The sequence below is a fragment of the Schistocerca gregaria genome, chromosome 9, assembly GCF_023897955.1.
Source record: "Schistocerca gregaria isolate iqSchGreg1 chromosome 9, iqSchGreg1.2, whole genome shotgun sequence".
NCBI lineage: Eukaryota > Metazoa > Arthropoda > Insecta > Orthoptera > Acrididae > Schistocerca > Schistocerca gregaria.
Window position 1 is genome coordinate 49,802,072 of NC_064928.1, and position 72,089 is coordinate 49,874,160.

Sequence of the window (72,089 nt, forward strand, 5' to 3'; positions counted from 1 at the left end):
ACCAACATTCATTATTACAATAATAATAATAATTTATTTATTTTTAGCACTACTAGCAGTTGTTAAAATCACTAATATTAATCAGGGACCTATTCGTAAAATAAGATAATTACTAATGAATAAACCCTTACGATTAAGACATCCTTTAATTAAAATTATTAATAACTCTTTAATTGACTTACCTGCCCCAACAAATATTTCATTTTGATGAAATTTTGGATCCCTATTAGGGTTAAGTTTGGTAATTCAAATCGTAACTGGACTATTTTTAGCTATACATTATACATCAAATATTGAAATAGCATTCAGTAGTGTAGTACACATCTGCCGAGACGTAAATAATGGTTGAATTATCCGAACCTTACATGCAAATGGATCATCTATATTTTTTATTTGTATTTACTTACATGTAGGACGGGGAATTTACTACGGATCTTATATATATATACATACCTGAATAATTGGTACAGTGATTTTATTTTTAGTTATAGCTACTGCATTTATAGGATATGTCTCACCCTGAGGCCAAATATCTTTTTGAGGTGCAACAGTAATTACTAATTTATTATCAGCAATCCCATACTTAGGAACAGATTTACTCCAATGAGTATGAGGAGGATTCGCTGTTGATAATGCAACATTAAATCGATTCTTCACATTCCATTTTGTATTACCATTTATTATTGCTGCTATAGCAGCAATTCATTTATTTTTTCTTCACCAAACAGGATCTAATAATCCTCTTGGACTAAATGGAGATATTGAAAAAATTCCATTCCATCCATACTTTACCTTTATGGATTCTATTACATTTGTAATAATAACATCATTATTAATTATACTATGTTTAATCAATCCTTACCTATTAGGAGATCCAGATAACTTTGTACCTGCCAACCCATTAGTAACACCAGTTCTCATTCAAACAGAGTGATATTTCCTATTTGCATATGCAATTCTACGATCTACTATCCCTAATAAATTAGGAGGTGTTATTGCATTATTTTTATCAATTAGAATCTTAATAATTTTACCATTTTATAATAAAACACCATTCCGAGGCATTCAATTTTACCCTCTTAATCAAATTTTATTCTGAATTATAGTAGTTGTTGTATGCTTACTAACGTGAATTGGTAAACGACCTGTTGAAGAACCTTATATTATAACAGGTCAAATCTTAACAATTATCTACTTTACATATTTCTTAATTAATGTCCATGTCGCAAACGCATGAGATAAATTAATTAAGGAATAAAGTTAATTAGCTTAGGAAAAGCATATGTTTTGAAAACATAAAATTAGAAGTTTAACTCTTCTATTAACTTTTCTCAAAAAATTTCACTAAACAAATGAGATAAATAAAATCTTTAAACCAACAAAGAAAATAAAAAAATTCAAAGATAAAGGTAAAAAACTTTTTCAAGCTAAGTACATTAATTTATCATAACGAAACTGTGGTAATGTTCCACGAACCCAAATAAAACCAAAAGATATAATAGCAAGCTTAATAAAAAATATAAAAGAATAAAAATCACCACCTAAAAAAATTAAAGCCAATAATATTCTTATGAAGACAATTCTAGTATATTCAGCTAAAAAAATTAAAGTAAAACCACCCGCACCATACTCAATATTAAATCCTGAAACTAACTCAGATTCCCCTTCAGCAAAATCAAAAGGAGTACGATTAGTTTCAGCTAAACAAGAAGCAAAACAAGCTAAAGCTAAAGGAAAAGAAATAATAATAAATCAACAATAAAGCTGATAGTTTATAAAATCAAACATATTAAAACTACCAATTAAAATAATTAAAGACAATAACATTAAAGCTAAACTAACTTCATAAGAAATTGTTTGAGCAACAGAACGAAGAGAACCTAATAATGAATAATTTGAATTAGAAGATCAACCAGCAATTATAACAGTATAAACACCTAACCTAGTACAAGAAAAAAAATAAAAATCCATAAGAAAAAGAACACATATAAGTTAAATAAGGAAAAATTACTCAAACGGCTAAAGAAATCATTAAATTAAAAACAGGGGAAAAATAATAAAGTAGGTAAATAGATATAATAGGAATTGGCTGCTCCTTACAAATTAACTTAATAGCATCTCTAAATGGCTGAGGAATTCCAACAAAACCTACCTTATTTGGACCCTTTCGAATCTGAATATAACCTAAAACCTTACGCTCTAATAAAGTTAAAAAGGCAACACTAATTTAAACACAAATAACCAATAAAAGAAAATTCAAAATAAATATAATTAAATCATAAAGTATCAATACTATTTGTAGAAAAAATCTACATAAATGAATTCTAAATTCAACATATTAATCTGTCAAAATAGTAAATAAATTAATATTAATCAATATAACAAAAAATATTTTAACCATATGGTCCTTTCGTACTAATATGGATTAATAATCTTAGGATAGAAACCGACCTGGCTTACGCCGGTCTGAACTCAGATCAAGTAAGAATTTAAAGGTCGAACAGACCTAATCATTAGGCTCCTGCACCCAAAATTTTTCTTAATCCAACATCGAGGTCGCAGTCTGCTTTGTCGATATGAGCTCTCAAAAACAATTACGCTGTTATCCCTAAGGTAACTTAATCTTATGATCATAAATTATGGATCAAAATAACAAACATAAATAAATGATATAATAATGAAGAGTTTATCTATTCTTCATGTCACCCCAACAAAACATCATCATTAAATATAGAAAGACAAACAAAAAACTATATAAAAGTAAAATGTCAAGCTCTATAGGGTCGTCTCGTCCTAAAGAAGAATTTAAGCCTTTTGACTCAAAAGTTAAATTCAAAAATTTATTAAGAGACAGTTGATTTCTCGTCAAGCCATTCATTCCAGCCACTAATTAAGAGACTAATGATTATGCTACCTTTGCACGGTCAATATACCGGGGCTTTTTAAAAATACGCTCAGTGAGCAGGCCAGACCTCAAAGTATAAACAAGAGGACATGTTTTTGATAAACAGGCGGAAATCAATTTTGCCTAGTTCCTTATAATAAGTTCACAAGGTAAAAATTTCATACACATAAATATACAAATTCTATCATTATTACAAGAATTTTAAAATTAAATTAATAATCTTAATAAAAAACCTAAAATATTTATAAAATCAAAATAAAAAATAATGAACTAAAACGTAATCTTAAAGATAGCTGGTTTAAAGCTTACTATTATATTTCTATAAAATAAATTATAGGTTATTAACTTCAAAGCTTATCCCTTAAAGAATAAATAAGTTAATATTTTTACTTAAAAAATTAAATAAAAACAAATAACTTTAAAAAATTAAATTTTTTCTTAAGAAACTAGATATCTTGGGAAACGATTAACATCTCATTTCTATAAATAATTTAATAATAATTATGATACATTAACTATAAATTATTTATAAATCAACCCAAATCGAGACAAGTAAAATAAATACTTAAAAAAATTTAAAATAATATTTCATAAAACACTTACATTACCAATACACTCAAATTTAAAAAATCAATTCTATAAAATATACTAAGACAAAAATACAATAAAATTATTTATATTAAATAATTAAAGAAACAAAAAATAAAAATAATAAAATAAATAATCAAGATATCCTGATTTGCACAGAAAAATTTTCAGTGTAAATGAAACACTTTACTAATAAGTTATATCTCGAAACTCTTCCTAGATACACTTTCCAGTCAATCTACTATGTTACGACTTATCTCATCTAAATTGAAGCTACTGTAAAATAGAATAGAATAATCAATAATGAGAGCGACAGGCGATGTGTACACATCTCAGAGCCAATATCAGTTAAATTAAATAAATTAATTTACTATCAAATCCACCTTCATTAACAGTATTTCACTATCAAATTCGTTATAAACAAAAATCTATTGTAACCCACCTCCTCTTAACTATAAGCTGCACCTTGACCTGAAATATTTTATAATTATAAATCTTGAGAATTATAACTCTAAAAAGATTCTCTGATAACGGAGATATATAAACAAATAAATTAAGTAGAGTAAATCGTGTATTATCAATCATGGGGTAGGTTCCTCTGAATGGAATGAGATACCGCCAAATTCTTTGGGTTTAAAGACCTTAACTAATAGTACCCTGGTAAATATGATTAACATTTAAAATAATAGGGTATCTAATCCTAGTTTATTATTTAAATTTCACAAATTCATAAAAAGGGCCACAAATAAATTTTAACATTTCACCTTACAAATTTATATTTCAACGCTAATAGTATAAACAACTGTTTTAACCAATAATATTCACTTGTATCAATCGTATAACTGCGGCTGCTGGCACGAATTATGCCGATACTAAATCAATTGCTAAATCCAAAATCACTTGATAATTAAATCAAATTACTGCAAAAAGAACATTTAGTCTAACAAAACTTACATATAATACAAAGAAAAAGTGAATAAACAAGCAAGAATAAAACTTTTAAAAATAAAAAATAAGAAATTTTTAAATTTATTAAATCAGGAAAAAATAAAAGATTCAAATATTTAAAGAAAAAAAAAGAAAAAACCACAAACATTAACAAAAAAAAGAAACGCTCCCCTGTATGACCACAACAACTTCTCTATTATATATAATTAAAGATTAATATGGAACATGTATAGCAATAAATGTATTATATTCTTTCTTATTTAATCTTTCTTTTCACTAATAAATAAAGAAAGATTAATTATTATAATAAATATATTTTATACAATTATGTAATTTAATATACTATGTTATTAATATGAATTCTTTCTTTTATATTAAGTTAACTTATATATATATATTAGTTAAATAATCTAATTATAGATAATTTATGTTAATTATATTATTATAATTAATATAATTATTTATATTATTATAATATTTTATATTTAAGATTAATAATTTTATTTATTATATCCAATTATAATAATATTAAATATTAAATTTCATATTATTATATATATTATATTATAATAACCTATTTTAAGCTAAAAACATAAGTAGCTATAATCCTAGGTAAATGAATGTATTATAATAATCAATTAATAATAATAAGATGAACTTATAATCTTTTAATTTTAATTAAATGTAATATATTAATATAAATTATTTATTATATATATATATATAAAAAAGGAGCAGGATAAATTAATTCTAATTAAAAAAATAATACATAAAAGAATTTCAAAAAAAAACTTTCGATTTATATATTAAATAAATGAAGTGCCTGATTATAGGGTTACCTTGATAGGATAAATAAAGTAAATAAAATTACCTACATTAAAATTACATAAGATAGAATTAAACTACCTCCTTTAGTATCAAAAACTAACGTGCATCATACACCTTAATGTAAAAAGGTAAGCTAAACAAGCTAATGGGTTCATACCCCATTTATAGAGGTGTCAATCCTCTCCTTTTTAATGACCAACAACTCTACAAAACTTCTCTTCCTATCAACATTAATGATAGGAACGATGCTGTCCATTTCATCAAATTCCTGATTTGGGGTTTGAATAGGACTTGAGATCAACTTACTTTCATTTATTCCGCTCCTAACAAGAAATAAAAATATAATAATAAACGAATCATCAATTAAATATTTTATTGTCCAAGCAATAGCATCGACAATATTATTATTTTCAATTTTGCTGATTCAAATAAAATATCCCATGGGATGGGAAACAGAATTTATCCCATCAATAATAATTAGATCTAGACTATTATTAAAGATTGGAGCTGCACCTTTCCATTTCTGATTTCCAGAAGTTATAGGAGCATCAAGATGATATAATTGTTTAACATTAATAACATGACAAAAAAATCGCCCCAATAATGGTCTTATCCTATTGTATTCAATTAAGAACTTTTATTTGAACAATTATTTTCTTAAGAATTATTATTGGGGCAATAGGAGGTTTAAATCAAACATCCTTACGACAACTTTTAGCATATTCATCAGTCAGACATCTAGGTTGAATAATTAGATCATTAACAGTCAGAGAAAACATCTGAGAACTATACTTCATTATTTACTCACTATTAAGATTAATTATAGTTTTATTATTTAAGCAAATAAATTTATTTTTCATAAATCAAATTTATTCAGCCAGAAATATAAAAACCGAAATTAAATTCATAATATTCTTATCTTTATTATCTTTAGGTGGACTACCACCATTCCTTGGATTCTTACCAAAATGAATTGTAATACAATTGTTAATAGAAAACAATATAACAACTATTATAACTATTATAGTTGTATTAACTACAATTACACTCTACTACTATATACGTATTAGATTCTCAGCTCTAATTATATCATACACAGAAAATTCGTGATCTATAAAGATAAAGTCCCAAAAATCAAGAATCATTCTTCCTATAACAGTAATAATTTCAACAATAGGATTGATTTCAACATCAACCTTAATTTCATTATACTAAGGACTTAAGTTAATCAAACTAATAACCTTCAAAGTTATAATTAAAGGAATAATCTTTTAGGCCTTAGTAAAATTTTACAACTCTACAATTGCAGTCTAGAATCATAATTGAATATAAGACCTAAATATGATAAGAGAGAAAACATCTCATAAGTAGATTTACAGTCTACCACCTAAAATTCAGCCATCTTACCGCAAAAATGATTATTCTCAACAAACCATAAGGACATTGGTACTTTATATTTTCTATTTGGAGCATGAGCAGGAATAGTAGGAACATCAATAAGAATACTTATTCGTGCTGAACTTGGTCAACCCGGATCTCTAATTGGGGATGACCAGATTTATAATGTTATTATTACAGCTCACGCATTCGTAATAATTTTCTTTATAGTAATACCTATTATAATTGGTGGATTTGGTAATTGACTTGTTCCACTAATAATTGGTGCACCAGATATAGCATTTCCACGAATAAATAATATAAGTTTTTGATTACTACCACCTTCACTAACCCTTCTTCTTACATCTTCTATAGTAGATAATGGTGCTGGTACAGGATGAACAGTTTACCCTCCTCTAGCAGGAGCTATTGCACACGGGGGTGCATCTGTAGATCTAGCTATTTTTTCACTACACTTAGCAGGTGTATCATCTATTCTTGGTGCAGTAAATTTCATTACAACAGCAATTAATATACGATCAGAAAGTATAACTTTAGATCAAACACCTTTATTTGTATGATCAGTAGCTATTACAGCATTACTTCTCCTTCTTTCACTTCCAGTTTTAGCAGGAGCTATTACTATATTATTAACAGATCGAAATTTAAATACATCATTCTTTGACCCTGCAGGAGGGGGTGACCCAATTCTATATCAACATCTATTTTGATTCTTTGGACACCCAGAAGTTTATATTTTAATTCTACCGGGGTTCGGAATTATTTCACATATTGTATGTCAAGAAAGAGGAAAAATTGAATCATTTGGAACATTAGGTATAATTTATGCTATACTATCAATTGGACTAATAGGATTTATTGTATGAGCACATCATATATTTACAGTAGTAATGGATGTTGACACATGAGCATATTTTACATCAGCAACAATAATTATTGCTGTACCTACAGGAATTAAGGTATTTAGATGATTAGCTACATTATATGGAACTAAATTCAAGTTCAATCCACCATTATTATGAGCTCTAGGATTTATTTTCCTATTTACAATTGGTGGCTTAACAGGATTAGTATTAGCAAATTCATCACTTGATATTGTATTACATGATACATATTATGTAGTAGCCCACTTTCATTATGTATTATCTATAGGAGCAGTATTTGCAATTATAGGAGGTGTCATTCAATGATATCCACTATTTACAGGATTAACTATAAATAATACATGATTAAAAATCCAATTTACAATTATATTCATTGGAGTAAACTTAACATACTTTCCTCAACACTTCCTACGATTAGCAGGAATACCTCGACGATACTCAGACTACCCAGACGCATATACATCATGAAACGTAGTATCAAGAATTGGGTCTACAATTTCTATTGTAGGAATCATTATATTCATTGTAATTATATGAGAAAGAATGGTTACAAACCGAGCAATTATATTTAGAGCTAACATAAGAAGATCAACAGAATGACTACAAAATAACCCTCCTACAGAACATAGTTACTCAGAATTACCATTAATCTCTAGATTCTAATATGGCAGATTAGTGCAGTAGATTTAAGCTCTACAAATAAAGGTTTGACCTTTTATTAGAAAATATTTATTAATGGCAACATGATCAAATTTATCTCTTCAAGATGGAGCTTCACCATTAATGGAACAATTATCATTCTTTCATGATCATACTATGGTCGTATTATTATTAATTACAGTAATTGTAGGTTATGCCTTAAGTTATATATTATTTATTGCCTATACTAACCGTAATATACTTCATGGACATTTAATTGAAACAATCTGAACAGCTTTACCAGCAATTACATTAATTTTTATTGCCCTTCCATCATTACGACTATTATATTTACTTGATGATTCAGTAGATGCAATAATCACAATTAAAACCATTGGACGACAATGATATTGAAGATATGAATATTCAGACTTCATAGACGTAGAATTTGACACTTATATAACACCAGAACAAGACCTAGAAAATGATGGATTTCGACTGCTAGATGTAGATAACCGAACAATCCTACCAATAAATACAGAAGTACGAGTATTAACAAGAGCATCAGATGTTCTACACTCATGAGCAGTTCCTGCATTAGGGGTTAAAATTGATGCAACGCCAGGTCGGTTAAATCAAGGAACATTCACAATAAATCGACCTGGATTATTCTTTGGACAATGCTCAGAAATCTGTGGAGCAAACCACAGATTTATACCAATTGTAATTGAAAGAACTTCAGTAAATTTATTTATTAAGTGATTATCTAAGATAATTTAAGGAGTTAGTTAAAATAAATAACATTAGAGTGTCAATCTAAAGTAACTAAAAAAATTAGTACACCTTGAAATTCATCAGATGACTGAAAGTAAGTAATGGTCTCTTAAACCAAATAATAGTAAATTAACGACTACTTCTGATGGGGAAATTATATCCAAATCCCTCAAATATCCCCTCTTATATGATTCTCACTATTCATTATATTTTCAGCTACATTAATCTTGTTTAATCAAATAAACTTCTTCTCATTTAAACCTAACCTTATTAAAAGAGCAGAAAAAGGAACAATTGAAATAAAAAACTTAAATTGAAAATGATAACAAATCTATTCTCAACATTTGACCCATCAACTAACATCTTTAATTTATCATTAAATTGAACTAGAACATTTCTAGGACTATTATTAATCCCATCACTATTTTGACTTACACCATCACGAATTAACATTATCTGAAATAAACTAAATTTAACCTTACATAATGAATTTAAAACACTACTTGGACCAAAATCATTTAATGGAACAACATTCATTTTCATCTCAATTCTTATTATAATATTATTTAACAATTTCATAGGTTTATTCCCTTATATTTTTACTAGAACAAGACATTTAGCATTAACATTTGCAATTGCCCTACCTATATGACTAAGATTTATATTATTTGGATGAATTAACCATACTAATCATATATTTACACACCTTGTACCACAAGGTACACCGCCCGCAATAATATCATTTATAGTACTAATTGAAACAATTAGTAATGTTATTCGACCAGGTACATTAGCAGTACGGTTAGCAGCAAATATAATTGGAGGACACTTATTATTAACCTTATTAGGAAACACAGGACCATCTATAGCAATAAACTTAATCTCATTACTAATTATTGGACAAATACTTCTATTAATTCTAGAATCAGCAGTAGCAATAATTCAAGCCTATGTTTTCTCAATTCTACGAACTCTATATTCTAGAGAAGTATATTAAACCTATGTTAACAACTCACTCAAACCACCCATTCCACTTAGTAGACTATAGACCTTGACCATTAACAGGAGCAATTGGAGCAATAGTCCTAGTATCAGGACTAGCAAAATGATTCCACCTATTTAATATTAACTTATTTATAATTGGATTTGGAATTACCCTACTAACCATAATTCAATGATGACGAGATGTAGTACGAGAAGGAACATATCAAGGATTACATACAGGATTTGTATCAATTGGATTACGATGAGGAATAATTTTATTTTTGCATCAGAGGTATTATTTTTCGTTTCTTTTTTTTGAGCATTCTTTAGAAGAAGATTAGCACCAACAATTGAACTAGGAATACTATGACCTCCAATAGGAATTCAACCCTTTAACCCTATACAAATTCCATTACTTAATACAGCTATTCTTTTAGCATCAGGAGTAACAGTAACATGAGCACATCATAGTTTAATGGAATCTAATCATACTCAAGCACTACAAGGATTATTCTTCACAGTGTTATTAGGACTATACTTTACAATACTCCAAGCATATGAATATTGAGAAGCACCTTTTACCATTGCAGATGCAGTTTATGGGTCAACATTCTTTGTTGCAACAGGATTCCATGGTTTACACGTAATTATTGGAACAATATTTTTATCAACATGTCTACTTCGACACTCAATAAATCAATTCTCACCAAGACACCACTTTGGATTTGAAGCAGCAGCATGATACTGACACTTCGTAGACGTAGTATGATTATTCTTATATATCTCTATTTATTGATGAGGTAGATAATTGTTTTTCTAGTATAAATAGTACATTTGACTTCCAATCAGAAAGCTTGATATAAATCAAGAGAAACAATTCTAATTCTATCCACAAGAGTTTTCATTAGATTTATTATTCCAATAATTGTTATAATCCTGGCAACAACACTATCAAAAAAATTAATTAATGATCGAGAAAAAAGATCACCATTTGAATGTGGGTTTGATCCAAAAAGATCAGCACGAATACCATTCTCACTACGATTCTTCCTAATCGCAGTAATCTTTTTAATTTTTGATGTAGAAATTGCACTAATTCTACCAATTGTAATTATTTTTAAAACATCAGATATTATAATCTGAACAGTATCAACAATATTTTTTATTCTAGTTCTACTAGGTGGACTATACCATGAATGAATTCAAGGAGCATTACAATGAGCAGAATAAAGGGTTGTAGTTAAACATAACATTTGGGTTGCATTCAAAAAGTATTGATAATATCAATCAACCTTAAATAGAATAAGAAGCGAAATATTGCAGTCAGTTTCGACCTGGAAGATTGGTATATACTACCCCTATTCTTATTAGTTGAAGCCAAAAAGAGGCGTATTACTGTTAATAATATAATTGAACTATAATAGTTCCAATTAAGGAAATGTAAAGCCAATATGAAAGCTGCTAACTTTTTATATTAGCGGTTAAACTCCATTAACATTTCTAAAATTTATATAGTTTAAATAAAACATTACATTTTCACTTTAAAAATAATATATCTATATTTATAAATACCTAAAAGTAAAAATACTTCCTTAACATCTTCAGTGTCACGCTCTAATTATAAGCTATTTAAGTAAACGAAAAATAATATTACCAAAATAAATATTCAAAAAATAAAAGTTAAAAGATAAATCTTGAAATTAGAATCATATCAACCTTGAATATAACCAATTAAATAAATAAATAATCTATATAAACCTTGACCACCAAGTAATTCACCCCAACCAAAATCAAATGACTTAGATGAATAATAACCTATTTTTAAAGGAATATATCTAATAAACTTAGTTGAAAGAAAAGGTATAAATCATATAGAACCAGCAAATCTGACAAAAGAAAGTATACTTAAAGAAAACAAATTATGAGAAAAATCAAAATTAGAAATAAGATAACCTAAATAAGCACCTAAAATAACAACTGTAATAGTTAAAAACTTTAAATAATAAGGTAAAGCAATCACATGAGGAATAGGAAAAATTAATCAAGATAAAAGACTACCACCAAAAACAGCAACAAACAATAGACCAATTATTCCAAATGAAATATAATAACCCTTATCATCAAAAGAAAATCTAGAATAAAAATTATTATCACCAGATATTGAATAATAAAACAAACGAAAAGAATAAGAAGCAGTTAAACCAGTAGAAAAAAAATAAAGAAAAAAAATTAAACAATTAATTCATCTTAAACAAACCATCTCAAGAATTAAATCCTTTGAATAAAATCCCGCTAAAAAAGGTATTCCACACAAAGATAAACTAGAGACATTAAAACAAACTGAAGGTAAAGGTATGAAATTAACAATTGATCCTATAAAACGAATATCCTGAGAATCCTTCAAATTATGAATTATTGAACTTGCACATATAAATAATAATGCCTTAAATAAAGCATGAGCCAATAAATGAAAAAATGCAAGCTTTGGATAACCCATAGCCAAAATTCTTATTATTAAACCAAGTTGTCTTAAAGTAGAAAGAGCAATAATCTTCTTCAAATCAAATTCAAAATTAGCGCCCAATCCAGCCATAAATATAGTTATACAACCAATTAAAAGTAAAAATCAACCACAATTGTAAGTATCTAATATTGGTCTAAAACGAATTAATAAATAAACACCAGCAGTAACAAGAGTAGAAGAATGAACTAAAGCAGAAACAGGAGTAGGAGCTGCTATAGCAGCAGGAAGTCATGAAGAGAAAGGAATCTGAGCTCTCTTAGTTATAGCTGCTAAAACAATTAATATAGTAATGAGCTTTATTTCAAAAGAATTAGAAATAAAATCATAATAATAAATATAATTGCAACCACCAAAATTTAACATTCATGCAATAGAAATTAAAATAGCAACATCACCAATACGATTAGAAAGTGCAGTTAATATACCAGCACTATAAGATTTTACATTTTGATAATAAATAACTAAACAATAAGAAACTAAACCTAACCCATCTCAACCTAATAAAATTCTAATTAAATTAGGACTAATAATTAAAAAACCTATAGAAAGAATAAATATTAAAACAATAATAATAAAACGATTTATATTCTTTTCACCAGATATATAATCCTCTCTATAATAAATAACCAAAGAAGAAATATATATAACAAAAGATATAAAAATAAGAGATATTCAATCCAAAATTAAAGTTATAACAACTATAGAACCATTTAAATTGAAAAGCTCTCACTCAACAAAAACTCTATAATCAATTATTAAATAATAAATACCTAAAATAAAAATTATAGTTCTCGAAAAAAACAAAGAAAAAAACTCAAAGAACAAGTAGAAAATAAATTCACGGCCTAAGATGAAAAACTTCATATCATTGATTCCACAAAACAATATTTTTAATTAAAAAACTTAAGCAAACTAAACAAAGAAATATTCACCCTTTAAACAGAGAATATTTAAAGGCAATCAATGTAAAAGTAAAAGATGATATTCACGAAAATAACCAAGAGAACAAGTGTAAACACCAGAATAATAATTTCCATGCTGAGAATAAGAATATATATACAAAGTATAAACAGCACTAAAAAAAGATAAAAAAATCAAAGCAAAGAATCTAAAAGAAGATCAAGATATAATTCTATTTAATAATCTACTTTCACCTAACAAATTTAAAGAAGGAGGAGCAGCCATATTTGATGATCTTAAAAGAAGTCATCATAAAGCCATTCTTGGCATCAAATTAATTATACCCTTGTTAATTAATAATCTTCGTCTACCTAAACGTTCATAAATAATATTAGATAAACAAAATAAACCAGAAGAACATAAACCAAGACCAACCATTAGAGAAAGAGAACAGAAGAATATGCAATTAAAGACTTTAAATCATCCTCACGAAAACAAATAAATCTTACAATAACACCCCCAGATAAACCCAAAGATAATCAAAAATAATTAAACTTTAAACCCAAATAAGAAATAACCTTTATAACACGAAAAATACCATAACCACCTAACTTTAATAAAACACCAGCAAGAATCATTCTACCTGAAATAGGGGCCTCTACATGAGCCTTAGGAAGTCATAAATGAACCAAAAACATAGGTATCTTAACTAAAAAAACCAAAATTATAAATACATAAAACATAAAATAATAAGAACCAAAATCAACTAATAAAGGAAAATATAAAGTATTAGAAAAATCATAAACCTTAAATAAAACTAATAATAAAGGTAATCTAGCAACCAAAGTATAAAAAATTAAATAAACACCAGCCTGCAAACGCTCAGGTTGATAACCCCAACCCAAAATTAAAAGTAAAGTAGGAACTAATCTAGCCTCAAAAAAAATATAAAAAGAAAGAAGACTTAATCTAGCAAATGAACAGTAAAGCATAATTATTAAAATCAAAAAAATTAGTATGATATGAACTTAAATAAACTGAACCTCTAGCAGTGATTATTAAAGAACAAATCCAAAAACTAAGCAAAATTAAACTAAAAGAAAAATAATCAATACAAAATAATATCTTATTATATTCAAATCAGCATATGAATAAACACAAATTATAAACACAAAACTCGACAGAAACATTAAAGAATGAACCAACCATCAACAATTATTTAATAAACAAAGAGGGATCAAAAAAATAGTTATAACAAAATACTTTAACATTAAGATAAACCAAAAGAATTAAAAAAATCATTACCATGAGAACGAATTATTGAAACTAAAATAGAAAGACCTAAAGCACCCTCACAAACAGAAAAAACTAAAAAAATAACAGGAAAAAAATAATCATAATCAAACTCAATAAGAAAAACAATAACTAATATAAATAAAGAAAGAACAATATATTCTAATCTCAAAAGAACCATTAATAAATGTTTACGTTTAGAAGAAAAAACATAAACACCAGCAAAATAAATCAATAAAGAAGTAAAAATAGAGAATATAAACATTAGTTTTAATAGTTTAAAAAAAACGCCGGTCTTGTAAACCGGAAATAAGTCCAGCCCCCACTTTTAAAACTTCAGAGGTGGAAAAGCTTCCTTCATCGGTCCCCAAAACCGATATTTTAAATAAATTAACCCCTGAAATGATCAAAATAATAATTATATCATTATCAAATGTAATAAATATTAATTTTATTAAATTAAGACACCCAATATCAATAATGCTTTTTATTATCCTTCAAACCTTCCTAATTGGATTAATAACAGGAACAATAATAGAAAGATATTGATTATCATATATTTTATTTTTAACATTTCTTGGTGGTATACTAGTATTATTTATTTACATTACAAGAATTGCATCAAACGAAATATTTCAGCCTAAATCAATTACTATAACTATTACATTAATAATGTGAGTATTTATCATATCAATATTAATTATTCTAGATATATCTATATTTATAGACTTTTTCAAAAACACCGAAACTATAAATATTGATAATTCAATCAATTATCAAGAAATAACAATATCTTTAGAAAAATTATATAACAGACCAACATTCATTATTACAATAATAATAATAATTTATTTATTTTTAGCACTACTAGCAGTTGTTAAAATCACTGGACTATTTTTAGCTATACATTATACATCAAATAATGATATAGCATTCAGTAGTGTAGTACACATCTGCCGAGACGTAAATAACGGTTTAATTATCCGAACCTTACATGCAAATGGAGCATCTATATTTTTTATTTGTATTTACTTACATGTAGGAAGGGGAATTTACTACGGATCTTATATATATATACATACCTGTATAATTGGTACAGTGATTTTATTTTTAGTTATAGCAACTGAATTTATGGGATATGTCTTACCCTGAGGCCAAATATCATTTTGAGGTGCAACAGTAATTACTAATTTATTATCAGCAATCCCATACTTAGGAACAGATTTAGTCCAATGAGTATGAGGAGGATTCGCTGTTGATAATCCAACATTAAATCGATTCTTCACATTCCATTTTGTATTACCATTTATTATTGCTGCTATAGCAGCAATTCATTTATTTTTTCTTCACCAAACAGGATCTAATAATCCTCTTGGACTAAATGGAGATATTGAAAAAATTCCATTCCATCCATACTTTACCTTTAAGGATTCTATTACATTTGTAATAATAACATCATTATTAATTATACTATGTTTAATCAATCCTTACCTATTAGGAGATCCAGATAACTTTGTACCTGAAAACCCATTAGTAACACCAGTTCACATTCAACCAAAGTGATATTTCCTATTTGCATATGCAATTCTACGATCTATCCCTAATAAATTAGGAGGTGTTATTGCATTATTTTTATCAATTAGAATCTTAATAATTTTACCATTTTATAATAAAACACCATTCCGAGGCATTCAATTTTACCCTATTAATCAAATTTTATTCTGAATTATAGTAGTTGTTGTATGCTTACTAACGTGAATTGGTAAACGACCTGTTGAGGAACCTTATATTATAACAGGTCAAATCTTAACAACTATCTACTTTACATATTTCTTAATTAATGTCCATGTCGCAAACGCATGAGATAAATTAATTAAGGAATAAAGTTAATTAGCTTAGGAAAAGCATATGTTTTGAAAACATAAAATTAGAAGTTTAACTCTTCTATTAACTTTTCTCAAAAAATTTCACTTAACAAATGATATAAATAAAATCTTTGTACCAACAAAGAAAATAAAAAAATTCAAAGATAAAGGTAAAAAACTTTTTCAAGCTAAGTACATTAATTTATCATAACGAAACTGTGGTAATGTTCCACGAACCCAAATAAAACCAAAAGATATAATAGCAAGCTTAATAAAAAATATAAAAGAATAAAAATCACCACCTAAAAAAATTAAAGCCAATAATATTCTTATGAAGACAATTCTAGTATATTCAGCTAAAAAAATTAAAGTAAAACCACCCGCACCATACTCAATATTAAATCCTGAAACCAACTCAGATTCCCCTTCAGCAAAATCAAAAGGAGTACGATTAGTTTCAGGTAAACAAGAAGCAAAACAAGCTAAAGCTAAAGGAAAAGAAATAATAATAAATCAACAATAAAGCTGATAGTTTATAAAATCAAACATATTAAAACTACCAATTAAAATAATTAAAGACAATAAAATTAAAGCTAAACTAACTTCATAAGAAATTGTTTGAGCAACAGAACGAAGATTACCTAATAATGAATAATTTGAATTAGAAGATCAACCAGCGATTATAACAGTATAAACACCTAACCTAGTACAACATAAAAAAAATAAAAATCCATAAGAAAAAGAACACATATAAGTTAAATAAGGAAAAATTACTCAAACGGCTAAAGAAATCATTAAATTAAAAACAGGGGAAAAATAATAAAGTAGGTAATTAGATATAATAGGAATTGGCTGCTCCTTACAAATTAACTTAATAGCATCCCTAAATGGCTGAGGAATTCCAACAAAACCTACCTTATTTGGACCCTTTCGAATCTGAATATAACCTAAAACCTTACGCTCTAATAAAGTTAAAAAGGCAACACTAATTAAAACACAAATAACCAATAAAAGAAAATTCAAAATAAATATAAATAAATCATAAAGTATCAATACTATTTGTAGAAAAAAATCTACATAAACGAATTCTAAATTCAACACATTAATCTGTCAAAATAGTAAATAAATTAATATTAATCAATATAACAAAAAATATTTTAACCATATGGTCCTTTCGTACTAATATGGATAAATAATCTTAGGATAGAAACCGACCTGGCTCACGCCGGTCTGAACTCAGATCAAGTAAGAATTTAAAGGTCGAACAGACCTAATCATTGGGCTCCTGCACCCAAAATTTTTCTTAATCCAACATCGAGGTCGCAATCTGTTTTGTCGATATGACCTCTCAAAAACAATTACGCTGTTATCCCTAAGGTAACTTAATCTTATGATCATAAATTATGGATCAAAATAACAAACATAAATAAATGATATAATAATGAAGAGTTTATCTATTCTTCATGTCACCCCAACAAAAATCATCATTAAATATAGAAAGAAAAACAAAAAACTATATAAAAGTAAAATGGTCAAGCTCTATAGGGTCTTCTCGTCCTAAAGAAGAATTTAAGCCTTTTGACTCAAAAGTTAAATTCAAAAATTTATTAAGAGACAGTTGATTTCACGTCAAGCCATTCATTCCAGCCACTAATTAAGAGACTAATGATTATGCTACCTTTGCACGGTCAAAATACCGCGGCTCTCTAAAAATACGCTCAGTGAGCAGGCCAGACCTCAAAGTATAAACAAGAGGACATGTTTTTGCTAAACAGGCGGAAATCAATTTTGCCTAGTTCCTTATAATAAGTTCACAAGGTAAAAATTTCATACAAATAAATATACTAATTCTATCATTATTACAAAAATTTTAAAATAAAATTAATAATCTTAATAAAAAACCTAAAATATTTATAAAATCAAGATAAAATATAATGAACTAAAACGTAATCTTAAAGATAGCTGGTTTAAAGCTTACTATTATATTTCTATAAAATAAATTATAGGTTATTAACTTCAAAGCTTATCCCTTAAAGAATAAATAAGATAATATTTTTACTTAAAAAATTAAATAAAAACAAATAACTTTAAAAAATTAAATTTTTTCTTAAGAAACTAGATATCTTGGGAAACGATTAACATCTCATTTCTATAAATAATTTAATAATAATTATGATACATTAACTATAAATTATTTATAAATCAACCCAAATCGAGACAAGTAAAATAAATACTAAAATTTTGATAAACCCTGATACAAAAGGTACAATAAATAAAATCTACTTAAATAAATTTAAAATAATATTTCATAAAACACTTACATTACCAATACACTATAATTTAAAAAATCAATTCTATAAAATATACTAAGACAAAAATACTATAAAATTATTTATATTAAATAATTAAATAAACAAAAATAAATATAATAAAATAAATAATCAAGATATCCTGATTTGCACAGAAAAATTTTCAGTGTAAATGAAACACTTTACTAATAAGTTATATCTTGAAACTCTTCCTAGATACACTTTCCAGTACATCTACTATGTTACGACTTATCTCATCTAAATTGAAGCTACTTTAAAATAGAATAGAATAATCAATAATGATAGCGACGGGCGATGTGTACACATCTCAGAGCCAATATCAGTTAAATTAAATAAATTAAATTACTATCAAATCCACCTTCATTAACAGTATTTCACTATCAAATCCGTTATAAACAAAAATCTATTGTAACCCACCTCCTCTTAACTATAAGCTGCACCTTGACCTGAAATATGTTATAATTATAAATCTTGAGAATTATAACTCTAAAAAGATTCTCTGATAACGGAGATATACAAACAAATAAATTAAGTAGAGTAAATCGTGTATTATCAATCATGGGGTAGGTTCCTCTGAATGGAATGAGATACCGCCAAATTCTTTGGGTTTAAAGACCTTAACTAATAGTACCCTGGTAAATATAATTAACATTTAAAATAATAGGGTATCTAATACTAGTTTATTATTTAAATTTCACAGATTCATAAAAAGGGCCACAAATAAATTTTAACATTTCACCTTACGAATTTATATTTCAACCCTAATAGTATAAACAACTGTTTTAACCAATAATATTCACTTGTATCAATCGTATAACCGCGGCTGCTGGCACGAATTATGCCGATACTAAATCAATTGCTAAATCCAAAATCACTTGATAATTAAATCAAATTACTGCAAAAAGAACATTTAGTCTAACAAAACTTACATATAATACAAAGAAAAAGTGATTAAACAAGCAAGAATAAAACTTTTAAAAATAAAAAATAAGAAATTTTTAAATTTATTAAATCAGGAAAAAATAAAAGATTCAAATATTTAAAGAAAAAAAGAAAATAAAAACAAACATTAACAAAAAAAAGAAACGCTCGCCTGTATGACCAAAACAACTTCTCTATTATCTATAATTAAAGATTAATTGGAACATGTATAGCAATAATTGTATTATATTCTTTCTTATTTATTCTTTCTTTTCACTAATAAATAAGGAAAGGTTAAATAATATAATAAATATGTTTTATACAATTATGTAATTTAATATAATATGTTATTAATATGAATTCTTTTTTTATATTAAGTTAACTTATATATATATTAGTTAAATAATCTAATTATAGATAAATTATGTTAATTATATTATTATAATTAATATAATTATTTATATTATTATAATATTTTATATATTAAAATTAATAATTTTATTTATTATATCCAATTATAATAATATTAAATATTAAATTACATATTATTATATATATTATATTATAATAACACATTTTAAGCTAAAAACATAAGTAGCTATAATCCTAGGTAAATCAATGTATTATAATAATCAATTAATAATAATAAGATGAAATAATAATCTTCTAATTTTAATTAAATGTAATATATTAATATAAATTATTTAATATATATATATATATATAAAAAATAAAAGGAGCAGGATAAATTAATTCTAATTAAACAAAATAATACATAAAAGAAATTCAAAAAAAACTTTCGATTTATATATTAAATAAATGAAGTGCCTGATTAAAGGGTTACCTTGATAGGGTAAATAAACTAAATAAAATTACCTTCATTAAAATTACATAAGATAGAATTAAACTACCTCCTTTAGTATCAAAAACTAACGTGCATCATACACCTTAATGTAAAAAGGTAAGCTAAACAAGCTAATGGGTTCATACCCCATTTATAGAGGTATCAATCCTCTCCTTTTTAATGACCAACAACTCTACAAAACTTCTCTTCCTATCAACATTAATGATAGGAACGATCCTGTCCATTTCATCTAATTCCTGATTTGGGGTTTGAATAGGACTTGAGATCAACTTACTTTCATTTATTCCGCTCCTAACAAGAGATAAAAATATAATAATAAACGAATCATTAATTAAATATTTTATTGTCCAAGCAATAGCATCGACAATATTATTATTTTCAATTTTGCTGATTCAAATAAAATATCCCATGGGATGGGAAACAGAATTTATCCCATCAATAATACTTAGATCTAGACTATTATTAAAGATTGGAGCTGCACCTTTCCATTTCTGATTTCCAGAAGTTATAGGAGCATCAAGATGAAATAATTGTTTAACATTAATAACATGACAAAAAATCGCCCCAATAATGGTCTTATCCTATTGTATTCAATTAAGAACTTTTATTTGAACAATTATTATCTTAAGAATTATGATTGGGGCAATAGGAGGTTTAAATCAAACATCCTTACGACAACTTTTAGCATATTCATCAATCAGACATCTAGGTTGAATAATTAGATCATTAACAGTCAGAGAAAACATCTGAGAACTATACTTCATTATTTACTCACTATTAAAATTAATTATAATTTATTATTTAAGCAAATAAATTTATTTTTCATAAATCAAATTTATTCAGCCAGAAATATAAAAACCGAAAATAAATTCATAATATTCTTATCTTTATTACCTTTAGGTGGACTACCACCATTCCTTGGATTCTTACCATAATGAATTGTATTACAATCGTTAATAGAAAACAATATAACAACTATTATAACTATTATAGTTGTATTAACTACAATTACACTCTACTACTATATACGTATTAGATTCTCAGCTCTAATTATATCATACACAGAAAATTCGTGATCTATAAAGATAAAGTCACAAAAATCAAGAATCATTCTTCCTATAACAGTAATAATTTCAACAATAGGATTGATTTCAACATCAACCTTAATTTCATTATACTAAGGACTTAAGTTAATCAAACTAATAACCTTCAAAGTTATAATTAAAAGAATAATCTTTTAGGCCTTAGTAAAATTTTACACCTCTAGAATTGCAGTCTAGAATCATAATTGAATATAAGACCTAAATATGATAAGAGAGAAAACATCTCATAAGTAGATTTGCAGTCTACCACCTAAAATTCAGCCATCTTACTGCAAAAATGATTATTCTCAACAAACCATAAGGACATTGGTACTTTATATTTTCTATTTGGAGCATGAGCAGGAATAGTAGGAACATCAATAAGAATACTTATTCGTGCTGAACTTGGTCAACCCGGATCTCTAATTGGGGATGACCAGATTTATAATGTTATTATTACAGCTCACGCATTCGTAATAATTTTCTTTATAGTAATACCTATTATAATTGGTGGATTTGGTAATTGACTTGTTCCACTAATAATTGGTGCACCAGATATAGCATTTCCACGAATAAATAATATAAGTTTTTGATTACTACCACCTTCACTAACCCTTCTTCTTACATCTTCTATAGTAGATAATGGTGCTGGTACAGGATGAACAGTTTACCCTCCTCTAGCAGGAGCTATTGCACACGGGGGTGCATCTGTAGATCTAGCTATTTTTTCACTACACTTAGCAGGTGTATCATCTATTCTTGGTGCAGTAAATTTCATTACAACAGCAATTAATATACGATCAGAAAGTATAACTTTAGATCTAACACCTTTATTTGTATGATCAGTAGCTATTACAGCATTACTTCTCCTTCTTTCACTTCCAGTTTTAGCAGGAGCTATTACTATATTATTAACAGATCGAAATTTAAATACATCATTCTTTGACCCTGCAGGAGGGGGTGTCCCAATTCTATATCAACATCTATTTTGATTCTTTGGACACCCAGAAGTTTATATTTTAATTCTACCGGGGTTCGGAATTATTTCACATATTGTATGTCAAGAAAGAGGAAAAATTGAATCATTTGGAACATTAGGTATAATTTATGCTATACTATCAATTGGACTAATAGGATTTATTGTATGAGTACATCATATATTTACAGTAGGAATGGATGTTGACACACGAGCATATTTTACATCAGCAACAATAATTATTGCTGTACCTACAGGAATTAAGGTATTTAGATGATTAGCTACATTATATGGAACTAAATTCAAGTTCAATCCACCATTATAATGAGCTCTAGGATTTATTTTCCTATTTACAATTGGTGGATTAACAGGATTAGTATTAGCAAATTCATCACTTGATATTGTATTACATGATACATATTATGTAGTAGCCCACTTTCATTATGTATTATCTATAGGAGCAGTATTTGCAATTATAGGAGGTGTCATTCAATGATATCCACTATTATCAGGATTAACTATAAATAATACATGATGAAAAATCCAATTTACAATTATATTCATTGGAGTAAACTTAACATTCTTTCCTCAACACTTCCTAGGATTAGCAGGAATACCTCGACGATACTCAGACTACCCAGACGCATATACATCATGAAACGTAGTATCAAGAATTGGGTCTACAATTTCTATTGTAGGAATCATTGTATTCATTGTAATTATATGAGAAAGAATGGTTACAAACCGAGCAATTATATTTAGAGCTAACATAAGAAGATCAACAGAATGACTACAAAATAACCCTCCTGCAGAACATAGTTACTCAGAATTACCATTAATCTCTAGATTCTAATATGGCAGATTAGTGCAGTAGATTTAAGCTCTACAAATAAAGGTTTGACCTTTTATTAGAAAATATTTATTAACGGCAACATGATCAAATTTATCTCTTCAAGATGGAGCTTCACCATTAATGGAACAATTATCATTCTTTCATGATCATACTATGGTCGTATTATTATTAATTACAGTAATTGTAGGTTATGCCTTAAGTTATATATTATTTATTGCCTATACTAACCGTAATATACTTCATGGACATTTAATTGAAACAATCTGAACAGCTTTACCAGCAATTACATTAATTTTTATTGCCCTTCCATCATTACGACTATTATATTTACTTGATGATTCAGTAGATGCAATAATCACAATTAAAACCATTGGACGACAATGATATTGAAGATATGAATATTCAGACTTCATAGACGTAGAATTTGACACTTATATAACACCAGAACAAGACCTAGAAAATGATGGATTTCGACTGCTACATATAGATAACCGAACAATCCTACCAATAAATACAGAAGTACGAGTATTAACAAGAGCATCAGATGTTCTACACTCATGAGCAGTTCCTGCATTAGGGGTTAAAATTGATGCAACGCCAGGTCGGTTAAATCAAGGAACATTCACAATAAATCGACCTGGATTATTCTATTTATACCAATTGTAATTGAAAGAACTTCAGTAAATTTATTTTTTAAGTGATTATCTAAGATAATTTAAGGAGTTAGTTAAAATAAATAACATTAGAGTGTCAATCTAAAGTAACTAGAAAAATTAGTACACCTTGAAATTCATCAGATGACTGAAAGTAAGTAATGGTCTCTTAAACCAAATAATAGTAAATTAACGACTACTTCTGATGGGGAAATTATATCCAAATCCCTCAAACATCCCCTCTTATATGATTCTCACTATTCATTATATTTTCAGCTACATTAATCTTGTTTAATCAAATAAACTTCTTCTCATTTAAACCTAACCTTATTAAAAGAGCAGAAAAAGGAACAATTGAAATAAAAAACTTAAATTGAAAATGATAACAAATCTATTCTCAACATTTGACCCATCAACTAACATCTTTAATTTATCATTAAATAGAACTAGAAAATTTCTAGGACTATTATTAATCCCATCACTATTTTGACTTACACCATCACGAATTAACATTATCTGAAATAAACTAAATTTAACCTTACATAATGAATTTAAAACACTACTTGGACCAAAATTATTTAAAGGAACAACATTCATTTTCATCTCAATTCTTATTATAATATTATTTAACAATTTCATAGGATTATTCCCTTATATTTTTACTAGAACAAGACATTTAGCATTAACATTTGCAATTGCCCTACCTATATGACTAAGATTTATATTATTTGGATGAATTAACCATACTAATCATATCTTTCTATTATTGTTCCTGTTATTAATCCAACTAGGAAGGTTTGAAGGATAATAAAAAGCATTATTGATATTGGGTGTCTTAATTTAATAAAATTAATATTTATTACATTTGATAATGATATCATTTTTATTTTGATCATTTCAGGGGTTAGTTTATTTAAAATATCGGTTTTGGGGACCGATGATGGAAGCTTTTTCACCTCTGAAGTTTTAAAAGTGGGGGCTGGACTTATTTCCGGTTTACAAGACCGGCGTTTTTTTTAAACTATTAAAACTAATGTTTATATTCTCTATTTTTACTTCTTTATTGATTTATTTTGCTGGGGTTTATGTTTTTTCTTCTAAACGTAAACATTTATTAATGGTTCTTTTGAGATTAGAATATATTGTTCTTTCTTTATTTATATTAGTTATTGTTTTTCTTATTGAGTTTGATTATGATTATTTTTTTCCTGTTATTTTTTTAGTTTTTTCTGTTTGTGAGGGTGCTTTAGGTCTTTCTATTTCAGTTTCAATAATTCGTTCTCATGGTAATGATTTTTTTAATTCTTTTGGTTTATCTTTATGTTAAAGTATTTATTTATAACTATTTTTTTGATCCCTCTTTGTTTATTAAATAATTGTTGATGGTTGGTTCATTCATTATGTTTCTGTCGAGTTTTGTGTTTATAATTTGTGTTTATTCATTTGCTGATTTGAATATAATTAGATATAATTTTGGTATTGATTATTTTTCTTTTAGTTTAATTTTGCTTAGTTTTTGGATTTGTTCTTTAATAATCACTGCTAGAGGTTCAGTTTATTTAAGTTCATATCATTCTAATTTTTTTGATTTTAATAATTATGCTTTACTGTTCATTTGCTAGATTAAGTCTTCTTTCTTTTTATATTTTTTTTAGGCTAGATTAGTTCCTACTTTACTTTTAATTTTGGGTTGGGGTTATCAACCTGAGCGTTTGCAGGCTGGTGTTTATTTAATTTTTTATACTTTGGTTGCTAGATTACCTTTATTATTAGTTTTATTTAAGGTTTATGATTTTTCTAATACTTTATATTTTCCTTTATTAGTTGATTTTGGTTCTTATTATTTTATGTTTTATGTATTTATAATTTTGGCTTTTTTAGTTAAGATACCTATGTTTTTGGTTCATTTATGACTTCCTAAGGCTCATGTAGAGGCCCCTATTTCAGGTAGAATGACTCTTGCTGGTGTTTTATTAAAGTTAGGTGGTTATGGTATTTTTCGTGTTATAAAGGTTATTTCTTATTTGGGTTTAAAGTTTAACTATTTTTGATTATCTTTGGGTTTATCTGGGGGTGTTATTGTAAGATTTATTTGTTTTCGTCAGGTTGATTTAAAGTCTTTAATTACATATTCTTCTGTTGCTCATATAAGAATGTTTATTGGTGGATTGATGACTATGAATTGTTGAGGTTGTGTAGGTTCTCTTTCTCTAATGGTTGGTCATGGTTTATATTCTTCTGGTTTATTTTGTTTATCTAATATTATTTATGAACGTTTAGGTAGACAAAGATTATTAATTAACAAGGGTATAATTAATATGATGCCAAGAATGGCTTTATGATGCTTTCTTTTAAGATCATCAAATATGGCTGCTCCTCCTTCTTTAAATTTGGTAGGTGAAATTAGATTATTAAATAGAATTATATCTTGTTCTTCTTTTAGATTCTTTGCTTTGATTTTTTTATCTTTTTTTTAGAGCTGTTTATACTTTGTATATATATTCTTATTCTCAGCATGGAAATTATTATTCTGGTGTTTATACTTGTTCTCTTGGTTATTTTCGTGAATATCATCTTTTACTTTTACATTGATTGCCTTTAAATATTCTCTGTTTAAAGGGTGAATATTTCTTTGTTTAGTTTGCTTAAGTATTTTAATTAAAAATATTGTTTTGTGGAATCAATGATATGAAGTTTTTCATCTTAGGCCGTGAATTTATTTTCTATTTGTTCTTTCAGTTTTTTTTCTTTGTTTTTTTCGAGAACTATAATTTTTATTTTAGGTATTTATTATTTAATAATTGATTATAGAGTTTTTGTTGAGTGAGAGCTTTTCAATTTAAATGGCTCTATAGTTGTTATAACTTTAATTTTGGATTGAATATCTCTTATTTTTATATCTTTTGTTATATATATTTCTTCTTAAGTTATTTATTATAGAGAGGATTATATATCTGGTGAAAAGTATATAAATCGTTTTATTATTATTGTTCTAATGTTTATTCTTTCTATAGGTTTTTTAATTATTAGTCCTAATTTAATTAGAATTTTATTAGGTTGAGATGGTTTAGGTTTAGTTTCTTATTGTTTAGTTATTTATTATCAAAATGTAAAATCTTATAGTGCTGGTATATTAACTGCACTTTCTAATCGTATTGGTGATGTTGCTATTTTAATTTCTATTGCATGAATGTTAAATTTTGGTGGTTGAAATTATATTTATTATTATGATTTTATTTCTAATTCTTTTGAAATAAAGCTCATTACTATATTAATTGTTTTAGCAGCTATAACTAAGAGAGCTCAGATTCCTTTCTCTTCATGACTTCCTGCTGCTATAGCAGCTCCTACTCCTGTTTCTGCTTTAGTTCATTCTTCTACTCTTGTTACTGCTGGTGTTTATTTATTAATTCGTTTTAGACCAATATTAGATACTTATAATTGTGGTTGATTTTTACTTTTAATTGGTTGTATAACTATATTTATGGCTGGATTGGGCGCTAATTTTGAATTTGATTTGAAGAAGATTATTGCTCTTTGTACTTTAAGACAACTTGGTTAATAATAAGAATTTTGGCTATGGGTTATCCAAAGCTTGCATTTTTTCGTTTATTGGCTCATGCTTTATTTAAGGCATTATTATTTATATGTGCAGGTTCAATAATTCATAATTTGAAGGATTCTCAGGATATTCGTTTTATAGGATCAATTGTTAATTTCATACCTTTAACTTCAGTTTGTTTTAATGTTTCTAGTTTATCTTTGTGTGGAATACCTTTTTTAGCGGAATTTTATTCAAAGGATTTAATTCTTGAGATGGTTTGTTTAAGATGAATTAATTGTTTAATTTTTTTCTTTATTTTTTTTCTACTGGTTTAACTGCTTCTTATTCTTTTCCTTTGTTTTATTATTCAATATCTGGAAATAATAATTTTTATTCTAGATTTTCTTTTGATGATAAGGGTTATTATATTTCATTTGGAATAATTGGTCTATTGTTTGTTGCTGTTTTTGGTGGTAGTCTTTTATCTTGATTAATTTTTCCTATTCCTCATGTGATTGCTTTACCTTATTATTTAAAGTTTTTAACTATTACAGTTGTTATTTTAGGTGCTTATTTAGGTTATCTTATTTCTAATTTTGATTTTTCTCATAATTTATTTTCTTTAAGTATACTTTCTTTTGTAAGATTTGCTGGTTCTATATGATTTATACCTTTTCTTTCAACTAAGATTATTAGATATTTTCCTTTAAAAATAGGTTATTATTCATCTAAGTCATTTGATTATGGTTGTGGTGAATTACTTGGTGGTCAAGGTTTATATAGATTATTTATTTATTTAATTGGTTATATTCAAGGTTGATATGATTCTAATTTCAAGATTTATCTTTTAACTTTTATTTTTTGAATATTTATTTGGGTAATATTATTTTTCGTTTACTTAAATAGCTTATAATTAGAGCGTGACACTGAAGATGTTAAGGAAGTATTTTTACTTTTAGGTATTTATAAATATAGATATATTATTTTTACAGTGAAAATGTAATGTTTTATTTAAACTATATAAATTTTAGAAATGTTAACGGAGTTTAACCGCTAATATAAAAAGTTAGCAGCTTTCATATTGGCTTTACATTTCCTTAATTGGAACTATTATAGTTCAATTATATTATTAACAGTAATACGCCTCTTTTTGGATTCAATTAATAAGAATAAGGGTAGTATATACCAATCTTCCAGGTCGAAACTGACTGAAATATTTCGCTTCTTATTCTATTTAAGGTTGATTGATATTATCAATACTTTTTGAATGCAACCCAAATGTTATGTTTAACTACAACCCTTTATTCTGCTCATTGTAATGCTCCTTGATTTCATTCATGGAATAGTCCACCTAGTAGAACTAGAATAAAAAATATTGTTGATACTGTTCAGATTATAATGTATGATGTTTTAAAAATAATTACAATTGGTAGAATTAGTGCAATTTCTACATCAAAAATTAAAAAGATTACTGCGATTAGGAAGAATCGTAGTGAGAATGGTATTCGTGCTGATCTTTTTGGATCAAACCCACATTCAAATGGTGATCTTTTTTCTCGATCATTAATTAATTTTTTTGATAGTGTTGTTGCCAGGATTATAACAATTATTGGAATAATAAATCTAATGAAAACTCTTGTGGATAGAACTAGAATTGTTTTTCTTGATTTATATCAAGCTTTCTGATTGGAAGTCAAATGTACTATTTATACTAGAAAAACAATTATCTACCTCATCAATAAATAGAGATATATAAGAATAATCATACTACGTCTACGAAGTGTCAGTATCATGCTGCTGCTTCAAATCCAAAGTGGGGTCTTGGTGAGATTTGATTTATTGAGTGTCGAAGTAGACATGTTGATAAAAAGATTGTTCCAATAATTACGTGTAAACCATGGAATCCTGTTGCAACAAAGAATGTTGACCCATAAACTGCATCTGCAATGGTAAAAGGTGCTTCTCAATATTCATATGCTTGGAGTATTGTAAAGTATAGTCCTAATAACACTGTGAAGAATAATCCTTGTAGTGCTTGAGTATGATTAGATTCCATTAAACTATGATGTGCTCATGTTACTGTTACTCCTGATGCTAAAAGAATAGCTGTATTAAGTAATGGAATTTGTATAGGGTTAAAGGGTGAATTCCTATTGGAGGTCATAGTATTTCTAGTTCAATTGTTGGTGCTAATCTTCTTCTAAAGAATGCTCAAAAAAAAGAAACGAAAAATAATACCTCTGATGCAATAAATAAAATTATTCCTCATCGTAATCCAATTGATACAAATCCTGTATGTAATCCTTGATATGTTCCTTCTTGTACTACATCTCGTCATCATTCAATTATGGTTAGTAGGGTAATTCCAAATCCAATTATAAATAAGTTAATATTAAATAGGTGGAATCATTTTTCTAGTCCTGATACTAGGACTATAGCTCCAATTGCTCCTGTTAATGGTCAAGGTCTATAGTCTACTAAGTGGAATGGGTGGTTTGAGTGAGTTGTTAACATAGGTTTAATATACTTCTCTAGAATATAGAGTTCTTAGAATTGAGAAAACATAGGCTTGAATTATTGCTACTGCTGATTCTAGAATTAATAGAAGTATTTGTCCAATAATTAGTATTGAGATTAAGTTTATTGCTATAGATGGTCCTGTGTTTCCTAATAAGGTTAATAATAAGTGTCCTGCAATTATATTTGCTGCTAACCGTACTGCTAATGTACCTGGTCGAATAACATTACTAATTGTTTCAATTAGTACTATAAATGATATTAATGCGGGCGGTGTACCTTGTGGTACAAGGTGTGTAAATATATGATTAGTATGTTTAATTCATCCAAATAATATAAATCTTAGTCATATAGGTAGGGCAATTGCAAATGTTAATGCTAAATGTCTTGTTCTAGTAAAAATATAAGGGAATAATCCTATGAAATTGTTAAATAATATTATAATAAGAATTGAGATGAAAATGAATGTTGTTCCATTAAATGATTTTGGTCCAAGTAGTGTTTTAAATTCACTATGTAAGGTTAAATTTAGTTTATTTCAGATAATGTTAATTCGTGATGGTGTAAGTCAAAATAGTGATGTGATTAATAATAGTCCTAGAAATGTTCTAGTTCAATTTAATGATAAATTAAAGATGTTAGTTGATGGGTCAAATGTTGAGAATAGATTTGTTATCATTTTCAATTTAAGTTTTTTATTTCAATTGTTCCTTTTTCTGCTCTTTTAATAAGGTTAGGTTTAAATGAGAAGAAGTTTATTTGATTAAACAAGATTAATGTAGCTGAAAATATAATGAATAGTGAGAATCATATAAGAGGGGATATTTGAGGGATTTGGATATAATTTCCCCATCAGAAGTAGTCGTTAATTTACTATTATTTGGTTTAAGAGACCATTACTTACTTTCAGTCATCTGATGAATTTCAAGGTGTACTAATTTTTTTAGTTACTTTAGATTGACACTCTAATGTTATTTATTTTAACTAACTCCTTAAATTATCTTAGATAATCACTTAAAAAATAAATTTACTGAAGTTCTTTCAATTACAATTGGTATAAATAGAATAATCCAGGTCGATTTATTGTGAATGTTCCTTGATTTAACCGACCTGGCGTTGCATCAATTTTAACCCCTAATGCAGGAACTGCTCATGAGTGTAGAACATCTGATGCTCTTGTTAATACTCGTACTTCTGTATTTATTGGTAGGATTGTTCGGTTATCTATATGTAGCAGTCGAAATCCATCATTTTCTAGGTCTTGTTCTGGTGTTATATAAGTGTCAAATTCTACGTCTATGAAGTCTGAATATTCATATCTTCAATATCATTGTCGTCCAATGGTTTTAATTGTGATTATTGCATCTACTGAATCATCAAGTAAATATAATAGTCGTAATGATGGAAGGGCAATAAAAATTAATGTAATTGCTGGTAAAGCTGTTCAGATTGTTTCAATTAAATGTCCATGAAGTATATTACGGTTAGTATAGGCAATAAATAATATATAACTTAAGGCATAACCTACAATTACTGTAATTAATAATAATACGACCATAGTATGATCATGAAAGAATGATAATTGTTCCATTAATGGTGAAGCTCCATCTTGAAGAGATAAATTTGATCATGTTATCATTAATAAATATTTTCTAATAAAAGGTCAAACCTTTATTTGTAGAGCTTAAATCTACTGCACTAATCTGCCATATTAGAATCTAGAGATTAATGGTAATTCTGAGTAACTATGTTCTGCAGGAGGGTTATTTTGTAGTCATTCTGTTGATCTTCTTATGTTAGCTCTAAATATAATTGCTCAGTTTGTAACCATTCTTTCTCATATAATTACAATGAATATAATGATTCCTACAATAGAAATTGTAGACCCAATTCTTGATACTACGTTTCATGATGTATATGCGTCTGGGTAGTCTGAGTATCGTCGAGGTATTCCTGCTAATCCTAGGAAGTGTTGAGGAAAGAATGTTAAGTTTACTCCAATGAATATAATTGTAAATTGGATTTTTAATCATGTATTATTTATAGTTAATCCTGTAAATAGTGGATATCATTGAATGACACCTCCTATAATTGCAAATACTGCTCCTATAGATAATACATAATGAAAGTGGGCTACTACATAATACGTATCATGTAATACAATATCAAGTGATGAATTTGCTAATACTAATCCTGTTAATCCACCAATTGTAAATAGGAAAATAAATCCTAGAGCTCATAATAATGGTGGATTGAACTTGAATTTAGTTCCATATAATGTAGCTAATCATCTAAATACCTTAATTCCTGTAGGTACAGCAATAATTATTGTTGCTGATGTAAAATATGCTCGTGTGTCAACGTCCATTCCCACTGTAAAAATATGATGTGCTCATACAATAAATCCTATTAGTCCAATTGATAGTATAGCATAAATTATACCTAATGTTCCAAATGATTCAATTTTTCCTCTTTCTTGACATATAATATGTGAAATAATTCCGAACCCCGGTACAATTAAAATATAAACTTCTGGGTGTCAAAAGAATCAAAATAGATGTTGATATAGAATTGGGTCACCCCCTCCTGCAGGGTCAAAGAATGATGTATTTAAATTTCGATCTGTTAATAATATAGTAATAGCTCCTGCTAAAACTGGAAGTGAAAGAAGGAGAAGTAATGCTGTAATAGCTACTGATCATACAAATAAAGGTGTTTGATCTAAAGTTATACTTTCTGATCGTATATTAATTGCTGTTGTAATGAAATTTACTGCACCAAGAATAGATGATAAACCTGCTAAGTGTAGTGAAAAAATAGCTAGATCTACAGATGCACCCCTGTGTGCAATAGCTCCTGCTAGAGGAGGGTAAACTGTTCATCCTGTACCAGCACCATTATCTACTATAGAAGATGTAAGAAGAAGGGTTAGTGAAGGTGGTAGTAATCAAAAACTTATATTATTTATTCGTGGAAATGCTATATCTGGTGCACCAATTATTAGTGGAACAAGTCAATTACCAAATCCACCAATTATAATAGGTATTACTATAAAGAAAATTATTACGAATGCGTGAGCTGTAATAATAACATTATAAATCTGGTCATCCCCAATTAGAGATCCGGGTTGACCAAGTTCAGCACGAATAAGTATTCTTATTGATGTTCCTACTATTCCTGCTCATGCTCCAAATAGAAAATATAAAGTACCAATGTCCTTATGGTTTGTTGAGAATAATCATTTTTGCGGTAAGATGGCTGAATTTTAGGTGGTAGACTGTAAATCTACTTATGAGATGTTTTCTCTCTTGTCATATTTAGGTCTTATATTCAATTATGATTCTAGACTGCAATTCTAGAGGTGTAAAATTTTACTAAGGCCTAAAAGATTATTCTTTTAATTATAACTTTGAAGGTTATTAGTTTGATTAACTTAAGTCCTTAGTATAATGCAATTAAGGTTGATGTTGAAATCAATCCTATTGTTGAAATTATTACTGTTATAGGAAGAATGATTCTTGATTTTTGGGACTTTATCTTTATAGATCACGAATTTTCTGTGTATGATATAATTAGAGCTGAGAATCTAATACGTATATAGTAGTAGAGTGTAATTGTAGTTAATACAACTATTATAGTTATAATAGTTGTTATATTGTTTTCTATTAACGATTGTATTACAATTCATTTTGGTAAGAATCCAAGGAATGGTGGTAGTCCACCTAAAGATAATAAAGATAAGAATATTATGAATTTAATTTCGGTTTTTATATTTCTGGCTGAATAAATTTGATTTATGAAAAATAAATTTATTTGCTTAAATAATAAAACTATAATTAATCTTAATAGTGAGTAAATAATGAAGTATAGTTCTCAGATGTTTTCTCTGACTGTTAATGATATAATTATTCAACCTAGATGTCTGATTGATGAATATGCTAAAAGTTGTCGTAAGGATGTTTGATTTAAACCTCCTATTGCCCCAATAATAATTCTTAAGATAATAATTGTTCAAATAAAAGTTCTTAATTGAATACAATAGGATAAGACCATTATTGGGGCGATTTTTTGTCATGTTACTAATGTTAAACAATTATTTCATCTTGATGCTCCTATAACTTCTGGAAATCAGAAATGGAAAGGTGCAGCTCCAATCTTTAATAATAGTCTAGATCTAATTATTATTGATGGGATAAATTCTGTTTCCCATCCCATGGGATATTTTATTTGAATCAGCAAAATTGAAAATAATAATATTGTCGATGCTATTGCTTGGACAATAAAATATTTAATTGATGATTTGTTTATTATTATATTATTATTTCTTGTTAGGAGCGGAATAAATGAAAGTAAGTTGATCTCAAGTCCTATTCAAACCCCAAATCAGGAATTTGATGAAATGGATAGGATCGTTCCTATCATTAATGTTGATAGGAAGAGAAGTTTTGTAGAGTTGTTGGTCATTAAAAAGGAGAGGATTGATACCTCTATAAATGGGGTATGAACCCATTAGCTTGTTTAGCTTACCTTTTTACATTAAGGTGTATGATGCACGTTAGTTTTTGATACTAAAGGAGGTAGTTTAATTCTATCTTATGTAATTTTAATGAAGGTAATTTTATTTACTTTATTTACCCTATCAAGGTAACCCTTTAATCAGGCACTTCATTTATTTAATATATATAACTCGAAAGTTTTTTTTTGAAATTCTTTTATGTATTATTTTGTTTAATTAGAATTAATTTATCCAGCTCCTTTAATTTTTTTTATGTATATATATAAAAAATAATTTATATTAATATATTATATTTAATTAAAATTAAAAGATTATAAGTTCTTCTTAATATTATTAATTGATTATTATAATACATTCATTTACCTAGGATTATAGCTACTAATGTTTTTAGCTTAAAATAGGTTATTATAATATAATATATATAATAATATGTAATTTAATATTTAATATTATTATAATTGGATATAAAAATAAAATTATTAATTTTAAATATAAAATATTATAATAATATAAATAATTATATTAATTATAATAATATAATTAACATAAATTATCTATAATTAGATTATTTAACTAATATATATATAAGTTAACTTAATATAAAAAAAGAATTCATATTAATAACATATTATATTAAATTACATAATTGTGTAAATTATATTTATTATATTATTTAATCTTTCTTTATTTATTAGTGAAAAGAAAGATTAAATAAGAAAGAATATAATACATTTATTGCTATACATGTTCCATATTAATCTTTAATTATTTATAATAGAGAAGTTGTTGTGGTCATACAGGGGTGCGTTTCTTTTTTTTTGTTAATGTTTGTGGTTTTTTTCTTTTTTTTCTTTAAATAATTGAATCTTTAATTTTTTCCTGATTTAATAAATTTAAAAATTTCTTATTTTTTATTTTAAAGTTTTATTCTTGCTTGTTTATTCACTTTTTCTTTGTATTATATGTAAGTTTTGTTAGACTAAATGTTCTTTTTGCAGTAATTTGATTTAATTATCAAGTGATTTTGGATTTAGCAATTGATTTAGTATCGGCATAATTCGTGCCAGCAGCCGCGGTTATACGATTGATACAAGTGAATATTATTGGTTAAAACAGTTGTTTATACTATTACGGTTGAAATATAAATTTGTAAGGTGAAATGTTTAAATTTATTTGTGGCCCTTTTTATGAATCTGTGAAATTTAAATAATAAACTAGGATTAGATACCCTATTATTTGAAATGTTAATTATATTTACCAGGGTACTATTAGTTAAGGTCTTTAAACCCAAAGAATTTGGCGGTATCTCATTCCATTCAGAGGAACCTACCCCATGATTGATAATACCCGATTTACTCTACTTAATTTATTTGTTTGTATATCTCTGTTATCAGATAATCTTTTTAGAGTTATAATGCTCAAGATTTATAATTATCAAATATTTCAGGTCAAGGTGCAGCTTATAGTTAAGAGGAGGTGGGTTACAATAGATTTTTGTTTATAACGGATTTGATAGTGAAATACTGTTAATGAAGGTGGATTTGATAGTAATTTAATTTATTTAATTTAACTGATATTGGCTCTGAGATGTGTACACATCGCCCGTCGCTCTCTTTATTGATTATTCTATTCTATTTTAAAGTAGCTTCAATTTTGATGAGATAAGTCGTAACATAGTAGATGTACTGGAAAGTGTATCTAGGAAGAGTTTCAAGATATAACTTATTAGTAAAGTGTTTCATTTACACTGAAAATTTTTCTGTGCAAATCAGAATATCTTGATTATTTATTTTATTACACTTATTTTTTGTTTATTTAATTATTTAATATAAGTAATTTTATTGTATTTTTGTCTTAGTATATTTTATAGAATTGATTTTTTAAATTATAGTGTATTGGTAATGTAAGTGTTTTATGAAATATTATTTTAAATTTTTTTAAGTAGATTTTATTTATTGTACCATTTGTATCAGGGTTTATCAAAATTTTAGCATTTATTTTACTTGTCTCCATTTAGGTTGATTTATAAATAATTTATAGTTAATGTATCAAATTATTATTAAATTATTTATAGAAATGAGATGTTAATCGTTTCCCCAGATATCTATTTTCTTAAGAAAAAATTTAATTTTTTAAAGTTATTTGTTTTTATTTAATTTTTTAAGTAAAAATATTAACTTATTTATTCTTTAAGGGATAAGCTTTGAAGTTAATAACCTATAATTTATTTTATAGAAACATAATGATAAGCTTTAAACCAGCTATCTTTAAGATTACGTTTTAGTTCATTATTTTTTATTTTGATTTTTAAATATTTTAGGTTTTTTATTAAGATTATTAATTTAATTTTAAAATTTTTGTAATAATGATAGAATTAGTATATTTATTTGTATGAAATTTTTACCTTGTGAACTTATTATAAGGAACTAGGCAAAATTGATTTCCGCCTGTTTATCAAAAACATGTCCTCTTGTTTATACTTTGAGGTCTGGCCTGCTCACTGAGCGTATTTTTAAATAGCCGCGGTATTTTGACCGTGCGAAGGTAGCATAATCATTAGTCTCTTAATTAGTGGCTGGAATGAATGACTTGACGAGAAATCAACTGTCTCTTAATAAATTTTTGAATTTAACTTTTGAGTGAAAAGGCTTAAATTCTTCTTTAGGACGAGAAGACCCTATAGAGCTTGACATTTTAATTTTATATAGTTTTTTGTTGGTATTTCTATATTTAATGATGATGTTTTGTTGGGGTGACATGAAGAATAGATAAACTCTTCATTATTATATCATTTATTTATGTTTGTTATTTTGATCCATAATTTATGATCATAAGATTAAGTTACCTTAGGGATAACAGCGTAATTGTTTTTGAGAGCTCATATCGACAAAGCAGATTGCGACCTCGATGTTGGATTAAGAAAAATTTTGGGTGCAGGAGCCCAATGATTAGGTCTGTTCGACCTTTAGATTCTAACTTGATCTGAGTTCAGACCGGCGTGAGCCAGGTCGGTTTCTATCCTAAGATTATTAATCCATATTAGTACGAAAGGACCATTTGGTTAAAATATTTTTTGTTATATTGAGTAATATTAATTTATTTACTATTTTGACAGATTAATGTGTTGAATTTAGAATTCATTTATGTAGATTTTTATCTACAAATAGTATTGATACTTTATGATTTATTTATATTTATTTTGAATTTTCTTTTATTGGTTATTTGTGTTTTAATTAGTGTTGCCTTTTTAACTTTATTAGAGTGTAAGGTTTTAGGTTATATTCAGATTCGAAAGGGTCCAAATAAGGTAGGTTTTGTTGGAATTCCTCAGCCATTTAGAGATGTTATTAAGTTAATTTGTAAGGAGCAGCCAATTCCTATTATATCTAATTACCTACTTTATTATTTTTCCCCTGTTTTTAATTTAATGATTTCTTTAGCCGTTTGATTAATTTTTCCTTATTTAACTTATATGTGTTCTTTTTCTTATGGATTTTTATTTTTTTATGTTGTACTAGATTAGGTGTTTATACTGTTATAATTGCTGGTTGATCTTCTAATTCAAATTATTCATTATTAGGTTCTCTTCGTTCTGTTGCTCAAACAATTTCTTATGAAGTTAGATTAGCTTTAATTTTATTGTCTTTAATTATTTTAATTGGTAGTTTTAATATGTTTGATTTTATAAACTATCAGCTTTATTGTTGATTTATTATTATTTCTTTTCCTTTAGCTTTAGCTTGTTTTGCTTCTTGTTTAGCTGAAACTAATCGTACTCCTTTTGATTTTGCTGAAGGGGAATCTGAGTTAGTTTCAGGACTTAATATTGAGTATGGTGCGGGTGGTTTTACTTTAATTTTTTTAGCTGAATATACTAGAATTGTCTTCATAAGAATATTATTGGCTTTAATTTTTTTAGGTGGTGATTTTTATTCTTTTATATTTTTTATTAAGCTTGCTATTATATCTTTTGGTTTTATTTGGGTTCGTGGAACATTACCACGGTTTCGTTATGATAAATTAATGTACTTAGCTTGAAAAAGTTTTTTACCTTTATCTTTGAATTTTTTTATTTTCTTAGTTGGTTTAAAGATTTTATTTATCTCATTTGTTTAGTGAAATTTTTTGAGAAAAGTTAATAGAAGAGTTAAACTTCTAATTTTATGTTTTCAAAACATATGCTTTTCCTAAGCTAATTAACTTTATTCCTTAATTAATTTATCTCATGCGTTTGCGACATGGAAATTAATTAAGAAATATGTAAAGTAGATAATTGTTAAGATTTGACCTGTTATAATATAAGGTTCTTCAACAGGTCGTTTACCAATTCACGTTAGTAAGCATACAACAACTACTATAATTCAGAATAAAATTTGATTAATAGGGTAAAATTGAATGCCTCGGAATGGTGTTTTATTATAAAATGGTAAAATTATTAAGATTCTAATTGATAAAAATAATGCAATAACACCTCCTAATTTATTAGGGATAGATCGTAGAATTGCATATGCAAATAGGAAATATCACTCTGGTTGAATGTGAACTGGTGTTACTAATGGGTTGGCAGGTACAAACTTATCTGGATCTCCTAATAGTTAAGGATTGATTAAACATAATATAATTAATAATGATGTTATTATTACAAATGTAATAGAATCCTTAAAGGTAAAGTATGGATGGAATGGAATTTTTTCAATATCTCCATTTAGTCCAAGAGGATTATTAGATCCTGTTTGGTGAAGAAAAAATAAATGAATTGCTGCTATAGCAGCAATAATAAATGGTAATACAAAATGGAATGTGAAGAATCGATTTAATGTTGCATTATCAACAGCGAATCCTCCTCATACTCATTGGAGTAAATCTGTTCCTAAGTATGGGATTGCTGATAATAAATTAGTAATTACTGTTGCACCTCAAAAAGATATTTGGCCTCAGGGTAAGACATATCCTATAAATGCAGTTGCTATAACTAAAAATAAAATCACTGTACCAATTATTCAGGTATGTATATATATATAAGATCCGTAGTAAATTCCCCGTCCTACATGTAAGTAAATACAAATAAAAAATATAGATGCTCCATTTGCATGTAAGGTTCGGATAATTCAACCATTATTTACGTCTCGGCAGATGTGTACTACACTACTGAATGCTATTTCAATATTTGATGTATAATGTATAGCTAAAAATAGTCCAGTTACGATTTGAATTACCAAACATATCCCTAATAGGGATCCAAAATTTCATCAAAATGAAATATTTGTTGGGGCAGGTAAGTCTATTAAAGAGTTATTAATAATTTTAATTAAAGGATGTCTTAATCGTAAGGGTTTATTCATTAGTAATTATCTTATTTTACGAATAGGTCCCTGATTAATATTAGTGATTTTAACAACTGCTAGTAGTGCTAAAAATAAATAAATTATTATTATTATTGTAATAATGTATGTTGGTCTGTTATATAATTTTTCTAAAGATATTGTTATTTCTTGATAATTGATTGAATTATCAATATTTATAGTTTCGGTGATTTTGAAAAAGTCTATAAATATAGATATATCTAGAATAATTAATATTGATATGATAAATACTCACATTATTAATGTAATAATTATAGTAATTGATTTACGCTGAAATATTTCGTTTGATGCAATTCTTGTAATGTAAATAAATAATACTAGTATACCACCAAGAAATGTTAAAAATAAAATATATGATAATCAACATCTTTCTATTATTGTTCCTGTTATTAATCCAACTAGGAAGGTTTGAAGGATAATAAAAAGCATTATTGATATTGGGTGTCTTAATTTAATAAAATTAATATTTATTACATTTGATAATGATATAATTATTATTTTGATCATTTCAGGGGTTAGTTTATTTAAAATAATGTTTTGGGAACCGATGATGGAAGCTTTTCCACCTCTGAAGTTTTAAAAGTGGGGGCTGGACTTATTTCCGGTTAACAAGACCGGCGTTTTTTTTTAAACTATTAAAACTAATGTTTATATTCTCTATTTTTACTTCTTTATTGATTTATTTTGCTGGTGTTTATGTTTTTTCTTCTAAACGTAAACATTTATTAATGGTTCTTTTGAGATTAGAATATATTGTTCTTTCTTTATTTATATTAGTTATTGTTTTTCTTATTGAGTTTGATTATGATTATTTTTTTCCTGTTATTTTTTTAGTTTTTTCTGTTTGTGAGGGTGCTTTAGGTCTTTCTATTTTAGTTTCAATAATGCGTTCTCATGGTAATGATTTTTTTAATTCTTTTGGTTTATCTTTATGTTAAAGTATTTATTTATAACTATTATTTGATCCCTCTTTGTTTATTAAATAATTGTTGATGGTTGGTTCATTCTTTAATGTTTCTGTCGAGTTTTGTGTTTATAATTTGTGTTTATTCATATGCTGATTTGAATATAATTAGATATTATTTTGGTATTGATTATTTTTCTTTTATTTTAATTTTGCTTAGTTTTTGGATTTGTTCTTTAATAATCACTGCTAGAGGTTCAGTTTATTTAAGTTCATATCATTCTAATTTTTTTGTTTTTATGGTTTTGATTTTAATAATTATGCTTTACTGTTCATTTGCTAGATTAAGTCTTCTTTCTTTTTATATTTTTTTTGAGGCTAGATTAGTTCCTACTTTACTTTAAATTTTGGGTTGGGGTTATCAACCTGAGCGTTTGCAGGCTGGTGTTTATTTAATTTTTTATACTTTGGTTGCTAGATTACCTTCATTATTAGTTTTATTTAAGGTTTATGATTTTTCTAATACTTTATATTTTCCTTTATTAGTTGATTTTGGTTCTTATTATTTTATGTTTTATGTGTTTATAATTTTGGCTTTTTTAGTTAAGATACCTATGTTTTTGGTTCATTTATGACTTCCTAAGGCTCATGTAGAGGCCCCTATTTCAGGTAGAATGACTCTTGCTGGTGTTTTATTAAAGTTAGGTGGTTATGGTATTTTTCGTGTTATAAAGGTTATTTCTTATTTGGGTTTAAAGTTTAATTATTTTTGATTATCTTTGGGTTTATCTGGGGGTGTTATTGTAAGATTTATTTGTTTTCGTCAGGTTGATTTAAAGTCTTTAATTGCATATTCTTCTGTTGCTCATATAAGAATGGTTATTGGTGGATTGATGACTATGAATTGATGAGGTTGTGTAGGTTATCTTTCTCTAATGGTTGGTCATGGTTAATGTTCTTCTGGTTTATTTTGTTTATCTGATATTATTTATGAACGTTTAGGTAGACGAAGATTATTAATTAACAAGGGTATAATTAATTTGATGCCAAGAATGGTTTTATGATGATTTCTTTTAAGATCATCAAAAATGGCTGCTCCTCCTTCTTTAAATTTGGTAGGTGAAATTAGATTATTAAATACAATTATATCTTGATCTTCTTTTAGATTCTTTGCTTTGTTTTTTTTACCTTTTTTTGAGCTGTTTATACTTTGTATATATATTCTTATTCTCAGCATGGAAATTATTATTCTGGTGTTTATACTTGTTCTCTTGGTTATTGTCGTGAATATCATCTTTTACTTTTACATTGATTGCCTTTGAATATTCTCTGTTTAAAGGGTGATTATTTCTTTGTTTAGTTTGCTTAAGTATTTTAATTAAAAATATTGTTTTGTGGAATCAATGAAATGAAGTTTTTCATCATAGGCCGTGAATTTATTTTCTATTTGATCTTTGAGTTTTTTTTCTTTGTTTTTTTCGAGAACTATAAAATTTATGTTAGGTATTTATTATTTAATAATTGATTATAGAGCTTTTGTTGAGTGAGAGCTTTTCAATTTAAATGGTTCTATAGTTGTTATAACTTTAATTTTGGATTGAATATCTCTTATTTTTATATCTTTTGTTATATATATTTCTTCTTTGGTTATTTAATATAGAGAGGATTATATATCTGGTGAAAAGAATATAAATCGTTTTATTATTATTGTTTTAATATTTATTCTTTCTATAGGTTTTTTAATTATTAGTCCTAATTTAATTAGAATTTTATTAGGTTGAGATGGTTTAGGTTTAGTTTCTCATTGTTTAGTTATTTATTATCAAAATGTAAAATATTATAGTGCTGGTATATTAACTGCACTTTCTAATCGTATTGGTGATGTTGATATTTTAATTTCTATTGCATGAATGTTAAATTTTGGTGGTTGAAATTATATTTATTATTATGATTTTATTTCTAATTCTTTTGAAATACAGCTCATTACTATATTAATTGTTTTAGCAGCTATAACTAAGAGAGCTCAGATTCGTTTCTCTTCATGACTTCCTGCTGCTATAGCAGCTCCTACTCCTGTTTCTGCTTTAGTTCATTCTTCTACTCTTGTTACTGCTGGTGTTTATATATTAATTCGTTTTTGACCAATATTAGATACTTATAATTGTGGTTGATTTTTACTTTTAATTGGTTGTATAACTATATTTATGGCTGGATTGGGCGCTAATTTTGAATTTGATTTGAAGAAGGTTATTGCTCTTTCTACTTTAAGACAACTAGGTTTAATAATAAGAATTTTGGCTATGGGTTATCCAAAGCTTGCATTTTTTCATTTATTGGCTCATGCTTTATTTAAGGCATTATTATTTATATGTGCAGGTTCAATCATTCATAATTTGAAGGATTCTCAGGATATTCGTTTTATAGGATCAATTGTTAATTTCATACCTTTAACTTCAGTTTGTTTTAATGTTTCTAGTTTATCTTTGTGTGGAATACCTTTTTTAGCGGGATTTTATTCAAAGGATTTAATTCTAGAGATGGTTTGTTTAAGATGAATTAATTGTTTAATTTTTTTTCTTTATTTTTTTTTCTACTGGTTTAACTGCTTCTTATTCTTTTCGTTTGTTTTATTATTCAATATCTGGTGATAATAATTTTTATTCTAGATTTTCTTTTGATGATAAGGGTTATTATATTTCATTTGGAATAATTGGTCTATTGTTTGTTGCTGTTTTTGGTGGTAGTCTTTTATCTTGATTAATTTTTCCTATTCCTCATGTGATTGCTTTACCTTATTATTTAAAGTTTTTAACTATTACAGTTGTTATTTTAGGTGCTTATTTAGGTTATCTTATTTCTAATTTTGATTTTTCTCATAATTTATTTTCTTAAGTGTACTTTCTTTTGTCAGATTTGCTGGTTCTATATGACTTATACCTTTTCTTTCAACTAAGTTTATTAGATATATTCCTTTAAAAATAGGTTATTATTCATCTAAGTCATTTGATTATGGTTGGGGTGAATTACTTGGTGGTCAAGGTTTATATAGATTATTTATTTATTTAATTGGTTATATTCAAGGTTGATATGATTCTAATTTCAAGATTTATCTTTTAACTTTTATTTTTTGAATATTAATTTTGGTAATATTAGTTTTCGTTTACTTAAATAGCTTATAATTAGAGCGTGACACTGAAGATGTTAAGGAAGTATTTTTACTTTTAGGTATTTATAAATATAGATATATTATTTTTACAGTGAAAATGTAATGTTTTATTTAAACTATATAAATTTTAGAAATGTTAACGGAGTTTAACCGCTAATATAAAAAGTTAGCAGCTTTCATATTGGCTTTACATTTCCTTAATTGGAACTATTATAGTTCAATTTTATTATTTACAGTAATACGCCTCTTTTTGGCTTCAATTAATAAGAATAAGGGTAGTATATACCAATCTTCCAGGTCTAAACTGACTGCAATATTTCGCTTCTTATTCTATTTAAGGTTGATTGATATTATCAATACTTTTTGAATGCAACCCAAATGTTATGTTTAACTACAACCCTTTATTCTGCTCATTGTAACGCTCCTTGATTTCATTCATGGTATAGTCCACCTAGTAGAACTAGAATAAAAAATATTGTTGATACTGTTCAGATTATAATGTATGATGTTTTAAAAATAATTACAATTGGTAGAATTAGTGCAATTTCTACATCAAAAATTAAAAAGATTACTGCGATTAGGAAGAATCGTAGTGAGAATGGTATTCGTGCTGATCTTTTTGGATCAAACCCACATTCAAATGGTGATCTTTTTTCTCGATCATTAATTAATTTTTTTGATAGTGTTGTTGCCAGGATTATAACAATTATTGGAATAATAAATCTAATGAAAACTCTTGTGGATAGAATTAGAATTGTTTTTCTTGATTTATATCAAGCTTTCTGATTGGAAGTCAAATGTACTATTTATACTAGAAAAACAATTATCTACCTCATCAATAAATAGAGATATATAAGAATAATCATACTACGTCTACGAAGTGTCAGTATCATGCTGCTGCTTCAAATCCAAAGTGGTGTCTTGGTGAGAATTGATTTATTGAGTGTCAAGTAGACATGTTGATAAAGAGATTGTTCCAATAATTACGTGTAAACCATGGAATCCTGTTGCAACAAAGAATGTTGACCCATAAACTGCATCTGCAATGGTAAAAGGTGCTTCTCAATATTCATATGCTTGGAGTATTGTAAAGTATAGTCCTAATAACACTGTGAAGGATAATCCTTGTAGTGCTTGAGTATGATTAGATTCCATTAAACTATGATGTGCTCATGTTACTGTTACTCCTGATGCTAAAAGAATAGCTGTATTAAGTAATGGAATTTGTATAGGGTTAAAGGGTTGAATTCCTATTGGAGGTCATAGTATTCCTAGTTCAATTGTTGGTGCTAATCTTCTTCTAAAGAATGCTCAAAAAAAAGAAACGAAAAATAATACCTCTGATGCAATAAATAAAATTATTCCTCATCGTAATCCAATTGATACAAATCCTGTATGTAATCCTTGATATGTTCCTTCTCGTACTACATCTCGTCATCGTTGAATTATGGTTAGTAGGGTAATTCCAAATCCAATTATAAATAAGTTAATATTAAATAGGTGGAATCATTTTTCTAGTCCTGATACTATTGTTCCTGCTCCTGTTAATGGTCAAGGTCTATAGTCTACTAAGTGGAATGGGTGGTTTGAGTGAGTTGTTAACATAGGTTTAATATACTTCTCTAGAATATAGAGTTCTTAGAATTGAGAAAACATAGGCTTGAATTATTGCTACTGCTGATTCTAGAATTAATAGAAGTATTTGTCCAATAATTAGTAATGAGATTAAGTTTATTGCTATAGATGGTCCTGTGTTTCCTAATAAGGTTAATAATAAGTGTCCTGCAATTATATTTGCTGCTAACCGTACTGCTAATGTACCTGGTCGAATAACATTACTAATTGTTTCAATTATTACTATAAATGATATTCATGCGGGCGGTGTACCTTGTGGTACAAGGTGTGTAAATATATGATTAGTATGGTTAATTCATCCAAATAATATAAATCTTAGCCATATAGGTAGGGCAATTGCAAATGTTAATGCTAAATGTCTTGTTCTAGTAAAAATATAAGGGAATAATCCTATGAAATTGTTAAATAATATTATAATAAGAATTGAGATGAAAATGAATGTTGTTCCAAAAAATGATTTTGGTCCAAGTAGTGTTTTAAAGTCATTATGTAAGGTCAAATTTAGTTTATTTCAGATAATGTTAATTCGTGATGGTGTAAGTCAAAATAGTGATGGGATTAATAATAGTCCTAGAAATGTTCTAGTTCAATTTAATGATAAATTAAAGATGTTAGTTGATGGGTCAAATGTTGAGAATAGATTTGTTATCATTTTCAATTTAAGTTTTTTATTTCAATTGTTCCTTTTTCTGCTCTTTTAATAAGGTTAGGTTTAACTGAGAAGAAGTTTATTTGATGAAACAAGATTAATGTAGCTGAAAATATAATGAATAGTGAGAATCATATAAGAGGGGATATTTGAGGGATTTGGATATAATTTCCCCATCAGAAGTAGTCGTTAATTTACTATTATTTGGTTTAAGAGACCATTACTTACTTTCAGTCATCTGATGAATTTCAAGGTGTACTAATTTTTTTAGTTACTTTAGATTGACACTCTAATGTTATTTATTTTAACTAACTCCTTAAATTACCTTAGATAAACACTTAATAAATAAATTTACTGAAGTTCTTTCAATTACAATTGGTATAAATCTGTGGTTTGCTCCACAGATTTCTGAGCATTGTCCAAAGAATAATCCAGGTCGATTTATTGTGAATGTTCCTTGATTTAACCGACCTGGCGTTGCATCAATTTTAACCCCTAATGCAGGGACTGCTCATGAGTGTAGAACATCTGATGCTCTTGTTAATACTCGTACTTCTGTATTTATTGGTAGGATTGTTCAGTTATCTACATCTAGCAGTCGAAATCCATCGTTTTCTAGGTCTTGTTCTGGTGTTATATAAGTGTCAAATTCTACATCTATGAAGTCTGAATATTCATATCTTCAATATCATTGTCGTCCAATGGTTTTAATTGTGATTATTGCATCTACTGAATCATCAAGTAAATATAATAGTCGTAATGATGGAAGGGCAATAAAAATTAATGTAATTGCTGGTAAAGCTGTTCAGATTGTTTCAATTAAATGTCCATGAAGTATATTACGGTTAGTATAGGCAATAAATAATATATAACTTAAGGCATAACCTACAATTACTGTAATTAATAATAATACGACCATAGTATGATCATGAAAGAATGATAATTGTTCCATTAATGGTGAAGCTCCATCTTGAAGTGATAAATTTGATCATGTTGCCATTAATAAATATTTTCTAATAAAAGGCCAATCCTTTATTTTTAAAACGTAAAAAGTAAATAAATTTATTTTTCATAAATCAAATTTATTCAGCCAGAAATATAAAAACCGAAATTAAATTCATAATATTCTTATCTTTATTATCTTTAGGTGGACTACCACCATTCCTTGGATTCTTACCAAAATGAATTGTAATACAATCGTTAATAGAAAACAATATAACAACTATTATAACTATTATAGTTGTATTAACTACAATTACACTCTACTACTATATACGTATTAGATTCTCAGCTCTAATTATATCATACACAGAAAATTCGTGATCTATAAAGATAAAGTCCCAAAAATCAAGAGTCATTCTTCCTATAACAGTAATAATTTCAACAATACGATTGATTTCAACATCAACCTTAATTTCATTATACTAAGGACTTAAGTTAATCAAACAAATAACCTTCAAAGTTATAATTAAAAGAATAATCGTTTAGGCCTTAGTAAAATTTTACACCTCTAGAATTGCAGTCTAGAATCATAATTGAATATAAGACCTAAATATGATAAGAGAGAAAACATCTCATAAGTAGATTTACAGTCTACCACCTAAAATTCAGCCATCTTACCGCAAAAATGATTATTCTCAACACACCATAAGGACATTGGTACTTTATATTTTCTATTTGGAGCATGAGCAGGAATAGTAGGAACATCAATAAGAATACTTATTCGTGCTGAACTTGGTCAACCCGGATCTCTAATTGGGGATGACCAGATTTATAGAGTTATTATTACAGCTCACGCATTCGTAATAATTTTCTTTATAGTAATACCTATTATAATTGGTGGATTTGGTAATTGACTTGTTCCACTAATAATTGGTGCACCAGATATAGCATTTCCACGAATAAATAATATAAGTTATTGATTACTACCACTTTCACTAACCCTTCTTCTTACATCTTCTATAGTAGATAATGGTGCTGGTACAGGATGAACAGTTTACCCTCCTCTAGCAGGAGCTATTGCACACGGGGGTGCATCTGTAGATCTAGCTATTTTTTCACTACACTTAGCAGGTGTATCATCTATTCTTGGTGCAGTAAATTTCATTACAACAGCAATTAATATACGATCAGAAAGTATAACTTGAGATCAAACACCTTTATTTGTATGATCAGTAGCTATTACAGCATTACTTCTCCTTCTTTCACTTCCAGTTTTAGCAGGAGCTATTACTATATTATTAACAGATCGAAATTTAAATACATCATTCTTTGACCCTGCAGGAGGGGGTGACCCAATTCTATATCAACATCTATTTTGATTCTTTGGACACCCAGAAGTTTATATTTTAATTGTACCGGGGTTCGGAATTATTTCACATATTGTATGTCAAGAAAGAGGAAAAATTGAATCATTTGGAACATTAGGTATAATTTATGCTATACTATCAATTGGACTAATAGGATTTATTGTATGAGCACATCATATATTTACAGTAGTAATGGATGTTGACACACGAGCATATTTTACATCAGCAACAATAATTATTGCTGTACCTACAGGAATTAAGGTATTTAGATGATTAGCTACATTATATGGAACTATATTCAAGTTCAATCCACCATTATTATGAGCTCTAGGATTTATTTTCCTATTTACAATTGGTGGATTAACAGGATTAGTATTAGCAAATTCATCACTTGATATTGTATTACATGATACATATTATGTAGTAGCCCACTTTCATTATGTATTATCTATAGGAGCAGTATTTGCAATTATAGGAGGTGTTATTCAATGATATCCACTATTTTCAGGATTAACTATAAATAATACATGATGAAAAATCCAATTTACAGATCATGTAAGAATTTTAAGGTCGAACAGACCTAATCATTGGGCCCCTGCACCCAAAATTTTTCTTAATCCAACATCGAGGTCGCAATCAGCTTTGTCGATATGAGCTCTCAAAAACAATTACACTGTATCCCTAAGGTAACTTAATCTTATGATCATAAATTATGGATCAAAATAACAAACATAAATAAATGATATAATAATGAAGAGTTAATCTATTCTTCATGTCACCCCAACAAAACATCATCATTAAATATAGAAAGACAAACAAAAAACTATATAAAAGTAAAATGTCAAGCTCTATAGGGTCTTCTCGTCCTAAAGAAGAATTTAAGCCTTTTGACTCAAAAGTTAAATTCAAAAATTTATTAAGAGACAGTTGATTTCTCGTCAAGCCATTCATTCCAGCCACTAATTAAGAGACTAATGATTATGCTACCATTGCACGGTCAATATACCGCGGCTCTTTAAAAATACGCTCAGTGAGCAGGCCAGACCTCAAAGTATAAACAAGAGCACATGTTTTTGCTAAACAGGCGGAAATCAATTTTGCCTAGTTCCTTATAATAAGTTCACAAGGTAAAAATTTCATACAAATAAATATACTAATTCTATCATTATTACAAAAATTTTAAAATAAAATTAATAATCTTAATAAAAAACCTAAAATATTTATAAAATCAAAATAAAAAATAATGAACTAAAACGTAATCTTAAAGATAGCTGGTTTAAAGCTTACTATTATATTTCTATAAAATAAATTATAGGTTATTAACCTCAAAGCTTATCCCTTAAAGAATAAATAAGTTAATATTTTTACTTAAAAAATTAAATAATTAAATTTTTTCTTAAGAAACTAGATATCTTGGGAAACGATTAACATCTCATTTCTATAAATAATTTAATAATAATTATGATACATTAACTATAAATTATTTATAAATCAACCCAAATCGAGACAAGTAAAATAAATACTAACATTTTGATAAACCCTGATACAAAAGGTACAATAAATAAAATCTACTTAAAAAAATTTAAAATAATATTTCATAAAACACTTACATTACCAATACACTATAATTTAAAAAATCAATTCTATAAAATATACTAAGACAAAAATACAATAAAATTATTTATATTACATAATTAAATAAACAAAAAATAAATATAATAAAATAAATAATCAAGATATCCTGATTTGCACAGAAAAATTTTCAGTGTAAATGAAACACTTTACTAATAAGTTATATCTTGAAACTCTTCCTAGTTACACTTTCCAGTACATGTACTATGTTACGACTTATCTCATCTAAATTGAAGCTACTTTAAAATAGAATAGAATAATCAATAAAGAGAGCGAAGGGCGATGTGTACACATCTCAGAGCCAATATCAGTTAAATTAAATAAATTAAATTACTATCAAATCCACCTTCATTAACAGTATTTCACTATCAAATCCGTTATAAACAAAAATCTATTGTAACCCACTTCCTCTTAACTATAAGCTGCACCTTGACCTGAAAGATTTTATAATTATAAATCTTGAGAATTATAACTCTAAAAAGATTCTCTGATAATGGAGATATACAAACAAATAAATTAAGTAGAGTAAATCGTGTATTATCAATCATGGGGTAGGTTCCTCTGAATGGAATGAGATCCCGCCAAATTCTTTGGGTTTAAAGACCTTAACTAATAGTACCCTGGTAAATATAATTAACATTTAAAATAATAGGGTATCTAATCCTAGTTTATTATTTAAATTTCACAGATTCATAAAAAGGGCCACAAATAAATTTTAACATTTCACCTTACAAATTTATATTTCAACCCTAATAGTATAAACAACTGTTTTAACCAATAATATTCACTTGTATCAATTGTATAACCGCGGCTGCAGGCACGAATTATGCCGATACTAAATCAATTGCTAAATCCAAAATCACTTGATAATTAAATCAAATTACTGCAAAAAGAACATTTAGTCTAACAAAACTTACATATAATACAAAGAAAAAGTGAATAAACATGCAAGAATAAAACTTTTAAAAATAAAAAATACGAAATTTTTAAATTTATTAAATCAGGAAAAAATTAAAGATTCAAATATTTAAAGAAAAAAAAAGAAAAAAAAACCACAAACATTAACAAAAAAAAGAAACGCTCCCCTGTATGACCACAACAACTTCTCTATTATATATAATTAAAGATTAGTATGGAACATGTATAGCAATAAATCTATTATATTCTTTCTTATTTAATCTTTCTTTTCACTAATAAATAAAGAAAGATTAAATAATATAATAAATATATTTAATACAATTATGTAATTTAATATATGTTAATAAGATGAATTCTTTTTTTATATTAAGTTAACTTATATATATATTAGTTAAATAAACTAACTATAGATAATTTATGTTAATTATATTATTATAATTAATATAATTATTTATATTATTATAATATTTTATATTTAAAATTAATAATTTTATTTTTATATCCAATTATAATAATATTAAATATTAAATTACATATTATTATATATATTATATTATAATAACCTATTTTAAGCTAAAAACATAAGTAGCTTTAATCCTAGGTAAATGAATGTATTATAATAATCAATTATTAATAATAAGATGAACTTATAATCTTTTAATTTTAATTAAATGTAATATATTAATATAAATTATTTATTATATATATATATATATATATATATATATATATATATATATATATAAAATAAAAGGAGCAGGATAAATTAATTCTAATTAAACAAAATAATACATAAAAGAAATTCAAAAAAAACTTTCGATTTATATATTAAATAAATGAAGTGCCTTATTAAAGGGTTACCTTGATAGGGTAAATAAAGTAAATAAAATTACCTTCATTAAAATTACATAAGATAGAATTAAACTACCTCCTTTAGTATCAAAAACTAAAGTGCATCATACACCTTAATGTAAAAAGGTAAGCTAAACAAGGTAATGGGTTCATACCCCATTTATAGAGGTATCAATCCTCTCCTTTTTAATGACCAACAACTCTACAAAACTTCTCTTCCTATCAACATTAATGATAGGAACGATCCTGTCCATTTCATCAAATTCCTGATTTGGGGTTTGAATAGGACTTGAGATCAACTTACTTTCATTTATTCCGCTCCTAACAAGAAATAAAAATATAATAATAAACGAATCATCAATTAAATATTTTATTGTCCAAGCAATAGCATCGACAATATTATTATTTTCAATTTTGCTGATTCAAATAAAATATCCCATGGGATGGGAAACAGAATTTATCCCATCAATAATAATTAGATCTAGACTATTATTAAAGATTGGAGCTGCACCTTTCCATTTCTGATTTCCAGAAGTTATAGGAGCATCAGGATGAAATAATTGTTTAACATTAATAACATGACAAAAAATCGCCCCAATAATGGTCTTATCCTATTGTATTCAATTAAGAACTTTTATTTGAACAATTATTATTTTAAGAATTTTATTGGGGCAATAGGAGGTTTAAATCAAACATCCTTACGACAACTTTTAGCATATTCATCAATCAGACATCTAGGTTGAATAATTAGATCATTAACAGTCAGAGAAAACATCTGAGAACTATACTTCATTATTTACTCACTATTAAGATTAATTATAGTTTTATTATTTAAGCAAATAAATTTATTTTTCATAAATCAAATTTATTCGGCCAGAAATATAAAAACCGAAATTAAATTCATAATATTCTTATCTTTATTATCTTTAGGTGGACTACCACCATTCCTTGGATTCTTACCAAAATGAATATAGTTCGACGTCGCGCCAAAGCGAATGAGCACATTTCGCCTACGGCTTAGGCCGCCCTCCTAGTGTGGCTGCTCGGTGTCTGCAGGCAGCGAGGGTCTGCAAGCTTCCTATGTTCGCACCTATGTCACCTGTGCTTGCTTGTCAGAGACAGACTATCGCAAAACATACAACTCACTCCGTGAATTGATTGCTACGGCATCTGTTATCAGCAGTCACAACTAGCAACACCAGTAGCAGCTGACTGCACGCAAAGAATAGGAATGTGCAGTGGGATTTACGTGAACTCGGCGCAAGGCAGATCTTTCCGACATAGGCTTGAGAATCTTACGGGAACACTTGTACTGTTTCTAAATTAAGTGTATGCGTGGGAGGAGGGTGCTTCCTGCGCACTAATAACAGCACGCTTGTCAATTGTGGATGCTAATCATTCGCTTGTATCTTCCTAGACACATCTGCTGGTTGTGAATTATTCCACTTGCATATCAAGGTGCGCATGTAGGTGTGTTAAAAATTCTGGAGGCACTGGGTATTGATCCCAGTACCTCTCGCATACTAAGCGAGCGATCTACCATCTGAGCTACGCCCGCCTACCCGAAGACTAATGGTGCTACATACAGCCATATAGACGACACAGACCCTTGCACTCCCATTATTCAGCAGACAAACACTACTCTCTATGTATCCGTTAGGGTGTCTTTCAGGTTTCGTGCATTCTGTATCGAATCGTAGTTGGCCACAATGAAAGTGGCACGTATAACGTCGAAAATAGAATTCGGACACCGCTCTGAGTAAGACCAACGTGTTGTCCACCCTCTATACTTCAATGAGGTTAAGCCGCGATACCTAAGACAGATCTGCACTCGATGACACCTCGATAACAGCCGGTCCCCACACTTACATCTTGCTCTCCTTACGTCAGTATACATCATATCAGTCTGTGACGCTGGCTTTGCAACATCTTGCGTGCCTTTAGGTTCGCCGCGACCAACACTTACCATGCACTGACCACAAAAAATGGAGGCGCCGCGACTTGAACCCCGGACCTTTCACATGCCAAGCGAACGCTCTACCAACTGAGCTACGCCCCATGCACGAGCAAACTGCGCTATTCCCCATTCTTTGCGACTCAGATGCGCACGGACACGATGGTTGGTTGGTTTGTAGCGGTGAAGGGAGCAGAGTACAAAGGCGCGCACCCGTTCATATACACAAAAGTTCCAAGTAGTTTCGATGCTCTGGTATTACAAATGCAAATTCCGTCTGTTTTTAACGTCTTAAATTGAAAGAGCCGTCAGAAATTGCTCCGTTTTCACTCCTTGTCGACAATCATACAGCACCTGAGGTAACAAACACATCTCGAGCCCCATTGTGCACTCCATTATTCATGCCAACTCAGTGCCTCGCTCTTTACTACTGTGTACCAATGTTGTCGTCCAACTGCAAAACACTGGGCCACAACAAGTTTCCGCGTCTCCATTGCAGTGCGCATACTACGAAACGCTCCCCAAACTTGGCACTCACCCTCGCAGCCGACTTTTCCGACTTTCCACGACGCTCACGCAACGCTCACGCTAGTGACAGCATTATTTATAGTTCGACGTCGCGCCAAATCGAATGAGCACATTTCGCCTACGGCTTAGGCCGCCCTCCTAGTGTGGCTGCTCGGTGTCTGCAGGCAGCGAGGGTCTGCAAGCTTCCTATGTTCGCACCTATGTCACCTGTGCTTGCTTGTCAGAGACAGACTATCGCAAAACATACAACTCACTCCGTGAATTGATTGCTACGGCATCTGTTATCAGCAGTCACAACTAGCAACACCAGTAGCAGCTGACTGCACGCAAAGAATAGGAATGTGCAGTGGGATTTACGTGAACTCGGCGCAAGGCAGATCTTTCCGACATAGGCTTGAGAATCTTACGGGAACACTTGTACTGTTTCTAAATTAAGTGTATGCGTGGGAGGAGGGTGCTTCCTGCGCACTAATAACAGCACGCTTGTCAATTGTGGATGCTAATCATTCGCTTGTATCTTCCTAGACACATCTGCTGGTTGTGAATTATTCCACTTGCATATCAAGGTGCGCATGTAGGTGTGTTAAAAATTCTGGAGGCACTGGGTATTGATCCCAGTACCTCTCGCATACTAAGCGAGCGATCTACCATCTGAGCTACGCCCGCCTACCCGAAGACTAATGGTGCTACATACAGCCATATAGACGACACAGACCCTTGCACTCCCATTATTCAGCAGACAAACACTACTCTCTATGTATCCGTTAGGGTGTCTTTCAGGTTTCGTGCATTCTGTATCGAATCGTAGTTGGCCACAATGAAAGTGGCACGTATAACGTCGAAAATAGAATTCGGACACCGCTCTGAGTAAGACCAACGTGTTGTCCACCCTCTATACTTCAATGAGGTTAAGCCGCGATACCTAAGACAGATCTGCACTCGATGACACCTCGATAACAGCCGGTCCCCACACTTACATCTTGCTCTCCTTACGTCAGTATACATCATATCAGTCTGTGACGCTGGCTTTGCAACATCTAGCGTGCCTTTAGGTTCGCCGCGACCAACACTTACCATGCACTGACCACAAAAAATGGAGGCGCCGCGACTTGAACCCCGGACCTTTCACATGCCAAGCGAACGCTCTACCAACTGAGCTACGCCCCATGCACGAGCAAACTGCGCTATTCCCCATTCTTTGCGACTCAGATGCGCACGGACACGATGGTTGGTTGGTTTGTAGCGGTGAAGGGAGCAGAGTACAAAGGCGCGCACCCGTTCATATACACAAAAGTTCCAAGTAGTTTCGATGCTCTGGTATTACAAATGCAAATTCCGTCTGTTTTTAACGTCTTAAATTGAAAGAGCCGTCAGAAATTGCTCCGTTTTCACTCCTTGTCGACAATCATACAGCACCTGAGGTAACAAACACATCTCGAGCCCCATTGTGCACTCCATTATTCATGCCAACTCAGTGCCTCGCTCTTTACTACTGTGTACCAATGTTGTCGTCCAACTGCAAAACACTGGGCCACAACAAGTTTCCGCGTCTCCATTGCACTGCGCATACTACGAAACGCTCCCCAAACTTGGCACTCACCCTCGCAGCCGACTTTTCCGACTTTCCACGACGCTCACGCAACGCTCACGCTAGTGACAGCATTATTTATAGTTCGACGTCGCGCCAAATCGAATGAGCACATTTCGCCTACGGCTTAGGCCGCCCTCCTAGTGTGGCTGCTCGGTGTCTGCAGGCAGCGAGGGTCTGCAAGCTTCCTATGTTCGCACCTATGTCACCTGTGCTTGCTTGTCAGAGACAGACTATCGCAAAACATACAACTCACTCCGTGAATTGATTGCTACGGCATCTGTTATCAGCAGTCACAACTAGCAACACCAGTAGCAGCTGACTGCACGCAAAGAATAGGAATGTGCAGTGGGATTTACGTGAACTCGGCGCAAGGCAGATCTTTCCGACATAGGCTTGAGAATCTTACGGGAACACTTGTACTGTTTCTAAATTAAGTGTATGCGTGGGAGGAGGGTGCTTCCTGCGCACTAATAACAGCACGCTTGTCAATTGTGGATGCTAATCATTCGCTTGTATCTTCCTAGACACATCTGCTGGTTGTGAATTATTCCACTTGCATATCAAGGTGCGCATGTAGGTGTGTTAAAAATTATGGAGGCACTGGGTATTGATCCCAGTACCTCTCGCTTACTAAGCGAGCGATCTACCATCTGAGCTACGCCCGCCTACCCGAAGACTAATGGTGCTACATACAGCCATATAGACGACACAGACCCTTGCACTCCCATTATTCAGCAGACAAACACTACTCTCTATGTATCCGTTAGGGTGTCTTTCAGGTTTCGTGCATTCTGTATCGAATCGTAGTTGGCCACAATGAAAGTGGCACGTATAACGTCGAAAATAGAATTCGGACACCGCTCTGAGTAAGACCAACGTGTTGTCCACCCTCTATACTTCAATGAGGTTAAGCCGCGATACCTAAGACAGATCTGCACTCAATGACACCTCGATAACAGCCGGTCCCCACACTTACATCTTGCTCTCCTTACGTCAGTATACATCATATCAGTCTGTGACGCTGGCTTTGCAACATCTTGCGTGCCTTTAGGTTCGCCGCGACCAACACTTACCATGCACTGACCACAAAAAGTGGAGGCGCCGCGACTTGAACCCCGGACCTTTCACATGCCAAGCGAACGCTCTACCAACTGAGCTACGCCCCATGCACGAGCAAACTGCGCTATTCCCCATTCTTTGCGACTCAGATGCGCACGGACACGATGGTTGGTTGGTTTGTAGCGGTGAAGGGAGCAGAGTACAAAGGCGCGGACCCGTTCATATACACAAAAGTTCCAAGTAGTTTCGGTGCTCTGGTATTACAAATGCAAATTCCGTCTGTTTTTAACGTCTTAAATTGAAAGAGCCGTCACAAATTGCTCCGTTTTCACTCCTTGTCGACAATCATACAGCACCTGAGGTAACAAACACATCTCGAGCCCCATTGTGCACTCCATTATTCATGCCAACTCAGTGCCTCGCTCTTTACTACTGTGTACCAATGTTGTCGTCCAACTGCAAAACACTGGGCCACAACAAGTTTCCGCGTCTCCATTGCACTGCGCATACTACGAAACGCTCCCCAAACTTGGCACTCACCCTCGCAGCCGACTTTTCCGACTTTCCACGACGCTCACGCTAGTGACAGCATTATTTATAGTTCGACGTCGCGCCAAAGCGAATGAGTACATTTCGCCTACGGCTTAGGCCGCCCTCCTAGTGTGGCTGCTCGGTGTCTGCAGGCAGCGAGGGTCTGCAAGCTTCCTATGTTCGCACCTATGTCACCTGTGCTTGCTTGTCAGAGACAGACTATCGCAAAACATACAACTCACTCCGTGAATTGATTGCTACGGCATCTGTTATCAGCAGTCACAACTAGCAACACCAGTAGCAGCTGACTGCACGCAAAGAATAGGAATGTGCAGTGGGATTTACGTGAACTCGGCGCAAGGCAGATCTTTCCGACATAGGCTTGAGAATCTTACGGGAACACTTGTACTGTTTCTAAATTAAGTGTATGCGTGGGAGGAGGGTGCTTCCTGCGCACTAATAACAGCACGCTTGTCAATTGTGGATGCTAATCATTCGCTTGTATCTTCCTAGACACATCTGCTGGTTGTGAATTATTCCACTTGCATATCAAGGTGCGCATGTAGGTGTGTTAAAAATTCTGGAGGCACTGGGTATTGATCCCAGTACCTCTCGCATACTAAGCGAGCGATCTACCATCTGAGCTACGCCCGCCTACCCGAAGACTAATGGTGCTACATACAGCCATATAGACGACACAGACCCTTGCACTCCCATTATTCAGCAGACAAACACTACTCTCTATGTATCCGTTAGGGTGTCTTTCAGGTTTCGTGCATTCTGTATCGAATCGTAGTTGGCCACAATGAAAGTGGCACGTATAACGTCGAAAATAGAATTCGGACACCGCTCTGAGTAAGACCAACGTGTTGTCCACCCTCTATACTTCAATGAGGTTAAGCCGCGATACCTAAGACAGATCTGCACTCGATGACACCTCGATAACAGCCGGTCCCCACACTTACATCTTGCTCTCCTTACGTCAGTATACATCATATCAGTCTGTGACGCTGGCTTTGCAACATCTTGCGTGCCTTTAGGTTCGCCGCGACCAACACTTACCATGCACTGACCACAAAAAATGGAGGCGCCGCGACTTGAACCCCGGACCTTTCACATGCCAAGCGAACGCTCTACCAACTGAGCTACGCCCCATGCACGAGCAAACTGCGCTATTCCCCATTCTTTGCGACTCAGATGCGCACGGACACGATGGTTGGTTGGTTTGTAGCGGTGAAGGGAGCAGAGTACAAAGGCGCGCACCCGTTCATATACACAAAAGTTCCAAGTAGTTTCGATGCTCTGGTATTACAAATGCAAATTCCGTCTGTTTTTAACGTCTTAAATTGAAAGAGCCGTCAGAAATTGCTCCGTTTTCACTCCTTGTCGACAATCATACAGCACCTGAGGTAACAAACACATCTCGAGCCCCATTGTGCACTCCATTATTCATGCCAACTCAGTGCCTCGCTCTTTACTACTGTGTACCAATGTTGTCGTCCAACTGCAAAACACTGAGCCACAACAAGTTTCCGCGTCTCCATTGCACTGCGCATACTACGAAACGCTCCCCAAACTTGGCACTCACCCTCGCAGCCGACTTTTCCGACTTTCCACGACGCTCACGCAACGCTCACGCTAGTGACAGCATTATTTATAGTTCGACGTCGCGCCAAATCGAATGAGCACATTTCGCCTACGGCTTAGGCCGCCCTCCTAGTGTGGCTGCTCGGTGTCTGCAGGCAGCGAGGGTCTGCAAGCTTCCTATGTTCGCACCTATGTCACCTGTGCTTGCTTGTCAGAGACAGACTATCGCAAAACATACAACTCACTCCGTGAATTGATTGCTACGGCATCTGTTATCAGCAGTCACAACTAGCAACACCAGTAGCAGCTGACTGCACGCAAAGAATAGGAATGTGCAGTGGGATTTACGTGAACTCGGCGCAAGGCAGATCTTTCCGACATAGGCTTGAGAATCTTACGGGAACACTTGTACTGTTTCTAAATTAAGTGTATGCGTGGGAGGAGGGTGCTTCCTGCGCACTAATAACAGCACGCTTGTCAATTGTGGATGCTAATCATTCGCTTGTATCTTCCTAGACACATCTGCTGGTTGTGAATTATTCCACTTGCATATCAAGGTGCGCATGTAGGTGTGTTAAAAATTCTGGAGGCACTGGGTATTGATCCCAGTACCTCTCGCATACTAAGCGAGCGATCTACCATCTGAGCTACGCCCGCCTACCCAAAGACTAATGGTGCTACATACAGCCATATAGACGACACAGACCCTTGCACTCCCATTATTCAGCAGACAAACACTACTCTCTATGTATCTGTTAGGGTGTCTTTCAGGTTTCGTGCATTCTGTATCGAATCGTAGTTGGCCACAATGAAAGTGGCACGTATAACGTCGAAAATAGAATTCGGACACCGCTCTGAGTAAGACCAACGTGTTGTCCACCCTCTATACTTCAATGAGGTTAAGCCGCGATACCTAAGACAGATCTGCACTCGATGACACCTCGATAACAGCCGGTCCCCACACTTACATATTGCTCTCCTTACGTCAGTATACATCATATCAGTCTGTGACGCTGGCTTTGCAACATCTTGCGTGCCTTTAGGTTCGCCGCGACCAACACTTACCATGCACTGACCACAAAAAATGGAGGCGCCGCGACTTGAACCCCGGACCTTTCACATGACAAGCGAACGCTCTACCAACTGAGCTACGCCCCATGCACGAGCAAACTGCGCTATTCCCCATTCTTTGCGACTCAGATGCGCACGGACACGATGGTTGGTTGGTTTGTAGCGGTGAAGGGAGCAGAGTACAAAGGCGCGCACCCGTTCATATACACAAAAGTTCCAAGTAGTTTCGATGCTCTGGTATTACAAATGCAAATTCCGTCTGTTTTTAACGTCTTAAATTGAAAGAGCCGTCAGAAATTGCTCCGTTTTCACTCCTTGTCGACAATCATACAGCACCTGAGGTAACAAACACATCTCGAGCCCCATTGTGCACTCCATTATTCATGCCAACTCAGTGCCTCGCTCTTTACTACTGTGTACCAATGTTGTCGTCCAACTGCAAAACACTGGGCCACAACAAGTTTCCGCGTCTCCATTGCACTGCGCATACTACGAAACGCTCCCCAAACTTGGCACTCACCCTCGAAGCCGACTTTTCCGACTTTCCACGACGCTCACGCTAGTGACAGCATTATTTATAGTTCGACGTCGCGCCAAAGCGAATGAGCACATTTCGCCTACGGCTTAGGCCGCCCTCCTAGTGTGGCTGCTCGGTGTCTGCAGGCAGCGAGGGTCTGCAAGCTTCCTATGTTCGCACCTATGTCACCTGTGCTTGCTTGTCAGAGACAGACTATCGCAAAACATACAACTCACTCCGTGAATTGATTGCTACGGCATCTGTTATCAGCAGTCACAACTAGCAACACCAGTAGCAGCTGACTGCACGCAAAGAATAGGAATGTGCAGTGGGATTTACGTGAACTCGGCGCAAGGCAGATCTTTCCGACATAGGCTTGAGAATCTTACGGGAACACTTGTACTGTTTCTAAATTAAGTGTATGCGTGGGAGGAGGGTGCTTCCTGCGCACTAATAACAGCACGCTTGTCAATTGTGGATGCTAATCATTCGCTTGTATCTTCCTAGACACATCTGCTGGTTGTGAATTATTCCACTTGCATGGCAAGGTGCGCATGTAGGTGTGTTAAAAATTCTGGAGGCACTGGGTATTGATCCCAGTTCCTCTCGTATACTAAGCGAGCGCTCTACCATCTGAGCTACGCCCGCCCCCCCGAAGACTAATGGTGCTACATACAGCCATATAGACGACACAGACCCTTGCACTCCCATTATTCAGCAGACAAACACTACTCTCTATGTATCCGTTAGGGTGTCTTTCAGGTTTCGTGCATTCTGTATCGAATCGTAGTTGGCCACAATGAAAGTGGCACGTATAACGTCGAAAATAGAATTCGGACACCGCTCTGAGTAAGACCAACGTGTTGTCCACCCTCTATACTTCAATGAGGTTAAGCCGCGATACCTAAGACAGATCTGCACTCGATGACACCTCGATAACAGCCGGTCCCCACACTTACATCTTGCTCTCCTTACGTCAGTATACATCATATCAGTCTGTGACGCTGGCTTTGCAACATCTTGCGTGCCTTTAGGTTCGCCGCGACCAACACTTACCATGCACTGACCACAAAAAATGGAGGCGCCGCGACTTGAACCCCGGACCTTTCACATGCCAAGCGAACGCTCTACCAACTGAGCTACGCCCCATGCACGAGCAAACTGCGCTATTCCCCATTCTTTGCGACTCAGATGCGCACGGACACGATGGTTGGTTGGTTTGTAGCGGTGAAGGGAGCAGAGTACAAAGGCGCGCACCCGTTCATATACACAAAAGTTCCAAGTAGTTTCGATGCTCTGGTATTACAAATGCAAATTCCGTCTGTTTTTAACGTCTTAAATTGAAAGAGCCGTCAGAAATTGCTCCGTTTTCACTCCTTGTCGACAATCATACAGCACCTGAGGTAACAAACACATCTCGAGCCCCATTGTGCACTCCATTATTCATGCCAACTCAGTGCCTCGCTCTTTACTACTGTGTACCAATGTTGTCGTCCAACTGCAAAACACTGGGCCACAACAAGTTTCCGCGTCTCCATTGCACTGCGCATACTACGAAACGCTCCCCAAACTTGGCACTCACCCTCGCAGCCGACTTTTCCGACTTTCCACGACGCTCACGCAACGCTCACGCTAGTGACAGCATTATTTATAGTTCGACGTCGCGCCAAATCGAATGAGCACATTTCGCCTACGGCTTAGGCCGCCCTCCTAGTGTGGCTGCTCGGTGTCTGCAGGCAGCGAGGGTCTGCAAGCTTCCTATGTTCGCACCTATGTCACCTGTGCTTGCTTGTCAGAGACAGACTATCGCAAAACATACAACTCACTCCGTGAATTGATTGCTACGGCATCTGTTATCAGCAGTCACAACTAGCAACACCAGTAGCAGCTGACTGCACGCAAAGAATAGGAATGTGCAGTGGGATTTACGTGAACTCGGCGCAAGGCAGATCTTTCCGACATAGGCTTGAGAATCTTACGGGAACACTTGTACTGTTTCTAAATTAAGTGTATGCGTGGGAGGAGGGTGCTTCCTGCGCACTAATAACAGCACGCTTGTCAATTGTGGATGCTAATCATTCGCTTGTATCTTCCTAGACACATCTGCTGGTTGTGAATTATTCCACTTGCATATCAAGGTGCGCATGTAGGTGTGTTAAAAATTCTGGAGGCACTGGGTATTGATCCCAGTACCTCTCGCTTACTAAGCGAGCGATCTACCATCTGAGCTACGCCCGCCTACCCGATGACTAATGGTGCTACATACAGCCATATAGACGACACAGACCCTTGCACTCCCATTATTCAGCAGACAAACACTACTCTCTATGTATCCGTTAGGGTGTCTTTCAGGTTTCGTGCATTCTGTATCGAATCGTAGTTGGCCACAATGAAAGTGGCACGTATAACGTCGAAAATAGAATTCGGACACCGCTCTGAGTAAGACCAACGTGTTGTCCACCCTCTATACTTCAATGAGGTTAAGCCGCGATACCTAAGACAGATCTGCACTCAATGACACCTCGATAACAGCCGGTCCCCACACTTACATCTTGCTCTCCTTACGTCAGTATACATCATATCAGTCTGTGACGCTGGCTTTGCAACATCTTGCGTGCCTTTAGGTTCGCCGCGACCAACACTTACCATGCACTGACCACAAAAAATGGAGGCGCCGCGGCTTGAACCCCGGACCTTTCACATGCCAAGCGAACGCTCTACCAACTGAGCTACGCCCCTTGCACGAGCAAACTGCGCTATTCGCCATTCTTTGCGACTCAGATGCGCACGGACACGATGGTTGGTTGGTTTGTAGCGGTGAAGGGAGCAGAGTACAAAGGCGCGGACCCGTTCATATACACAAAAGTTCCAAGTAGTTTCGATGCTCTGGTATTACAAATGCAAATTCCGTCTGTTTTTAACGTCTTAAATTGAAAGAGCCGTCACAAATTGCTCCGTTTTCACTCCTTGTCGACAATCATACAGCACCTGAGGTAACAAACACATCTCGAGCCCCATTGTGCACTCCATTATTCATGCCAACTCAGTGCCTCGCTCTTTACTACTGTGTACCAATGTTGTCGTCCAACTGCAAAACACTGGGCCACAACAAGTTTCCGCGTCTCCATTGCACTGCGCATACTACGAAACGCTCCCCAAACTTGGCACTCACCCTCGCAGCCGACTTTTCCGACTTTCCACGACGTTACGCTAGTGACAGCATTATTTATAGTTCGACGTTGCGCCAAATCGAATGAGCACATTTCGCCTACGGCTTAGGCCGCCCTCCTAGTGTGGCTGCTCGGTGTCTGCAGGCAGCGAGGGTCTGCAAGCTTCCTATGTTCGCACCTATGTCACCTGTGCTTGCTTGTCAGAGACAGACTATCGCAAAACATACAACTCACTCCGTGAATTGATTGCTACGGCATCTGTTATCAGCAGTCACAACTAGCAACACCAGTAGCAGCTGACTGCACGCAAAGAATAGGAATGTGCAGTGGGATTTACGTGAACTCGGCGCAAGGCAGATCTTTCCGACATAGGCTTGAGAATCTTACGGGAACACTTGTACTGTTTCTAAATTAAGTGTATGCGTGGGAGGAGGGTGCTTCCTGCGCACTAATAACAGCACGCTTGTCAATTGTGGATGCTAATCATTCGCTTGTATCTTCCTAGACACATCTGCTGGTTGTGAATTATTCCACTTGCATATCAAGGTGCGCATGTAGGTGTGTTAAAAATTCTGGAGGCACTGGGTATTGATCCCAGGACCTCTCGCATACTAAGCGAGCGATCTACCATCTGAGCTACGCCCGCCTACCCGAAGACTAATGGTGCTACATACAGCCATATAGACGACACAGACCCTTGCACTCCCATTATTCAGCAGACAAACACTACTCTCTATGTATCCGTTAGGGTGTCTTTCAGGTTTCGTGCATTCTGTATCGAATCGTAGTTGGCCACAATGAAAGTGGCACGTATAACGTCGAAAATAGAATTCGGACACCGCTCTGAGTAAGACCAACGTGTTGTCCACCCTCTATACTTCAATGAGGTTAAGCCGCGATACCTAAGACAGATCTGCACTCGATGACACCTCGATAACAGCCGGTCCCCACACTTACATCTTGCTCTCCTTACGTCAGTATACATCATATCAGTCTGTGACGCTGGCTTTGCAACATCTTGCGTGCCTTTAGGTTCGCCGCGACCAACACTTACCATGCACTGACCACAAAAAATGGAGGCGCCGCGACTTGAACCCCGGACCTTTCACATGCCAAGCGAACGCTCTACCAACTGAGCTACGCCCCATGCACGAGCAAACTGCGCTATTCCCCATTCTTTGCGACTCAGATGCGCACGGACACGATGGTTGGTTGGTTTGTAGCGGTGAAGGGAGCAGAGTACAAAGGCGCGGACCCGTTCATATACACAAAAGTTCCAAGTAGTTTCGATGCTCTGGTATTACAAATGCAAAATCCGTCTGTTTTAACGTCTTAAATTGAAAGAGCCGTCACAAATTGCTCCGTTTTCACTCCTTGTCGACAATCATACAGCACCTGAGGTAACAAACACATCTCGAGCCCCATTGTGCACTCCATTATTCATGCCAACTCAGTGCCTTGCTCTTTACTACTGTGTACCAATGTTGTCGTCCAACTGCAAAACACTGGGCCACAACAAGTTTCCGCGTCTCCATTGCACTGCGCATACTACGAAACGCTCCACAAACTTGGCACTCACCCTCGCAGCCGACTTTTCCGACTTTCCACGACGCTCACGCTAGTGACAGCATTATTTATAGTTCGACGTCGCGCCAAATCGAATGAGCACATTTCGCCTACGGCTTAGGCCGCCCTCCTAGTTTGGCTGCTCGGTGTCTGCAGGCAGCGAGGGTCTGCAAGCTTCCTATGTTCGCACCTATGTCACCTGTGCTTGCTTGTCAGAGACAGACTATCGCAAAACATACAACTCACTCCGTGAATTGATTGCTACGGCATCTGTTATCAGCAGTCACAACTAGCAACACCAGTAGCAGCTGACTGCACGCAAAGAATAGGAATGTGCAGTGGGATTTACGTGAACTCGGCGCAAGGCAGATCTTTCCGACATAGGCTTGAGAATCTTACGGGAACACTTGTACTGTTTCTAAATTAAGTGTATGCGTGGGAGGAGGGTGCTTCCTGCGCACTAATAACAGCACGCTTGTCAATTGTGGATGCTAATCATTCGCTTGTATCTTCCTAGACACATCTGCTGGTTGTGAATTATTCCACTTGCATATCAAGGTGCGCATGTAGGTGTGTTAAAAATTCTGGAGGCACTGGGTATTGATCCCAGGACCTCTCGCATACTAAGCGAGCGATCTACCATCTGAGCTACGCCCGCCTACCCGAAGACTAATGGTGCTACATACAGCCATATAGACGACACAGACCCTTGCACTCCCATTATTCAGCAGACAAACACTACTCTCTATGTATCCGTTAGGGTGTCTTTCAGGTTTCGTGCATTCTGTATCGAATCGTAGTTGGCCACAATGAAAGTGGCACGTATAACGTCGAAAATAGAATTCGGACACCGCTCTGAGTAAGACCAACGTGTTGTCCACCCTCTATACTTCAATGAGGTTAAGCCGCGATACCTAAGACAGATCTGCACTCGATGACACCTCGATAACAGCCGGTCCCCACACTTACATCTTGCTCTCCTTACGTCAGTATACATCATATCAGTCTGTGACGCTGGCTTTGCAACATCTTGCGTGCCTTTAGGTTCGCCGCGACCAACACTTACCATGCACTGACCACAAAAAATGGAGGCGCCGCGACTTGAACCCCGGACCTTTCACATGCCAAGCGAACGCTCTACCAACTGAGCTACGCCCCATGCACGAGCAAACTGCGCTATTCCCCATTCTTTGCGACTCAGATGCGCACGGACACGATGGTTGGTTGGTTTGTAGCGGTGAAGGGAGCAGAGTACAAAGGCGCGGACCCGTTCATATACACAAAAGTTCCAAGTAGTTTCGATGCTCTGGTATTACAAATGCAAATTCCGTCTGTTTTTAACGTCTTAAATTGAAAGAGCCGTCACAAATTGCTCCGTTTTCACTCCTTGTCGACAATCATACAGCACCTGAGGTAACAAACACATCTCGAGCCCCATTGTGCACTCCATTATTCATGCCAACTCAGTGCCTCGCTCTTTACTACTGTGTACCAATGTTGTCGTCCAACTGCAAAACACTGGGCCACAACAAGTTTCCGCGTCTCCATTGCACTGCGCATACTACGAAACGCTCCACAAACTTGGCACTCGCCCTCGCAGCCGACTTTTCCGACTTTCCACGACGCTCACGCTAGTGACAGCATTATTTATAGTTCGACGTCGCGCCAAATCGAATGAGCACATTTCGCCTACGGCTTAGGCCGCCCTCCTAGTTTGGCTGCTCGGTGTCTGCAGGCAGCGAGGGTCTGCAAGCTTCCTATGTTCGCACCTATGTCACCTGTGCTTGCTTGTCAGAGACAGACTATCGCAAAACATACAACTCACTCCGTGAATTGATTGCTACGGCATCTGTTATCAGCAGTCACAACTAGCAACACCAGTAGCAGCTGACTGCACGCAAAGAATAGGAATGTGCAGTGGGATTTACGTGAACTCGGCGCAAGGCAGATCTTTCCGACATAGGCTTGAGAATCTTACGGGAACACTTGTACTGTTTCTAAATTAAGTGTATGCGTGGGAGGAGGGTGCTTCCTGCGCACTAATAACAGCACGCTTGTCAATTGTGGATGCTAATCATTCGCTTGTATCTTCCTAGACACATCTGCTGGTTGTGAATTATTCCACTTGCATATCAAGGTGCGCATGTAGGTGTGTTAAAAATTCTAGAGGCACTGGGTATTGATCCCAGTACCTCTCGCATACTAAGCGAGCGATCTACCATCTGAGCTACGCCCGCCTACCCGAAGACTAATGGTGCTACATACAGCCATATAGACGACACAGACCCTTGCACTCCCATTATTCAGCAGACAAACACTACTCTCTATGTATCCGTTAGGGTGTCTTTCAGGTTTCGTGCATTCTGTATCGAATCGTAGTTGGACACAATGAAAGTGGCACGTATAACGTCGAAAATAGAATTCGGACACCGCTCTGAGTAAGACCAACGTGTTGTCCACCCTCTATACTTCAATGAGGTTACGCCGCGATACCTAAGACAGATCTGCACTCGATGACACCTCGATAACAGCCGGTCCCCACACTTACATCTTGCTCTCCTTACGTCAGTATACATCATATCAGTCTGTGACGCTGGCTTTGCAACATCTTGCGTGCCTTTAGGTTCGCCGCGACCAACACTTACCATGCACTGACCACAAAAAATGGAGGCGCCGCGACTTGAACCCCGGACCTTTCACATGACAAGCGAACGCTCTACCAACTGAGCTACGCCCCATGCACGAGCAAACTGCGCTATTCCCCATTCTTTGCGATTCAGATGCGCACGGACACGATGGTTGGTTGGTTTGTAGCGGTGAAGGGAGCAGAGTACAAAGGCGCGGACCCGTTCATATACACAAAAGTTCCAAGTAGTTTCGATGCTCTGGTATTACAAATGCAAATTCCGTCTGTTTTTAACGTCTTAAATTGAAAGAGCCGTCACAAATTGCTCCGTTTTCACTCCTTGTCGACAATCATACAGCACCTGAGGTAACAAACACATCTCGAGCCCCATTGTGCACTCCATTATTCATGCCAACTCAGTGCCTCGCTCTTTACTACTGTGTACCAATGTTGTCGTCCAACTGCAAAACACTGGGCCACAACAAGTTTCCGCGTCTCCATTGCACTGCGCATACTACGAAACGCTCCCCAAACTTGGCACTCACCCTCGCAGCCGACTTTTCCGACTTTCCACGACGCTCACGCTAGTGACAGCATTATTTATAGTTCGACGTCGCGCCAAATCGAATGAGCACATTTCGCCTACGGCTTAGGCCGCCCTCCTAGTGTGGCTGCTCGGTGTCTGCAGGCAGCGAGGGTCTGCAAGCTTCCTATGTGCGCACCTATGTCACCTGTGCTTGCTTGTCAGAGACAGACTATCGCAAAACATGCAACTCACTTTGTGAATTGATTGCTACGGCATCTGTTATCAGCAGTCACAACTAGCAACACCAGTAGCAGCTGACTGCACGCAAAGAATAGGAATGTGCAGTGGGATTTACGTGAACTCGGCGCAAGGCAGATCTTTCCGACATAGGCTTGAGAATCTTACGGGAACACTTGTACTGTTTCTAAATTAAGTGTATGCGTGGGAGGAGGGTGCTTCCTGCGCACTAATAACAGCACGCTTGTCAATTGTGGATGCTAATCATTCGCTTGTATCTTCCTAGACACATCTGCTGGTTATGAATTATTCCACTTGCATATCAAGGTGCGCATGTAGGTGTGTTAAAAATTCTGGAGGCACTGGGTATTGATCCCAGTACCTCTCGCATACTAAGCGAGCGATCTACCATCTGAGCTACGCCCGCCTACCCGTAGACAAATGGTGCTACATACAGCCATATAGACGACACAGACCCTTGCACTCCCATTATTCAGCAGACAAACACTACTCTCTATGTATCCGTTAGGGTGTCTTTCAGGTTTCGTGCATTCTGTATCGAATCGTAGTTGGCCACAATGAAAGTGGCACGTATAACGTCGAAAATAGAATTCGGACACCGCTCTGAGTAAGACCAACGTGTTGTCCACCCTCTATACTTCAATGAGGTTAAGCCGCGATACCTAAGACAGATCTGCACTCGATGACACCTCGATAACAGCCGGTCCCCACACTTACATCTTGCTCTCCTTACGTCAGTATACATCATATCAGTCTGTGACGCTGGCTTTGCAACATCTTGCGTGCCTTTAGGTTCGCCGCGACCAACACTTACCATGCACTGACCACAAAAAATGGAGGCGCCGCGACTTGAACCCCGGACCTTTCACATGCCAAGCGAACGCTCTACCAACTGAGCTACGCCCCATGCACGAGCAAACTGCGCTATTCCCCATTCTTTGCGACTCAGATGCGCACGGACACGATGGTTGGTTGGTTTGTAGCGGTGAAGGGAGCAGAGTACAAAGGCGCGGACCCGTTCATATACACAAAAGTTCCAAGTAGTTTCGATGCTCTGGTATTACAAATGCAAATTCCGTCTGTTTTTAACGTCTTAAATTGAAAGAGCCGTCACAAATTGCTCCGTTTTCACTCCTTGTCGACAATCATACAGCACCTGAGGTAACAAACACATCTCGAGCCCCATTGTGCACTCCATTATTCATGCCAACTCAGTGCCTCGCTCTTTACTACTGTGTACCAATGTTGTCGTCCAACTGCAAAACACTGGGTCACAACAAGTTTCCGCGTCTCCATTGCACTGCGCATACTACGAAACGCTCCACAAACTTGGCACTCACCCTCGCAGCCGACTTTTCCGACTTTCCACGACGCTCACGCAACGCTCACGCTAGTGACAGCATTATTTATAGTTCGACGTCGCGCCAAATCGAATGAGCACATTTCGCCTACGGCTTAGGCCGCCCTCCTAGTGTGGCTGCTCGGTGTCTGCAGGCAGCGAGGGTCTGCAAGCTTCCTATGTTCGCACCTATGTCACCTGTGCTTGCTTGTCAGAGACAGACTATCGCAAAACATACAACTCACTCCGTGAATTGATTGCTACGGCATCTGTTATGAGCAGTCACAACTAGCAACACCAGTAGCAGCTGACTGCACGCAAAGAATAGGAATGAGCAGTGGGATTTACGTGAACTCGGCGCAAGGCAGATCTTTCCGACATAGGCTTGAGAATCTTACGGGAACACTTGTACTGTTTCTAAATTAAGTGTATGCGTGGGAGGAGGGTGCTTACTGCGCACTAATAACAGCACGCTTGTCAATTGTGGATGCTAATCATTCGCTTGTATCTTCCTAGACACATCTGCTGGTTGTGAATTATTCCACTTGCATATCAAGGTGCGCATGTAGGTGTGTTAAAAATTCTGGAGGCACTGGGTATTGATCCCAGTACCTCTCGCATACTAAGCGAGCGATCTACCATCTGAGCTACGCCCGCCTACCCGAAGACTAATGGTGCTACATACAGCCATATAGACGACACAGACCCTTGCACTCCCATTATTCAGCAGACAAACACTACTCTCTATGTATCCGTTAGGGTGTCTTTCAGGTTTCGTGCATTCTGTATCGAATCGTAGTTGGCCACAATGAAAGTGGCACGTATAACGTCGAAAATAGAATTCGGACACCGCTCTGAGTAAGACCAACGTGTTGTCCACCCTCTATACTTCAATGAGGTTAAGCCGCGATACCTAAGACAGATCTGCACTCGATGACACCTCGATAACAGCCGGTCCCCACACTTACATCTTGCTCTCCTTACGTCAGTATACATCATATCAGTCTGTGACGCTGGCTTTGCAACATCTTGCGTGCCTTTAGGTTCGCCGCGACCAACACTTACCATGCACTGACCACAAAAAATGGAGGCGCCGCGACTTGAACCCCGGACCTTTCACATGCCAAGCGAACGCTCTACCAACTGACCTACGCCCCATGCACGAGCAAACTGCGCTATTCCCCATTCTTTGCGACTCAGATGCGCACGGACACGATGGTTGGTTGGTTTGTAGCGGTGAAGGGAGCAGAGTACAAAGGCGCGGACCCGTTCATATACACAAAAGTTCCAAGTAGTTTCGATGCTCTGGTATTACAAATGCAAATTCCGTCTGTTTTTAACGTCTTAAATTGAAAGAGCCGTCACAAATTGCTCCGTTTTCACTCCTTGTCGACAATCATACAGCACCTGAGGTAACAAACACATCTCGAGCCCCATTGTGCACTCCATTATTCATGCCAACTCAGTGCCTCGCTCTTTACTACTGTGTACCAATGTTGTCGTCCAACTGCAAAACACTGGGCCACAACAAGTTTCCGCGTCTCCATTGCA

At 32.5% G+C, this 72,089-nt stretch overlaps 1 long non-coding RNA gene and 1 other non-coding gene across 2 annotated transcripts; both read right to left on the minus strand.

Moving 5' to 3' along the window:
- Positions 1–17,649: 17,649 nt before the first annotated feature.
- Positions 17,650–50,190, minus strand: LOC126291642 (uncharacterized). The gene is made up of 2 exons (XR_007551828.1): positions 49,859–50,190; positions 17,650–18,266 (listed from the first exon to the last, which is right to left on the minus strand). It is a non-coding gene; the product is annotated as an uncharacterized LOC126291642 (long non-coding RNA).
- Positions 50,191–63,719: 13,529 nt separating this feature from the next.
- Positions 63,720–63,792, minus strand: Trnaa-ggc (transfer RNA alanine (anticodon GGC)). Its single transcript has one exon. It is a non-coding gene; the product is annotated as a tRNA-Ala (tRNA).
- Positions 63,793–72,089: the final 8,297 nt, after the last annotated feature.